The sequence below is a fragment of the Rhamphochromis sp. 'chilingali' genome, assembly GCF_963969265.1.
Source record: "Rhamphochromis sp. 'chilingali' genome assembly, chromosome: 16".
Taxonomy (NCBI): Eukaryota; Metazoa; Chordata; class Actinopteri; order Cichliformes; family Cichlidae; genus Rhamphochromis; species Rhamphochromis sp. 'chilingali'.
In genome coordinates, this window is record NC_137943.1 from 28,350,575 (window position 1) to 28,405,135 (window position 54,561).

At 39.7% G+C, this 54,561-nt stretch overlaps 5 protein-coding genes across 8 annotated transcripts; 2 read left to right on the top strand and 3 right to left on the bottom strand.

The window, feature by feature from the left end:
- The first annotated feature begins 1,003 nt into the window (after nucleotides 1-1,003).
- Nucleotides 1,004-8,719, top strand: LOC308412822 (acyl-coenzyme A thioesterase 1-like). 2 transcript variants are annotated; one of them, XM_080907425.1, is made up of 4 exons: nucleotides 1,004-1,158; nucleotides 4,420-4,881; nucleotides 5,699-5,883; nucleotides 6,237-8,709. In XM_080907425.1, the coding sequence occupies exons 1-4, from the start codon at nucleotides 1,056-1,058 to the stop codon at nucleotides 6,843-6,845; spliced, it is 1,359 nt and encodes a 452-aa protein (XP_080763551.1). In that variant the 5' UTR covers nucleotides 1,004-1,055; the 3' UTR covers nucleotides 6,846-8,709. The 2 variants fall into 2 exon arrangements, with proteins under 2 accessions (XP_080763551.1, XP_080763552.1); XM_080907426.1 differs by lacking the exon at nucleotides 1,004-1,158 and adding an exon at nucleotides 2,364-2,890 and having other exon boundaries at nucleotides 6,237-8,719.
- Nucleotides 8,720-13,914: 5,195 nt separating this feature from the next.
- Nucleotides 13,915-19,078, bottom strand: LOC308383585 (ubiquitin carboxyl-terminal hydrolase 37-like; the record flags this gene model as incomplete). The annotated part of the gene is made up of 10 exons (XM_080861628.1): nucleotides 13,915-13,920; nucleotides 14,007-14,164; nucleotides 14,840-14,900; nucleotides 15,002-15,110; nucleotides 15,289-15,365; nucleotides 15,508-15,607; nucleotides 15,713-15,864; nucleotides 15,950-16,073; nucleotides 16,165-16,296; nucleotides 18,855-19,078. 10 exons carry the CDS (start codon nucleotides 19,076-19,078, stop codon nucleotides 13,915-13,917), a joined length of 1,143 nt encoding a protein of 380 aa, XP_080717754.1.
- A 3,838-nt stretch (nucleotides 19,079-22,916) lies between these two features.
- Nucleotides 22,917-28,458, bottom strand: LOC308383365 (acyl-coenzyme A thioesterase 2, mitochondrial-like). Its single transcript, XM_080861282.1, has 5 exons — nucleotides 28,232-28,458; nucleotides 26,744-27,529; nucleotides 26,186-26,641; nucleotides 25,627-25,814; nucleotides 22,917-23,981 (listed from the first exon to the last, which is right to left on the bottom strand). The coding sequence occupies exons 3-5, from the start codon at nucleotides 26,634-26,636 to the stop codon at nucleotides 23,373-23,375; spliced, it is 1,248 nt and encodes a 415-aa protein (XP_080717408.1). The 5' UTR covers nucleotides 26,637-26,641; nucleotides 26,744-27,529; nucleotides 28,232-28,458; the 3' UTR covers nucleotides 22,917-23,372.
- A 1,030-nt stretch (nucleotides 28,459-29,488) lies between these two features.
- On the bottom strand, nucleotides 29,489-32,399 carry LOC308383453 (putative nuclease HARBI1). The gene is made up of 4 exons (XM_080861414.1): nucleotides 31,775-32,399; nucleotides 31,586-31,698; nucleotides 31,389-31,500; nucleotides 29,489-31,308 (listed from the first exon to the last, which is right to left on the bottom strand). Exons 1-4 carry the CDS (start codon nucleotides 32,205-32,207, stop codon nucleotides 30,926-30,928), a joined length of 1,041 nt encoding a protein of 346 aa, XP_080717540.1. The 5' UTR covers nucleotides 32,208-32,399; the 3' UTR covers nucleotides 29,489-30,925.
- Nucleotides 32,400-38,995: 6,596 nt separating this feature from the next.
- LOC308383494 (acyl-coenzyme A thioesterase 5-like) lies at nucleotides 38,996-44,802 on the top strand. Of its 3 annotated transcripts, none has more exons than XM_080861491.1 (4): nucleotides 38,996-39,233; nucleotides 42,682-43,181; nucleotides 43,299-43,501; nucleotides 43,580-44,802. In XM_080861491.1, exons 2-4 carry the CDS (start codon nucleotides 42,725-42,727, stop codon nucleotides 44,186-44,188), a joined length of 1,269 nt encoding a protein of 422 aa, XP_080717617.1. In that variant the 5' UTR covers nucleotides 38,996-39,233; nucleotides 42,682-42,724; the 3' UTR covers nucleotides 44,189-44,802. The 3 variants fall into 3 exon arrangements, with proteins under 3 accessions (XP_080717617.1, XP_080717618.1, XP_080717616.1); XM_080861492.1 differs by lacking the exon at nucleotides 38,996-39,233 and adding an exon at nucleotides 41,128-42,160 and having other exon boundaries at nucleotides 42,654-43,181; XM_080861490.1 differs by lacking the exon at nucleotides 38,996-39,233 and adding an exon at nucleotides 41,130-42,160 and having other exon boundaries at nucleotides 43,580-44,800.
- Nucleotides 44,803-54,561: the final 9,759 nt, after the last annotated feature.

The window sequence follows — 54,561 nt, forward strand, 5'->3', positions numbered from 1 at the left end:
ATCTAACTTGAAGATTAAAATAAAAAAATTATCATAAAATGTTTTCCTAATTCCAAAGACGCTGTGATGCAGAGTAGAATATAAATAGGAACTGAAAACAATGATTCTATATTTTTTTCACAGCACAGCACAAAAAACATCAAGTGTTTGAACTTTGAGGGGGAAAAAATGTCAGTTTAAATTTCCTGGCAGCAACATGTCTCAGAACACTTGGGCCAGTGTAGCATCCCCACTTCTTTTGGAAACTACTGTTAAATGTTTGGGAACAGACCCGTTGCTGTGCTTCTGGGGGAGGAATATTGTTGGGACAGTGTAGTTTTTGTGTATTTTTTGTTTGATGGTGCAATAAGTCTTTTCAACCTGAAAGGTGAAAGGCCTGCAAGTGCTCCTGAGCGCAGTGATTTTCATGACAGAATCAATCATGGAAATCACTGCATGTGCTGCTTGAGCCTCTCTGAATCTTTAGATGATATTAACCACTGCAAATAATGAGACAAGCATAGAAAGGCCTTTTTTTCAGAAACTGTAAGTTGAATGCAAGTTTATTTTGTGAAAAATCTAACTGATCCTATCAGGACAGCTGAAAAATCTTCTGCTGATTAAAGAAAATGAAAAAAAATTAGGTGCCCAGTGTCCGAAGTCTCTGTGGATTAACTATCATTTCAAATTTCTTTTTCTATTCTGTGTATCAACTTTTAATTGCAGTGGGGAGAACTTATAGATGTTTTTTCTAAGGTTTACTTTGAGATTTGTGTGTTGTGCTGAATAGTGTAAACTAAAGACAATTAAAATGTGGGGTATTATCTCAATATCCGGACATGGGTGTAAAAAATCTGTACTATCCCACACCTGGACGTTTGCTTACCCTAACGCACCTGCTTAGCCCGTGTCAGCCTGTTAGACGGTTTCAGCGCCCTCTGCCGGACACCATTTAGCATTACATTAGCTGGATTCAACAGTTTTACTACTGCAGTCACTCAGTAACATTGGTGCTTATTTACCAAAATATATTCCAGCAGAGAGCTGAACAGAACAGAGTCTGCGCAGACTTCGTCATGACGCGCATTGATCGGGAAGGGGTCTGGAGTCTGAGAGAGCGAACAACGTGCTTTAGATTAACCCGATTTAGTAAAACAGTAATTGAATCCATCCGCCTCGGTAAGTTTTGTTTTTAAGACAGAGAAGAAAATCTGAAGACATGCAGGCCACTCCCAGTTATGCGTCTGTGCTCAGATGTTTTGAAAGTGTATATAAAATACGCTTCTTCTTTTGCACAGCGAATACCTTCGTCAGAGCTGGCGTGGAGATCTCTGCAGAAGTTTAGCACTATTTAAAGTATAGTTTATTTTCTGGAAGATTTACCCAGATTCTCCAGTATAGTTTCAGACTTACCGGTAAACTAATTAAAAGTGCGATTTTTTTTTCAAAGGGAGCAAGTAACTTTACTGTTTTAGTTTTACTGCGTTTGCGTTACACCGCGCTTAAATTTCTTTGCGCTTCTACCCTAAATTTTTTTGGTAGTCTTTTTCCTTTGGTGAATTTTGACCTTTACTACAAGCATAATTTCACTAGACTGTAAATTTACTTTGACTATCATCTTGCTGAAGAAAGTCGACTATGATGGCATTATATGGGAAATTGCGCTTCCCTCTGTTTGTTTCTTGTTTGTTTCAGTATTAAAATGCACGATACAATCTAATAGTAAATTCAAAAATACATTTATGGAAGGTTGTTTCTTTTCTGTTTAACAATAATCACCAACGAAGAAGACGCACTACCACAAAACCTAGGGTAGAAGCGCAAAAATATTTAAACGACCTTTAGCCTAAAAAAACTTGGGATCTGTCCGCCTGTGTGAATTATTTGAGAGGAGATTGGTTGTTGCATGGACATGATCCAAGGGCATGTCGGAGCACTGGGCGTAGGTTCAACACCTGTTTAACTGATTGTTAATACAAACATCTATTTAGCCATCCAGTGGCCTGCTGAGTTTAAATTGAGCATCAGAATTTAGAAGAGATTTTAATTTGCATTTGCAAAGAGGTCAAAGAACAACGCAGAGCGCAACAACAGAAAATAATAATAGCAAACACAGAATCATTTATAGAAACAAGGTATATACCCGCCGTGATTACAGAATACAATCAGACAAAACAATCTGTACAGTCGAGTATATCTTGTAATAGAGGATTATATAAAGACGTGATGCTATGGAGCCTTCCATTCAGCCATATCAAATTAAAACAGACAGAATCTTCCACCACAACATATTAAGGATATCCGCACTCTTTGACATCATCAGGATCCAAGAACAAACTGCCATCAGTGAGAAAACGATGCTTTAGAACCAGAGATGGACCAGAGATGGGCAGTAACGCGTTACAAGTAACGCGTTACTGTAATCTGATTACTTTTTTCAAGTAACGAGTAAAGTAAGGGATTACTATTGCAAAATCGGTAATTAGATTACCGTTACTTTCCCGTAGGAACGCTGCGTTACTGCGTTACTAAAACCGTGATTTTTTTTTGCGAGAATGTCTCATGACAGTGACGTAAGCAAGTGCGACGTTGGTGACAGCAGCTGTGTGCAGATCAACAATGGATAATATATCGAGTGCGGGAGAGAGTATGAGCGTGCAGCGTTTAAAGTGTGGAAGTACTGACCTTACTTTGAGTTTGATTCCATAAAAAGTGACAAAAACATTAGCGTCCATCGTGCGTGGGAAGAAAACTTCTTTTTACAGCGAAAAAAACCCCTAAACTTCCGAGCAAGCACCGAGTAGCTACGACGTGATGGGAAACTCACAGAGACACTCGCGCGGATTCTTCAACTGACCGCAGCACACCTACACCAGGGTAACCCTCCGCCTACCCTGCTCCTGCTTTACAGGTGAAAATAGAGCAAAAGGACCGCTGAGTCTTTGACTTTATTTATTTTCTGCTGTGTTTTACTTGCATCTGTTTGAAAGAGTGAGTGAAAACACAAAAAATATTTTATTTTATGTGCTGGAATGTGTAGAAAATAGGTTTAAATGTTAAACTAATTTATTCAAGTCAGAGAATGTTGCATATAATTAAATGTTTTGCTTGATGCATAAAGTTAAAAGATTAAAACTGATAAAACAAGTTAAAAAAAGAGACTTTTCCATTTGATTACATTTTGTATGATGGATTATGTAGAAAAAGTAGAATTGGGCTGAAAGATCTATCACTTTATCACCTCTTCAGGTTGTAAATCGTGTTTTTAAAAAGTAACTAAGTAACTAAGTAATTAATTACTTTTGAAAATAAGTAATCAGTAAAGTAACGGGATTACTTTTTGGGGGGAGTAATCAGTAATTAGTTACTGATTACTTTTTTCAAGTAACTTGACCAACACTGTTTAGAACAGCCACTCCCAAAGTCGAGAGTGCTGCAGCCCATTTAAAAAAAAGAAAACCTAGCGGGGCCCACCCAATCTGAAATCCTCCCTCTAATTAAAATACAAAAGAAATGTATATGTTTCCTTGAAAACAAAACAAACATAAACAACTCAGGCTATAATTTGCTATTGTTACCCAATCATATGCATAATGTTAAGGCCAGTGTGTGACCCCGCCTGCCACAGGGATACAAATTTAAATACATGAGCAGAAAATTAAGGTCACAGTAATGAATAATATCACAAACTAACCACCTCGTACTACCAGTTCGAATTCACTTTTTATATAAGTAAATTAACTTGTATGAACATGTAACTACACATACTTCCGAGTAATTCCAAACCGAATTTCTGTTAATACTGTGGTCCACCTGCAGTATCTTTACAGCCCACCAGAGGGCCCCAGCCCACACTTTGGGAATCCCTGCTTTAGAAAATTACTTTGGACACTAGAATGTAGGGAAAAAATGACCTTTCACATCCAGTAACTATGTGAAAGGTCATCAAAATGCACCTGTGAGAGTTTTCTCCAGTGACTGATCAGAGCAGGAAAAATACCCAGTGTATTATTGCTTGTTTCTTTTTCTCTGCATCATTGGCATTAAATTTATGAAGTTTTACTACTGAAAATTTTGATATATCCCAGTAGACAGCTGAATTAAAATTAAATAGGTTGCTGTTTGTAACAAAGCTGAAATGTAATTTTCAGCCTTTAAAATTTCATGTGGTTAAAAAGTTGTGAGATTTAAAAAATGCTGGGACATTAAAAAGTGCCACATTTTGACCTAACACTGTATACTTTCTGGTCTGTAACTCCAGTAATCTACATAGTATGTAGCATTGCGTCCTCAAATATATTGAAGTTAAAAAAAAAAAAGATCTGATTCTGATGGTGTCGAGTGGGAAGCATTCCAAGAATGTTTCTTTTTTATTTTCCTTGCAATGACCCATTTGTCCAAATATTGAACATTCATGGAGTTCAGTCTTTGATCTTTCAGAAAAGATGTCCTCCCAAGTCAGGCTGATGCTGCTGCCGAGCACCAGGTGTCTGTTTGATGAGCCCGTTCAGCTGAAAGTGTCCGGGCTGCGGTCAAGGCAGGTGGTCACAATCAGAGCCACATCGACCGACGAGAGAGAAGTGGTGTTCGGCTCTTCAGCCACTTACAGGGCAGATGATGGCGGAGAGGTCGACCTGAACCGAGACCCCTCACTCAACGGGAGCTACGTTGGAGTGCAGCCCATGGGTCTGCTGCAGTCACTGAAGGCAGACACTTTGCACAAGTACTTCTTCAAGAACAAAGCTCTGAACCCTCACGTGGTGAAGTTTTCTGTGCATGAGCAGGAGGCGGATGGCAGGATACTGGCAGAAGAGACAAACGAGAGGTTTTTGATGGGAGACGGGGTCAGTCGGGACCCAGTCAAAGAGGGGAACATACGAGGAGTCTTGTTTACACCCCCAGGTACTGTATGTGGTTTTCCACTTAGAAGTATTCACTATCATTACAGTGGGCCCCCTTTTTTTTTTTAACAGGTGGCGAAGGTATATTTTCTGCAAAGGGTACATCACTTTTCTTGATTCAATTTCAATTCAATTTTATTTATATAGCGCCAAATCACAACAACAGTCGCCTCAAAGTATTTATATTGTAAGGCAGACCCTACAATAATACATACAGAGAATAACCCAACAATCAAATGACCCCCTATGAGCAAGAACTTTGGCGACAGTGGGAAGGAAAAACTGCCTTTTAACAGGAAGAAACCTCCTGCAGAACCAGGCTCAGGGAGGGGAGGGGCGGGGCCACCTGGGGTGAGAGAAGGAAGACAGGATAGAAGACATGTTGTGGAAGAGAGACAGAGATTAATAACAGATGTCTTGAAAGATGTCTCAGTTCCTAAAATGCATCTGGAGGACAGAGGAGGGGGTGGCTTGTCAGATTAGCTGTAATCATATTTGCACAGCTGTATCCTTTGTAGAAGTACTTATTGTACTACTTTGGGAAGTTATTTAAATGTATCCTTAAATATAAAATAAATGTGTTTAACACCTCTGAGATCATAAAATACAGCACTAATTGGGCTGTAATGAAACTATATGATGAAACTTACACCAAAAATCACGATACATGAGTGAAAAACATTTTAATTCATATTTAAACTGGAAAACATAGATGAAGTGTTGAATATGGATCTTTTATTGTAGGGCTTTAGGTTAAAGTTTCACATTATGCATGATTATAACCTACTTACATGAAACTTTTGTTGTCTGTGTTCTAGGAGAAGGTCCGTTCCCTGCTGTGCTGGATCTGGGCACCTTCATGTCTGAGAAAAGAGCCTGTTTGTTGGCCAACAAAGGGTTTTTGGTCCTCACGATTGCTGTGTTCAGTGACAGACAAAATATGAAAGAGATACATCTGGACCCCTTTAAAGAAGCCGTGGATTTCTTACGCCACCACCCCAAGGTGGGTCCAGTGGGTGACACTTAAGCTAGCAGCGTAACTTTACAAGAACCCATGTAACTGTGTGTTCAGACCGAATGTGAAGCAAATGTTTTTGTTTTTTTTTTGGGGGGGGGGAATGATTGCATGCGTAGTCTGTGAAATGCAGTGAACTGGTTAAAAATCAGTCAGGTTTGAAGAATTGCTTGGCAAAAAGTGAGACACTGCTTTAGGGAGTCCTAGTTATGTGTAGTTACGAGTTATGTGCCAGAACACCCATTTTTTTCTTTAAACTGTTCCAGTTTAAATGCCCAGCAGGTCACAACTTTTAATACTTTGGAATTGCCGGTTTCTGAGCTCTGTGTGTTATTTCACAGGCGGGCAGTAAAGGAGTCGGCATAATATCAAGATCAAAGGGAACAGATATCGCGCTCTCTCTTGCTGCATTCGTGCCCGGTGTGGAGGCCTTAGTTTGGATCAATGGCACCAGTGCCAGTGTGGGCACTCCCCTCTACTACAAGAAACAGCAGATCCTCTCACCCTTAATGTTTGACTTCAGCAAGGTGATTACCACCAAGTCTGGAGCAAACCTTATCAAGTATGCTACTGAAGATCCCCTGGAAGAGAAGAACAAAGGAAGCCTCGTCCCCATTGAACGAGCCAAGAGCCAGTTTCTCTTTGTGGCTGCAGAGGATGACCTCAACTGGGACAGCAAGGCCTACATGGACCAGATGGTGGAGAGACTGAAGCGTCGTGGGAAGGAGAACTTTGAGACTGTTTTTTATCCTGGAGCTGGACATTTGCTGGAGCCACCCTATGGACCCTTCTGTTCCTCTGCTTTCCATGGGATGCTTAGCTTCTCAGTGGTGTGGGGAGGGGAGCCCAGGGCCCACGCAGCAGCAGAGATCCACCTGTGGAAGAAGATAGAGGAGTTCTTTAGAACTCACCTGAGTTGTGATGCTGCACAGGCTAAAGCCAATTTATAAACAGGATTTGAAAGATAAAACAAAAAACAACTATTGAATATATTATTTTATTTGCTTGTGAATATTTTCTGTTCTGTCTTTGAATGCATTTCATGTTTGATTTTAATATCAGAATACTTTAATAATTCCTCAGGGAATTATGTGGGTTACAGTTACTCCAGGACAACAGTAAATGGCCTGTATTTGTATAGCGCTTTTCTAGTCCCCAAGGACCCCAAAGCACTTTATACATCCAGTCATTCGCCCATTCACACACACATTCACACACTGGTGATGGCAAGCTACACTGTAGCCACAGCCACCCTGGGGCGCACTGACAGAGGCAGTAACTTCTTCCTCACCTCATCAAGCTCTTCTGACTGCTGCTGAGCTCCAAAGCTTTTTACCTGCTTGGAATTTGTGTTGACTGAATACATAAATTCATAAATCAAGTTTAATACAATGGCAGCAAAGATTAAAAGAAATATTTGTGTTCAGCTTGTGAGTGACCATCCTACAGCTATCTGGGTGAGGTCACTACCAGAAAACAGCAAGGAAGGAGACCAAAGACGCCACCTGGGAGATATCGCTACAGAATAAATAAGATAAGATAAGATAAGATAGAACTTTATTAATCCCTCGGGTGGGTTCCTCTGGGAAATTCGACTTCCAAAAAAAGCACAGCAACGACCAAAGTTACAGTTACAGAACTGTTATATATATATATACACACACACACACACACACACACACACACACACACACACACACACACACACACACACACACACACACATATATAAATACAGAGACAAATATAAATAAAATATACGAAGGGGATAAATAGAATAAATAGGAATAAAAAATAAAAATACAAGTGAATTGCACATTTCAAGTATTGAGTCTATTGCACTGTTGACTATTTACAAAAAGTATTGCACAAGGTATTGTACAGTGAGGTGCAGAGGCACTACAGCTTAGTTGTTCCCCCCTCCTTTGTCCTCCTGTTTCCCCTCCCTCTCCCCTCCAGGGAGGGGTTAAACAGTCTGATGGCGTGTGGGACAAAGGAGTTTTTAAGTCTGTTAGTTCTTGTCTTGGGGAGAAGCAACCTGTCACTGAACAGACTCTTCTGGTTGTTTATGGCCGTGTGCAGAGGATGCCCAGCATTGTCCATAATGTCCATCAGTTTCTTTAATGTCCTTTTCTCTGCCACTGTCACCAGAGTGTCCAGCTTCATGCCAACCACAGAGCTAAATGTTACAATACAAATGCGAACACACAGGAAAAAAAGGTTAAACCATACAAGACCAACTCCAAGTTAAAGAACTGCATTATTATAGCACATTTCTAAAGTATATTTCACTACCACAGTAGTACAAGGATGAAAATGGCACCACAGAAAACTAGCACATTACTCATCAATGCTGCTCTTTTTTATGATAAATAACAATGTATTTTAAAATACTGATGTATTGAAAAACAAGACAAATTAAGTGTAAAAACCTTTGACTTGTGGTTGTGAAAGTATTTGCACCACTATCAACTACAGCAGACTCCAAATGCGATTTTGTCATCCTTTAATAGGTAGAAAATGGAGAAATTAAAGTAGAAATGACTAAGTCCTACATTTGTGAGTGTTAAACAAATGTATTCCTGCTTCAGCATTTAACTGTAATGACAGATTAACTGCTAACAGACATTATCTGTTTATTAAACTCAAGAATTAAACATAATTGAATTTATGACTGTTTTATAGGTTCACCTTATTTGTTTACCAATCTAATGTCAGTCATCTCAACTCTGTATTGTCTTTGGTTGCTAGACTAACAAGCCAGTCCAAAACACTCTTTTCTGCTTTGGGGCGGGACAAGTGGTAAAGGTTCAGGTGAACCTGTGGGACCTGACACAGAAGCTAAGTCCTAAGAATTAGTGATGGGAATTCCGGCTCTTTTTAGAGAACCGGCTCTTTCAGCTCGGCTCACTAAAAAGAGACGGCTCTTTCGGCTCTTCAGGTTGTTTTGTTGCTTTAATTAATTTATTATTAACAACAATATAAAATTATGCACAAAAGGAATTACTAATGTAAAAAAAAAAAAAAGTGGTTTTATTTATGTATGTTTATATATAAATATATACAGTGGCCCCTAGAGATAAAGCCCGTACAAACTCCAAAAAGCACGTACAAATTCTAAAGGACGTAGAAACTCCAAAACACATTTCTAGCGTTAACTGAACTTCCAAAACAGAGCTACCTAGATCACTTAAATTACACAATTGAAAGCATATGTGTATTGTTTGTGTATTTATACACAGGCACTCATATATATTCAAATAATTTAAAGAAAACGTTCATTTATCGATAAAACAGGCGGAGCGAGAACACATCCGGGACTTTTTCGCGTTCTCGGCTTGATGCATACTTTGAATTGGAACAGTACTTGGTCTCCGACTGATGACGTATCACGAATACACGAGAACACAAGTACAAACAAGAGAAAGGGCCTATGCTTCAGGTTTAATATGGACAAGTAAATGTGTGTCTATGTGGGGGCCCACTAGTACAAATGTGGTTTAAGTTGACAATAACTGTTTTAGTTGTACCCTGGGGCATTTCAAAGGTGAAAGCCATTCCACTTTAAAGGTATAAGGTTTTATGAGTGAAACCAGAGTTAGGACTTAGGAGGCCTGGTGTTTTATTTTGAAAATCTTAATTTATATACCATGCAGTAATTGTTACAACATTGGGTTTTATTTTTGTTCATTTCATAAGAAAGTAACTGTTTTCAGTTCATTTTTTCCTTTCCCAAATAAATACCTAGTCATATACAGCAGTACAATGAACCCAGCCCAATCTCACGCTAGCTTTTACCATAGCTTTGTGGGAATGGGCAATTGTTTGCATCGTCTGTCACACCAACCCTCTGCATGTCCTCCTTCACTACATCCACAAACCTCCTCTGTGGCGTTTCTTCTTTGTAACATAAATCTGTAACATATTGTTAAATAGTCTAGTCCAGGGGTCGGCAACCAGCTGTGGCACGCGAAAGGTTGTTAAGGTTAAGGTTGTCTCCTTGACCTGGAGACAACATATAAGATGACACCGCCATGGACCTCAACCTGCAGGCTTTGTGTTACCTGTTTCTTTATACAGGAGCATGTAGGGGTGGACTGCCTTTTTATTTGATTACCCTTTTCTCATGTTTTTCTTAGTTAGGGACATTTTGGGGGACGTTATACTCTTACTTGTTAAACACATGCTCCCATCCACTCTCTTGGTCCAGAAGCTCCATAATCCAAGTGTCCCAACTCAGGTCTGATGGCATTTTTTCAGTGGTGCTTTTAACCTCTTGGGAACTTTCACTACATTCCTTACTTGATGCAGAAAGAAGAAACGAGTCAGGGATGCATAGCAAGCACAACAAGACACCAGCAGCCCAACCTTTCACCAACTGAAGACATTTGCAGCACCATAAAACATGACAGAGAAGAGCTGGGACTATGTGAAAGGGTGAAGTGCTGCAGTAAAGTTGCAATGGTCCTATCTTTTATACAGTCTATGGTTCACTCTATTAAGATGTGATTATTTCCAAGGTCCATTTAGTTTTAGTTAGCTGAAGCTAAACCAGAAGTTAAAACGAGATGGTGAAAAACATTTTTAGTTAATGTTACGACTGTTGTCGTAATGTTGTCTCATATGTAAATCTGAGTGTGCAGGTGCCTTTCCGTGATTGGTGCATCCATGGGACGGCCCATACAGATTGGCTAATGACCTGGAGACAACATATAAGATGACACCGCCATGGACCTCAACCGGCAGGCTTTGTGTTACCTGTTTCTTTATACAGGAGCATGTAGGGGTGGACTGCCTTTTTATTTGATTACCCTTTTCTCATGTTTTTCTTAGTTAGGGAGATAAGACATTGTCATTTGGTTTTATTCTTTTCATAAATAAGTTTTGTACATCCTTTAGATACGGTCCCTTTTGTTTGTTGTTTTGGGGTCCACCCCGAAGCTATAGTTCGCTCCTTTCCTTTGTTAGAATTCAATCACTGTGAAAAAAAATCACCATCAAAATTGTACTGGTTGTGTGATGTGCTGCTTGGGGTCAGACAGGGGTGGATCACCCTTATATTATGGTCTGGCCACCCTTAGAAAGGCCATAACACTAACTAAAATGAAAATTAAAACTAGACTTATAACTGGCTGGTGTCCTTACCAGTGACCTTGGGTCTGAACTGTGGGCTCCTCTTTCCAGGTGTTCGTACTGCCTGAGTGGGACCAAGATGTGCTATCTCGCCTCTTTTGGGTTTTCTGCATGTTTCTGGCTCAACATGCAAGTATCCACTTCTTGACGTTCGCTGTTGGTTGCAGCCACTTGAGGTTTTTGGGCTCATTTGGGTTCTCAACACTGGGTGACTTTGATGGGAGTGAAAGCATCCTCACAACATAAATCACCACACTACCTGCTTTTGTTTCAGATTTTTTCTTTATCCTTGTTAACATGTTTGGGTACTGGGTTTACCTGTAATGCATTTTGTGCTCCAAAAGCTGTTATTTTGTGCAGCTGTGCTCCCAAAGCTGTTAGCATGACCTTTTTTATCATTAGATTGTGCCACACCAGCATCTGAGAGAAAAGCTTTGAGTTTGATTTTGTGTTTGTTTTGCAGGCACTCAGGAGAATAAGTCATGATGTTTCTTGTGTTTGTCATGCTAGTATCTCAGTGCTTGTCAATCACCAGTCAACAGTGTCACCACTGTGAACAACATCCTTCGACTGTTCGAGCCAAAACCTTCGAGAAGTCCCTGCAGCCGCTTCAAAACTCATCACTGAGCTCGATCTCTCTTTTAACACGCTGGAGACAACAATGAAAGAGGACTTTCTTTCATATGCTGCTTTGAGGGCTTTGTTCGTGAATAACAACAGAATCAAAACCATCCATGAAGAGACATTTCACCCGCTGATTAATTTGGAGAAACTGGACTTCCACAAACCAGTTGGAGACTTTGTCTTCTGGATGGTTTCAGAAGCTGATTTCTCTCCACTATTTCAATCTTTTGGGAAAAAAATATACAACACTGAGTCCGGGAAACCTTTTCGTGCCACTGAGGAGCTTGAAGACCCTCTATTTTTGAGGAGCTTTCCTTCAGTCTGTCAGTGAAAGGGATTTTGTTGAACCTTGAAACTGCCGTGACCCTGTCCAAAGACCAGCTGGCCACCTGGCCGGGTCAGTCATGGATATTCACAAATACCCCATAGTACTGGTGGAAAAGAAATATCGAGGGAAAATCCATGTTCAGACCATGTTCAGTGTGTCGTGACACTTGCACGATGGAAGAACACACCCACTTGTTGGTGCCAGAAGAGCCACTGAGAAATTATTGTTTTAGCTGGCTCATTACAAGTCGATGGCTGGTCACCTGGAATAGCATAAAACTCTGGAGCGAATAATTGCCCGATTTTACTGGCCAGGAAACTGTTTTAGACTTAGAGCTTTTTATTGTCATTGTGCAGTTTCTTGCACAGTGAAATTGGGTAAGTGGAGAGCATAGAGCCGCTGTATCTGTGCGCACCACCATCTTGCATTTCTTGCATGTTTGGATATGCGCCGATGGTGTGCGTCCAATGGTGTCAGCTGGTGAACCAGCTGGTCATTCAAAAAGCACCTTTATGCCCCTCACCATTAATGGAGGTCCCATTTGAGCGCATTGGCATGGACCTCATTTTATCGATGAGAAAAAGAAAGTCTTTAGTTCAGCTGTTGTTAACTGATCTTGACTTTGTTAATTAAACACTGCAAACCTGCCTTCAGTGTGTCCTGTACATGAGGTCATTTAGTACACCACAGCACGGTGAGTTTTTTTGAGCCAAAACAGGAAACTTGCAGCAGGAGACAGCAACTTGTTAAAATGTTATAAAAGGTACAATGAAAGATTTTCACCCTACAGGGTTGTCAATGATCCAAGGATAAATGTCTAATTTGGTAAAAATTTTATAAGCCATTTCTGGAGAGACTGCAGTGGAAATGTTGTCACTTTTGGACTTTGCTACCTGCAGCTAAACATTTGCAGCTAAATCATTTATTTAAAAGCAGAAGCTGCAACTGATCGAGGGAATATTTGTCTGAAAACTTAAACTGAACTCCAAGGGTACCATTGCTCCAGCTTACCATCTTTACCTGAGTGAATCAGTTTGTTGAACAATCTAAATGATTCAGAAACTTCTGTGACATCAACTTAACTAAGGCTCATTACAAATTTCACAAAACACTGCTGAATACTTTTAATATTTTTTTATTAGTTATTTTTGTTTTTGTTGTTATTTTGATTTTAATAAAACAAAATAAAATAAAGAATTAAATCATTTCTTTGTTTTTTTAAATTTAATTTATTTTACAAATAAATTAATAATAATATTAATAACAACAATAAAATTAGTGCTGTCAGCGTAAACGTCATTAGGTAAAATGACGTTAACGCTGACAGCACTAATTTGTTGTTTCCAGAGAGCAAGCCAAACACTGGTCCAGAAAAGGACGATCTCTAGTAGATTTTGTTTTAACCTCCTAGGACCTGGTGTCCACATATGTAGACATAACATTTTGGGTTGTCTAGACCAAAATACAAAATTTTGCTCTTCAAAAACCTGATATCCACTTATGAGGGAGGACATTACACTGCCACTGTTCAATCGAAATTTAAAATGAATGTCCTCATATGTGGATCTCATTCTTTTGAGAAACAAAAAAAAGATAGTCCGAATCTGATGTCTTTGTTTTTACATTCATCAGGTCCCAATCAACCCAAATGGCACAGAGAAATTAAAAATGCATGCCATGAAAGTTCAGGTCTTAGGAGGTTAAAAATGTCCCTGCTGATGAGACCAGTGAATGTGGGGCGACGGTGGCAAGAAAAAACTCCCTCCTGGAGGAAGAAATCTTGGGAGGACCAGGCTCTCTGGGAGGACCCTTCCTCCTGAGGGCAATACTTACCTATACTTGTCCTCCAGTGTGCGATGGTGGGCTGGGACGACTGCTTTTCCTTCTCAGCATGACGATGACCTTAACTTCCTTCCTTCCTTCCACTTCCTGTTTCAGAACTGAGAATGAAGACAAAACTGGTTAACAAGGTAACAGGACATTTAAAAATTCTCTCACTTCAGGATGAGATGCTGTGTCTTCTTACGTTTCTCTTGTAAAACAGGATGTAGGCCGAGTGCTGCTGTTCCTCACAAACTGCAGATCCAGTTGTGTGGAGCACCTGTGCGTCATTATAGGTGAGCCAGCGATCTGATGTAGAGTGCTGACTCTCCTCAGGATGGACAGAACTACAGATGTAGTGTCCTGAAATCACATTAAGACAAATGAATCCAACTTCTGGAAGTCAACTGATTCAAGCAAACAGTGATTTTGACTTAGTGCTTCTTAGAACATCAAAAGCTTTTGTGTGTGAGTCCTTCACTGAAAAGTAGCAAGTTTTCATTTTCTGTTTGTCACAAGTCTGTTGTTTTACCTGACTCTGTGCCTCCATAATGACTGATGATGCTGACAATACTATAACAGCCACCACCCTGAGAAGGAACAAATCCAAAGAGTGTTAGTTTCATAAAGTCTCACATCAGTGCCACAATTAAGCTGATTTGCTGAGGCTACGTCCACACTAATGCGTTTTCGTTTGAAAACACATCGTTTTCTCTCCGCTTTGACCTCCCGTCCACACTGAGACGGCGTTTTCCTCAAGGAAAAACACAGCATCTTGAAAACGCTCTCGAAAACGCATACATTTCAAAACGGAGTTGTCCCGTCGCAGTGTGGACACTCGAAAACGCAGACTTTCTAAAACGATGACGCATTTTAGTCATGTGATGCAGTCATGTGAGCAATTAAACAAAGATAAGCCGAGTGCATTATACAGCAGTTGTTTTGATTGCTCTCAACTTTGACAGCCCTAAAAACGATTAATATCAGTTTGTACATGCTCCGGATAGCTTTTCTTCAAATTCTGTAATTCTCACTCACTTTTGCGCATGCGCAGGACTGGAACATAGGCGTTTTCGGCCGTTTCAATGCAGACGCACAACTATTTGAAAATGACTGAAAACGCTAGTGTGGACACGGAGTTTTCAAATCTATCCGGGCTAGTGTGGACGTAGCCTGAGACGTTCTGCAGTCTGTTTTTACCTGATTGGATGGCACCACCAAGTCCCTCTGCAGCCTGACGGGGTCATCCACCTTCTGAATCTTGTAGGTTTGTGTAAAGCCAAACCTCTTCAGATGCAAGATCAGAACTCTGGCAGAAAAGAAAAAAAAACACAAACAAGGCAGAAAATAAGAAGAATGAGTGTCAAACACAAACAGAAGATGGGAGAAAACGACTGCTCAAATATTGTCTCGAAAAACTCTGATATTTGATGCGCCACAGTTTGGAAACCTGGTCAGTCGATCAATTCTGATGTGACCTTACTCACCTTGGCAGTGTATCAAAAGACGACTTCAGTTCTGAGGCCGTCCCTCCACAATCACAGCGATATTCTATTTCTTCTTCCTGAACAACAGCACAGAGAAAACAGGCTTTATGGTAGAAAGAAATCTCAACATATGCACACACACGCATACACACAAACACTAACAAAAAAGGTGTGTTAAGATCGCTGATACGACAACTCTATTGGAATTTGTGATCTTACCTTCAAGTATGTCTCTAACATGTTTATCACAGACCCCTCTGGAACCAGGTCAAGAGACAAACTGGTGAATTCCTCTTGCTGTGATGAGTGGTGACCGCAGCTACACATTTCAGGAGTAACGTAGTTAAAGTAAAGATCAGGTACGTGGAAAAGAGGTATATGAAAATATTGCAACCAGCTCTGCGTTTCTGAAAGACAGGCTTACCTCTTGCATGTCCTCATGTTCTCCATTTTAAAAATGTGATGGTCTTCTACTGGGCAGGTATAACTTTGGCCCAGGAGAGCTGCGTTCCTCTCCAGGCGAGGTGTGAGCCTTTTGACCTCATTGAGGAACAATGTTAGGAATTCATGAGCGTCCTGAAAGAAAAGCAGAGAGATTTAAAACAGTACATCAAAATCAGAAGGTAAAGCAAAAAACGAAATGTCCAAATAGCTGACGCACTTTCTGTGCACTGCCGGTGTATTCGGCAGCTTGATTGCTGAATGCCTTCTTAAAAGCTCTTAGGTGGTGATCTTTAAGGCCATAATCTGTCGACTCATGACAGTCCCTGACATCAATAAGCCTTCTGTAGAAAGGAAGGGTAAACAGACATTTCTGCTGTTAGATCTCTTTGTTCTTCAGGTGTTTGAAGAATGTAGAAGGTTGACGTAGCGCACCTTAAGAGCTGAGCTTCTGGATCTGTGCTCCACAAAACCCCCTGACGCCTGATGTCTCTTATGAACTCCTCAATGTTGAGGAGGCTCTGCAGGCAGGAGTTCATGTAGCAGGTGTTTCCGATGTTTGGAAACCTGACACACACGCGCAACGTTTACAGTATCAGTGTAAAATAATTCATTTTCTCCACTTTGACAAAGTGACCTTTGATCTTTGTGCACCACGTGTACTCACCCGAAGCGGTCTATAGTCCCAGTTTGACTTTTTATTTTTTTCCCACCGCGTGCTACACTGCTCCAAAAAGGTAAAAACACAAACACAAAATTAGGAAAGATGTCAAGATTCTGAGCAGTGTATGTGCATGTATGCATGAGCTTTGACGCTGAAACATTTTGGAGGACGTCCAAAAGTAGTAAAAAAGATGTAAATACACAAGGTGGAAGACAAATGCCAATAAAAGGGAAATAAAACAGCTCCAACTAAACCACTGCTATAAATATCCCCAGCAGCATTAAAGAGTGGCGCATTTCTTTACCTCTGATGAGACGTAGAAGGACTTTCCGTCTCTGCCACGTTTTGTTTGTGTAATTTCTGTTTAGAAACAAGAAAACCAACATCAGTAATGGCATAAAACAAACATACCAAGGGAGTCTCTCCATGAAAAGTGTCCAGTTAGAAAATTTGGTATTATTTCATATTATTTATCACTTTAGTGAGCTGTCAGCTCATGAAGCAGATATATAGGAATATCTTTAAATAAAATAAAAACAATTTATTCATGCTTTAAATTGAGTTTTAAAGTTTGTCCTATGAAATACAAAATCCTTCATTTGGTTGTGATCAAAATTCAGTTTTTACAGAAATCATCCATGAAGCTTCATTAAAAGATTCAAAAATGCTTATTTACCATAAAAAATATTTAGAGAAACATCCTGCAAGTCCCTTCAAACTTACCTTTCTGTGAAAAAAACCCGTTTAAACATCTTTGAACTTAATTTGAGGACATAGATGTGCTAAATTGCTCTTAATTCTTCTCATTTAACTGTGATGAGTAAATGCTTGATGACAGGGACTCTTTCCATAAAACATACCTTCCAGAATTTAAAAAGAAACCAGCGACACTTCTTTTGTGTCTTCACAGTGCTGCTCTCTGCCTCTGCATCGCTGTCAGTTTGCTGCAGAGGACGAACAAACATAAGTTTATTAAAAAAGTAAAGTCACTTTAAATTAACAAGTGCAATTTAAAGAGAAAGTGCATTTCATATGTTTTGAGTAAAAGCAAACCGAGGAACAGCAGAAGTGTCTCCATTTTCTCTTCTTCTTTTGACCATTTTCAGCAACAGAAGCATCCGGGATGCTGATGAGGACAAAAGTGTAAATGTTATTTTTCAAAGTGGAAAATTTTAACAAGGAGTACATGCTGGAGATTGCAGATAAAAATTAATAACTGTAATGGAACAAAATCATGTATTTTGTACATTTACACTCTACATTTTCAAACGCTAATCTCTGAATCAATATAAATTATAGACAAGACTAGAAGTAGTAAAAGATGTAAATACAAAACACCAATAAAAGGGAAATAAAACAGCTCCAACTAAACCACTGCTATAAATATCTCCAGCAGCATTAAAGAGTGACACATTTCTTTACCTCTGATGAGACGTAGAAGGACTTTCCGTCTCTGCCACGTTTTGTTTGTGTGATTTCTGTTTAGAAACAAGAAAACCAACATCAGTAATGGCATAAAACAAAGTATATGGTAAGAAAATACAATATCCTTCATTTGGATTCAAAATTCAGTTTTTACAGAAATCATCCAAGAAGCTTCCTTAAAAGTTTCAAAAATGCTTATTTACCATAAGAAAATATTCAGAGAAACGTGCTGCGAGTCTCTTCAAACTTACCTTTCTGTGAAAAAGAAGTTTAAACATCTTTGGACTTGATGTGATCACAGCGAAAATCTCCTCAGCTTTGCAAAAGTTCAACTGAAAACAAGCAGTCAGAGGTTGTATATTTATAAACTTTCAGCATAGAATGTTCATACCCTGAACAGCAAACATCATCATTATGATGTATGGGGCTAATTTGCATATTTTGGAATGTATGCTCATTTGAACTGTATGGCACTCGTCTCCAAGCAACTGCTACAAAATACAGGTCAAGTCAAGTGGCTTTTATTGTCATTTTAACCACGTGCAGAGGTACTGTACAGAGTGAAATGAGACAGCGTTCCTCCGAGACCCTGGTGCTATATATGACATATACGGACAAACCCAGGACTACATAAAGTGCAGTGTGCATAAATTGCAAAAATAAACAAGACAAAACAGTGCAAAACTAGACAGAACAGGACGATACAGACACAAGACAATGGAAATGTGCAAAATGCTGAGTATTGTGCAAAAGTAACTAACGTGTGTGAAGGTGTGCGTGTGCCAGTGCAGTCACTGAGTGTTCAGGGGTCTGACGGCTTGTGGGAAGAAACTTTTCCGTAGTTTGGTAGTGAGGGCCCGGATGTTCTGGGACCTCTTTCCAGAAGGCAGCAGGGTGAAGAGTGTGTTTGAAGGCTGTGTGGGGTCCTCCAGCGAGCGGGTGTTATAAGGAGGGGAGAGGGACTCCAATAATCTTCTCAGCTGCTCTCACAATCCGTTATAGAGTACTGCGATCTAATGCGCTGCAGTTACCATACCAGACAGTGATGCAGCTACTTAGGATGCTCTTGTTAGTCCCACTGTAAAAGGTGGTGAGAATGGATGGTGGGAGATGGGCTTTCCTCAGCTTCTGCTTGAAGTAGAGACGCTGCTGGGCCTTCTTGGTTATGGAGCTGGTGTTGAGGGAGCAGGAGAGGTTCTCCGCCAGGTGGACACCAAGAAATCTGGTGCTCTTGACGACCTCCACAGAGGATCCATTCATGTTAAGTGGGCAGTGATCCCACTGTGCTCTCCTGAAGTCAACAATCTCTTTTGTTTTGTCCACGTTCAGAGACAGGTTGTTGACTCTACACCTCTACAGATGGCCCGCAGTGCAACCCTTCAGCTTCCTAGTCCTATATACAAATTTAAAGACCTAGGAGACTTACTTCTCGTCACAGAGTTGTAGCATTCACAAGATTTTCAGAAAACTTGAACTCAAGGTCAAGGTCACTGATATTCAAACTGACCCCAGAACTTTAGTAGATGCACCAATGGTATCAATTCAAAATCCTACGCTTCTCGTTCTCGAATTATTGTCTTGACCAAGCTGAGTATACAATTATGAAACAATCATTTTCCATTTTTATTTCACTATCTGTAACTAAGACAAATAAACAGTATTTGGGACACAATTCACTATTAAAGTGGTTAGTGAGACTCCACATCTGATAACAGTATAACACACTGCTTATTTATGTAAAATTGTCATCAATAAATGTGTTCAAAACAGAAGCTACACTGGCTTTAAAAGTTTTTGTTAACTCTGACTACCTGTCTGCTCTTACCTGTTTCTTTTGCTCTCTGCTGTCTTCATCCTCCATCCAACTCTACAGCTATTGTTTGTGATGACACGATGAAACTGAAGGGTGTCTGGGCACCGAAAAAAGAAAAGACGAGAGATTGGATTAGGCTGCAGCTGGCGTGCCATTCTCTCACTTCAGGATGAGATGCTGTGTCTTCTTACGTTAATCTTGTAAAACAGGATGTAGGCTGAGTGCTGCTGTTCCTCACAAGCTGCAGATCCAGTTGTGTGGAGCACCTGTGCGTCATTATAGGTGAGCCAAGGATCTGATGTAGAGTGTGGACTCTCCTCGGGATGGACAGAATTACAGATGCAGCAGCTGTTTCCGATGTACCTTCACCTGAATGGGCTCATCAAACATACATTTGATGCTTGGCAGCAGCTTCAGTCTCACTTGAGAGGACATCTTTTCTGAAAAAGAGAAAAAGATTGGACTTTATGAATGTAAGATAAAAAGTCCCCTTACACAATACTTTTTCTAAGAAGATTCAGAGACAGATTGATTCATATTACATATTGTTTTATGTTTTCAGACAAACAGAGAGACAGATAAAGACTGAAGGGTGCCATTGCTACCATGCAGTGTTTAAAATAATCCACTGTCCCAGTTTGTGCTCAGTGTGCATGAAATGCTTTACACCAAACTCCACGCAAAAAATTTGCCAATTTAAATACGTATCATTAGCAAGCAAGCAACCACACTATAAGTGCCCACTGTTAATTCAACAAGCTGTTAATATTAGATCCATTTCAGACAGTGGCAGTAATATTTTACACTGGGCAGCAAATCAGCACAGCAGGATCTTTCAGAGTGAGACAGAAACTCTGTGTCCTATTTTTTGTTAATTTTTAATAGCTCTTGCACAGCCACTGTTAATGTGATACCTTTGCACCAGATACCCTCCCATGCACCCATCAGTAAAGACTTCTTTTCTAAAGTATGAAGTACTCAGATACACCTTTCTGTACTCCTTACAGGACAATAAACCACTGATAAAAATTTCTGTAGTTAAAAAGGGATATTTGACATGAGAACACTCAACCGTTGGAGGTTATGTGAGGCCTGGAAGGTGGGACTGCTGGAAAATTAAAACGTTACGGCTTGAGTTCCACAAAGCTCAAGGTAAATAAAATACCTTTACAAATTTCTTCCATATTCTTAAAAAATTCTGATAATTTCTTTAATATCTTTTAAAAATTCTGATTGTAGCAGCCAAAAAGGAAATCACAAGGTATTGGCTCTTTCCCGGGCCGCTCAGGATATCAGAGTAGAAAAATATTGTGAATAAGATTTATGTGATGGAATCTACAGTTTACAGTTTCAGTACGACTTAAGTGTGCTTTTGTCAAATTATAGAGCAGATTTATTAAGCTCCCTGCGACCCTGGAAAGGATAAGCAGAAGCGAATGGATGGATGGATTTATCAAGCTTCTGCCGCCAGACTTTCCTGAAGTCTCTTCGGTTTAGAAATTTAGATTAAAATACTCTTAGAACTGCATATCTCTAAAAGTAAAATACAAAAAGAAACCCCCAAAACACTTTTGATGAGTTTAGAAAAACAACAGAACTACAGCTGGATATTTGAATTATTTTAAATTATAATACCAAGAAAATCACAACTAAATTAAAGGCTTGAGCAATGTGTGATGTGGTTAACTGTTGTTGTGGAAGTTTTCCATTTAAATAAAGCCTGCAGACGAGCGGTGAGCGGTAGCTAACAGTCTTTAATCAAAACACACAAAGAACAGACAACCAGGCTTGGTGGAGAGCCTACATGACCGTGGGGCAGGTCAGCAGAGTCTCCCCTGAGTCTAACATGGCTCTCAGTTAAATACCTTCTCCAGGAACAAAAGGCAGTACACAGCTGTTTCACACCTTAACCTCCTAGGACCTGGCGTCCACATATGTGGACTTCCCATTTTGGGTTATTTAGACTAAAATACTCAATTTTGCTCTACAAGGGCCTGATATCCACTGATGAGGACATTATACTGCTACTGTTCTATCAAAATTTTAAACGAATATCCTTATATGTGGCTCTGATTTTTCATAAAAACAAAAATAAGGTAAAAAAAAATCTGGTAATTCTTTGTTTTTACATTCATTGGGCCCCAATATGCCCAAATATCAAAGAGAAATTAAAAATACATGCTGTGGAAGAGTTCGGGTCTTAGGAGGTTAAGGTTCACACTCCCTTGCTACCTACCAGAGTCCTCAAAGAGACAAAAGTTTCTTCCTGTGGAGCTGTCTGCTTCCCCCAACTTCCTTACTACACGCCCACCATTTGTCTTATAGTATGAGTGTGAAACATGTTAAAATCCAGTGGCACCAAGGCATTATACAATAAAATAATGTGATTAATACATAAGTAAAAGAAATTCCTATACACTGTCAACTGTGATTGGTGTGTGCGAGTGTATTATGCTCAAGGAGCTTTTAACTGCACAAATGAGCAGATTTGTGAAGTTTAGCTTCAAAATGTGTTTTTATATGTTCATTATGATTTTGAAATATGCACTTGTAAATAGCTTTCTGTATGTTTACATTTCTGTGTGTTTGTGTGGAGCAGGGATTTGTGAGCACTCAAAATTCACACAGTGCACACATTTGTAAAATCTTTTTTTTTTAGATCATTTTGAGATGTATTATTTCCATAAAATATGCAACAGCCCAAAGAGAGTTTTACATGCATGTTTTTTTCTTAAAACCAAAACTCACTGAAGAAAATGAGTCACTAGTCCGTGCTGTTTCTTGATGTACCCGTGATCTTGTGGACTTATGACGGACTTGAGTCGCAGACCAAATATGGTTCAATACAAAATATGCTCAAAGCAAGTGAATACCTTATTTCTAGTGACGACTTGTGTGGACTTAGTACCTTACTTACTACCTTAAAATACGAGTAAACCATTAAACAGGAGTAGCTACATTGTCTCACCTTGTTTTGTTTTTTCTTCTCACATAATAACAAACTGCTTCCACCTAAAGTTAAGAAATTAATCTGTGGGTTGGACCATATCAATAAAGCCATTTTTAGTTTCCCATTTACACATTATATATATTTGAATATTTTTAATATGTTATGTTTCATGGGTCATCTTTTTAATTTGCTGGTCTCTCAGAAAGGAAACTGTGTAAATTAAACTTTAAACTGAAGTCTATTTGTCAGCTCATTATTCTTTGTTGCGTTTTTTTTAGGCTTTAATAGTTTTAACACAATTGTTTTTTGTTGTTGTTTTTAATTACAACATAAAGATCAATTTACAAAAGATAAGTACAGTAATGTGGGATCAAATAACAAAATCAGCGTTACGCAAAAATTAAAAACATGTATCTACACTCATCATATAATGTTTTTGGCACTGTGATGATGGAACAAATAGCCAAAACAAATAAAAAGTAATTTCAATGAAACATTAAGAAAGGCTGACTGGAAATAAACCATAGCTGACTGTAGAGTCCAGGATAAGCAGACAGAAGATCAAGTGACAATCCCAAAAAATTATAAAGAAAAATGAAAAAAGAAACATGTGTACAGGGCTCAGGAGATACAGGAGGGGAAGACATGTGCGAATCATAATTTCACCTAAAATTTCAAACTGTCATATTAACAACTATTATATTAATTATAAAATGTGATTTTCATACAGTCAATTTGCTGTCATGATTTATGTTTCTGTAACTCAAGCTTTCTAATCATCCTGTTTGAATCTATAACTTGGCTTTAGTCTGTGCTGCATCACAACTCAGGTGAGTTTTGAAGAAATCCTGGATCTTCTTCCACAGGTGGATCTCAGCTGCTATGTGGGCCTTGGGCTCACCTCCCCACAGCACTCGTTTGCCTACACCTGCATTGAAGCTGGAGGGGCAGTGGGGTGCATAAGGTGGCTCCAACATGTGTCCAGCTCCAGGGTAAAAAACAGTCTCAAAGTTCTCCTTCCCATGATGCTTAAGTCTCACTACCATTTCATCCATGTAGGCTTCGCTGTCCCAGTTGAGGTCGTCTCCTACAACCGCAAAAAGAAAATGGCTCTTGGCTCGTTCAATGGGGATCAAGCTGCCCTTATTCTTCTCTGCCAGGGGATCTTCAAGAGCATCCTTTATGATGATTGCACCTGACTCGGTGGGAATAAACTTGCTTTCGTCAAACAGTATTGATGACAGGATCTGCCGTTTCTTGTAGTAGAGAGGCGTGACCACATTGGCGTTACAGGCATTCATGCACACTATGGCCTCGACACCTGGCACAAAAGCAGCGAGTGCCAGTCCGATATTTGCTCCCTTGCATCTTGACATTATGCCAACTCCTTTACTGCCCACCTGTGAAATAACACAGAAATTAAAAGGCGATGCAAATCTATAAAACATTTGGAGCGCAGGGCTGACTCTACCTGTCATTATTTTCATTTTTGTGGACTACATATGCATATTACCATTACTAAATAAATAAACACATTCATATATGCACAGTGAAGCTATCATGATCCGGGTGAGTGGCTGGAAACTTCTACCAGGGTCTTGAGTCTCCTTGGTATCTGGCCCTGGGCAGGGCCGTCATATCTCCAACAGCTTCACTCACCTGGAGCTGAGTTGAGGCAATCAGGCTAAAGAGATTTAAGCCTTACACTGATATTCCCTCTCCAACAGTTTGTCAACTACTTCATGTTGGTAGCTGGCTCTAATGCTCCATGTTATTTGCCAAGTGCTTTTCTTACCTTGTTCTCTTGTGCCCTAGCTTTTCCCGGAACCTCCAAAACCCTTACCCCCAAATTAAGCTAATCTCTTGAACCTCGGATAACCCAGCTCTTCTCTGGAAATCTCTCCGTGCTTCACCTGCCTGCCCTCCTGCCATCACACTCCTTCGGAACCTACGGAACTCAGGTCAGCCATCTCACACCGTCTAACTCACGCCCCCTCTCCCTCCAAGCATCTTTGACTCCACCTGCAAGTAAGCAAGACATATAGCCATGCTCACCTTTTCTAGTACTCCCCTTTTACCACAGTTCTAACTCCACGCTCCTCAGTGTGATCGCTCTATGTACCAAGCCATGCTACAGTTACCCCTTCAAGCCCAATTTCCCCCACTTGGCCCCATGACCACGTTATCACGCTACGCAGAGCCGCTGTTACATTCTACAGTCTATTCCTCTTTTGGCAAATCTCTCAAGCTCCTCCAGATTTTATTGGCTTCTAGCATGGACCTTGGTTCACTTCACACTGCAAATTTTTGTTTGTTCTCGTGATTGTCCTTTTTGAGACTACAATTCTAGATTCTAGTGTCTTGGCAGTAGTACTGGGGTCTTTAGACACATCTATCACTAGTTTTCTTTCTAGAGTGTTTGAAATCTTTTGCTTCCTACCCTGCCAAGCTTGTTCTGTACTGTGTGACTCTCTTGGCTGAATTTCTTAACTTTGCATATTGAAACTTGGAAATGCTGTGATAACTTTGTATATCTATTTCTTGCTTAGAGATCTTCAACATTTCTTATTCTATAAAATTATAAAAGGATTTCTTCTGTTTTTGGGGTGATGCGTTCTCAAGTGACAGCTCAAACATTGCACAGCAGTGGCTTCTACTATCAATAAAAAGGTCAATTTTTCAGGGGGCTGATAATGTTGATCTTGAAAATTATTATATGTTAGAAATTATTATGTTATTGTGTGATAATAGAAACAATTCATGTTTTCTCAAGAAGATTTGTGCGATTACAAAAAATATGTCGTAAAGCTGAGGCTTTATGCTCTCTGAAATTTATTCAATTATCTGAATGAATGTAAATGAGAGTATTTCTGAAACTCCACTTAAGCTAATTAAGATCCCCATTAGCTACAGGAATACAGCAGATATTCCACCTGGGATCTACAAATTTACTCTCCTCTCTGAGAATGCACAGAGTATAGAAACATAAACTTTCCTTCAGTATGAAACATCTTTCTGCTGTCTGTGCGCACTAGAGCAACTCACCTTTGGTTGCTGTTTTAAGAAATTCATTGCTTCTTCAAAGTGGTCCAGATGTGTCTCTGTGATATTGTCACCCTTCTTATTGTACACCGCCACTGAGAGAACCACAAAGCCTTTGTTAGCCAGTAGACTGGGTCTTGCCTCAGATACTGAGGTGGGCAAATCCAACACAGCAGGAAAAGGACCTTTTCCTGGAAGAAAGAAAAAAGATTCTAATCAGCAGCAAGTCATATTTTAAATTTTATTCTTAATTTCTCTGGAAGCCAGTGAAGGGACGCAAGAATAGGTGTAATATGTGACAGTCAGCTATTTTTTGTTAGCAGTCTTTCAAACAAAGGTCTTGCTGCATTCTGTACTAACTGGACATGAGTTGTGGAGGACTGAGAAACGCACCTGAAATGTGAACTACAGTAAGCAAGGTGGGAGAAAATTAAAATTTGAACTAGAAGTTTCAGATGACTGAATGACAGTTAAAGTTTAATTTCAACAATGTTGATTTAAAAGCTGGTTAATGTTAAATGAACTAAAATGAACATAGAAACCTAGGAACCACCTCCAGTACCTGGAGGAGTGAAAAGGACTCCACGGATGTTCCCTTCATTGACGGGAACCCTGGTGACCCCATCTCTCATCAGAAGCCTCTCATTCATCATCTCTGCCAGTAATCTGCCCTCCTCCTCATGCACAGAAAACTTCACCACCTGGGGGTTTATGGCATTTGTCTTTAGATATATTTTGTGCATGGTATGTGGCCTCATGGAACACAGCAGACCCATGGGTTCTACTCCAACGTAGCTCCCACCTAGCGAGGGGTCTCTTTTCAGGTCGACCTCCCCACTGCCATCAGCCCTGTAGGTGGCCGAGGAGCTGAACACCACTCCCTTGTCATCAGTTAATTTGGCTCTCATGTTGACAACCTGCCTTGGCCTCAGCCCGGCCACCTTCACCTGAATGGGCTCATCAAACATACATTTGATGCTTGGCAGCAGCTTCAGTCTCACTTGAGAGGACATCTTTTCTGAAAAAGAGAAAAAGATTGGACTTTATGAATGTAAGATAAAAAGTCCCCTTACACAATACTTTTTGTAAGAAATTTCAGAGACAGATCGATCCATATTACCGTAATTGTCGGGCTATAAGCCGCTACTTTTTGCACAAGCTTTGAACCCTGCGGCTTTTAGTCAGGTGCGGCTTTTCTATGGATTGTCCATGAGCGGATTTGTTTTGTTTGTTCCGCTGTTGTACGGCACTACGTTGCCTGGCGGAAGGATCGGAGTTCAAGAGTGGTATGTTAGTCACATGTCCATCCGCCAGGCAACGTAGTGCCGTACAAAGTAGCGCGAAAAACAAACTTCAAAGTAGCGCTACGCGTTCAGCTGGAGGCGTGGATGATGAGCGGCGATAAACTTGCAAAAAGCAAGTTATGCCCAACTCCACCACTGGATTCTGACAGCGTGGGAAAGTGTGAAAACATCCACGATCACCAACGGATTTCGAAGGGCTGGACTGCTGCCTGATGGAGAGGAGGCTCTTCAGAAGGTGTTCGACTCTGACACTGACAATGAGGATTTCTTTGGTTTTGAAAGTGACAACGAAAGAAAGGAGCTGAGAGTGGATGATGAAGCCACCCTGAGCCTGTTCGTTTCCGACACTGGAGGAGAGGACTTTGGTGGTTTTAGTGCGCAGGAAGAAGAGAAAGATGGTGGTGAATGACTGACTTTTCTTCTTGTTAAAGCCGTGTCACTGCACCTGAGCCTAAAAGGTAGTCTGAATCTATTTTTCTGGTGTGCTGTAGGTTATTGTTATGTACTACATTTGTTACTCATTTATGAAGCACAGTACATGTTTTGTACTTGTAATTACCACTACTTGTACACATACCCTAAAAGGTTATGCAAATATGTACCTGAAGGAAACGGTTTCCAGGGCCTAATCCGTGGATCGACTTCCTTCGAGGCGTGGACGTCTATCAGCAGAGAATGTACCTTCACCTATCAGCAGAGAATGTCCCTTAGTCTGTAACACAGTCAAATATATTCTCAAGTAATATTCAAGCATGCCATTCAGCGTGTTAGTACGAGCTCGGGAGCAGCTTGGGAGAACAAGAAAACAGAGACTGCTTCAGGTTGTCTTCCCAAATTGACTCAACTTTATTCACAAGTACAACAGTTTATATAGAGGGTAAAATTCATGAGACAGCAGATTATCAGTTTAAACCAGTACAGACCAAGATAAGGGAGCGTCTTCCTGCCCTTGGGTGAAGAAGCATCCTTTGTGTAGTTTATTAGTTCAGCTACAATTGTGATTATCTCAGCGACATATTTTCAAGGCACAAAACAAAGAGTTCTTTCATTAGTGAAATCTGAAACAAACCATCTGGCCTTCAACAGGCGTCTAAAAGATTAAGAAACTAATGTAGCTGAGGGAGTGATCTCTGTGGTATTTCAACCTTGTACCAGCCTGTGATTCTCACACATCAATTCTTGGGTCAAAGAGAAAAATAACTAAAACAAAGGGGCCTTATTGAATGACAGAGTTTTCCTGCATAATGTCACTATAAAACAATATCCAGTAAATGCTCCCATGGTACTAAAATACCTAACAGTACCCATAACTTGTTTTTCAAAATATTAATAAAAGTGGTGTGTCTCCAAACAGCCATCTCTTTCCTGACAATTCGATTTGTGCATATTCTCTTACATATGATAAGTCAACATTGAAACACCTGCGGCTTTTAGTCAGGTGCGGCTAATGTATGTACAAAACAGGATTTTCCCCTGCTTTTAGCTTGTGCGGCTAATATTCAGGTGCGCTCTGTAGTCCGGGAAATACGGTACATTACATTATGTTTATTAATTACACCAACAACCCACTGTCCCAGTTTGGTCTCTGAGTGCAGGAAACCCAAATCCAAACTCCACTCAAAAAATGTGCCAGTTTAAATATGTATCATTAGCAAGCAACCACATTACAAGTGCCCACTGTACTCTCTGTCAATAATGTTAATACTAGATCCATTTCAGACAGTGGCAGTAATATTTTACACTGGGCAGCAAATCAGCACAGCAGGATCTTCCAGAGCGAGACAGAAACTCTGACTATTTTTTGTTAATATTTAACAGCTCTTGCACAGCCACTGTTAGTGTGATACCTTTGCACCAGATACCCTCCCATGCACCCATCAGTAAAGACTTCTTTCTAGTTAAGTAAATGGTTTGCATGGATTTCCATTAAAGGTTTTTTTTATGTTCAGTACAATTATTCAGTCACTCGTTGCACTTCAGGCAGTTTTGATTCCCGTTTTCATGATCACACAGCCACTTCAAAAGGTAAACACCAACTTCAAAGTGATATTTCTCTTCCATTGTTTACAATTAAACTTTTAAAAACAAAAAATTTGAATAGATGTTGATTAGGACAAAAGGTCCCAAATCCATGCCATCAATGCATAGTCACAATTAATTAAAAGTTAATAAGACTTGCAAGGTGGTAACACAAGCTGACTGGAAATAACAGAGGCACAAAGAGTCCAGGATAATCAGGAAAAAGTGATCCAGTGATACAGTCCTGCCTGGCAGGATGATGTGTTCACAGAATTTGATATATATTCTGTCATGCAATCAGTTAAACCAGGGATAGGCAACTCCAGGCCTCGAGTGCCAGTGTCCTGCAGGGTTTAGATCTCACCCTGGGTCTCGCACCTGAATCAAATGATTAGTTCATTACCAGTCTTCTGGAGAATGTCAAGACACGTTTAGGAGATAATTTAGCAATTTGAATGAGCTAAAACCTGCAGGACACCGGCACTTGAGGCCAGGGCCCTGTTTCAGGAAGCCGGTTTGGAAAACTCAGAGTGAAAAACGACACTCACGGTTGAGTAACCCCGAACTGTCCAACTCGGAATATTCCGTTTCAGAAAGGCTGATAACAATTAGTTCAGTCAACGCTGAGTTGCTTTAACCCCAAGTGAAGCGCGCGGACGAGGATACATAAAGCCCTGATAAGCGGAGCACAGATTAAGCGAGTCACCATGGAGACGGAGGGAAAGAAGGCGCGGTCAATGTATTTCACAGCGCTTGAGGCCAAAATTCTGATGGCAGCATATGCCGATAACATGCAAATTCCGCGGAAAAAAAGTAACACAGCCACAGCTGCAAAAGAAAGGGAGCATGCATGGCAAAACATAGCCGACAGAGTCAATGCATGAGTGTTAATATAAACATTGATCTAGGGATTTCCACCCATTTAACACGTTATTTTATCATATGTTATTTTATTTGTTATTTTATACATTTTATTTTGTGATGTGATGTGAGCGCAGGTGCAACCCAACAGGCCCCAAACGTTCCTGGCAGCAAGTAAAAATGAAATATAAAAATATAGTCCAAACAGGTAAGGTGTAATTGTATTATGAGCCATAGTGCTTGGTCTGTTTGTCCCATGTAAATCAATTGCAGTTAGAGGCTACATTAATTTTCTTTCTGTAAGCACTTATTGAAATTATCTGAGCACATTACAAGTACATATTTGCTTACTCTGTATGCTCAAATGTGGCCCGTTATAGCCAACAGAAAAAAAGCGGAGGCCCGAAAAACAGGTGGGGGTCCTCCACCACCACCACTCACAGAGGCTGAGCAGTTGGCCCTCAGCCAAAACAGTGGGCGCCCTGTGGCCGAAGGCATCTCTGCGGGGACATCCTCTGAGTCAATAACCCCGCAAGACACAAGTGCCTACATAGGGGGTAAATTCAAAATAATACATGATGTGCATACATCCTTTCTTCACAGTCACCTTTGCAGTGCGACACATTCATTTGATAAACTCTTTACCATAATGAATTATTTTGTAGTGAAGTTATTTTCCGACTGATTTTGCCTTCCCTCAGCCTTGGTTGTCTTTGAGAGCATAATGACAATGAAGTGTAAGGTGCTTGGTATGTTTGTTAATTGCCATTTGGTCCCTTGTAAGTTATAAGTGACCTGTATAAACCTCATATTCTATCAGTTGATGGTGGTGGTGTACTGCATCTGGTGCAGCCTCCTGTTGAGCCAGACCAACATGCAGTTGTGAGTAATACTCCACAGATTATATGAGTTTACAGTAGAACAGCAATGTTGTTTATTTCTTTACTACAGGAAAATAATGAAGAAACATTGACAGCTGTTACAGAGGAGGAAGCAACAGAGACACTTTATGAGGTTTACATCTTTTAATACTTTGTGTACAGGAAATACAGGCGACCAATAAAGCCAGTTGAACAAAAAATCTGTTTATTCTTCTTTCAACATGTTGAGGTGATGGGTCAAAGGAAATGATTGTGACATATGGTGTCTCTGACTGCTCTTCCATCTTGTATGTCCGTGGGAGGGTCAGGATGTTCATGGTTTGGATCACTGCTGATGTTTGGTCCAGAAGGACAGTGCTCTCCTCTAATTGTGGCAATGTTGTGAAGAATCACACATGCCACAATAATGTCACATGCCCTTTCTGGGGTGACCCTGAGTCTTTGCAGGCACTGGAACCGGGCCTTAAGCATTCCGATAGTCATTTCAATTCTGGCTCTTGTCCTGCAATTAGCCAGATTATATCGCTGCTGTGGGCCCGGTTCAGGGTCAGGGTAAGGGGTAAGCAAATAGGGTAAACATGGATACCCCCTATCACCAAGCAAGTAGCCAGTGAACTCTCCTAAGACAGAAGGGTACACTTCAGTTCAAATGTCCCTGAAGCAATTGGTCTTTATATATTTTAAAGTATTCTCAACTCACCATGTCCAAATTTTGTGCTCAGTGTACATTCACGGAATATTTGTGAGTCATGGACAGAGCCTGGCCACTTGGCTTCCACATTTGTGATAATGTTGGCAGCATCACATATGATCTTCACAGTGCAGAGAACACAAATTAGCATCCATTACTATAATGAAATAATTTGTTAGTTTGACATGCTACAGGGAACTATGTACCTGCACATTAATGCTGTGGAAAGACTTCCTGTTCACATAGTCTCCTTCATTTACTGAAGGAGCAATGATTGGAATGTGAGTGCCATCTGTACAGCCAATCACGCCTGGGAACCCTGAAAATAAATGTGCAATTTAAGTAGTAGTCCAAGTATCACCACATCATACATTAAGTTTTGGTCATCCTGATACCTGCAATTTTGTGGCATCCCTCTTTGATAAATCTTGTGGGTCTATGACCGGGGAACACCACAAACGAGTGCAGGAGACGTTTCAGTGCAACTGTAACATTCCTGACTGCCCGACAGACGGTAGCCTTGGAAACGTGCTCAGCGTCACCAATATTATACAGAAAGCTCCCGTTTGCAAGAAACCGAAGTGCAATACAAATAATATGCAATGAACTGAGAGCATGTCCGCGATGTGTCACATGCGTAATATATGGCCTGAGGATGTTATCCAAATAAATTATAGATTGTGCTGAGAAACGGTAACGTTCGCACAGAAAATCATCAGGAAATGATAAAATGTCCAAACGCGCTCTGATCACTCTCTCCCGGCGGAGAGCTCTGCGGAGAATTTGGGCTTCACGATCTACTGGCTCTTCAAGGAAGTGGCACGCCATGTCCGACACTTCCTACTGTCAGGTTTCCGACAAAGGGGCGGAGACAGTCAGGGTTAGTTGTAGTAAACCTGCTAGGGGGCAGGTTAGCTTCACGGAGTGTGTCGTCATAGTGACTCACTCAGGCTGCAGCTGAACTCGCTTTGTGAAACCGAAAACCCAGAGTTTTCGTTAACTCAGGGTATACTTACTCAGTTTTTCCACTAAACCGGCTTCCTGAAACAGGGCCCAGAAATGATCATATTATATTTCAGCTGTTTTCAAAACAAACGGTCTGTAGGTAAGTTTGTAGATTATTTTAGAATGCAGAAAACAGGTCATTTTAACATCTGACCTGATTGTTTTTGTTGAGTTAGCAGCATGATCCTTGAATACATGTACAAGAGTAACATAATATTTTTTAATATTATAGTTCATACAGCACACACATGTTACTGAAAGGTTACAAGTCTGTTGATTGTTCAGTCATTGACTAATCAGTCACCACACTGAAGTTCTTAACAACTGATTTGTTAAGAAGTCAGTCCACCGTTTGCTCCAGTCTTTCCAGAGTGCTTCACACTGATGGTCCCTTTAAAGTCGAGCATTGTGCAAGAATGAACTTTGCATGCCCTGGACTTTCAAACTATAGTCGGGTTCCTGATAAGTGGATACAAACAACTCAAAACGGTGAACTGTAATTGTCGCTTAACAGTAAAACTGGGTTGCAGTGTTTGTGAATGCAGCTTTATTGAAACTGTAAATGATGTCTGACAGAGGGCGCTCGAATAGAAGGTGTGAGAAGTTATTATAGAATATTACTGCTTACCTGTACTAAAAGAATGGAGCCGGTATATTTCGCTCTCAGATTGCTGCTTTACTTGAGGTTCATAGGATATTTAAAAGTAGAAAGCAACACTGGTTGGTGATGGAGATTGTTGGTCAGACCTAGAAACTGTATGTGTGTTACAGAGCTTTTTCTGGCTTTTCTTTTATTCTTGCAGAGGATGTTGTGCTTATTTTACCACTAGTTGACCTTTTAATGGTGGAAGGCTTACCAGCCACATTTGAAACACTGTCCTCTGGATTAACACCATCATCAACACCAATATTTTAAATGCAAATGTTCGCAACCAGATAACCATTCACTCACTTCATAAATAAACTCATCATAACACATTGTTTTTGCTTTAAACCATGTTTCATGCTTTTCATTTTCATCATCTGGTAACACACAGATCAAAGAACCATGAATAGTTCTTGCTTCATTACACAAAGCAACAGAATCATTAGTTGAGGCTTGAACCATATAGATATAGATACTATTATCTATATCTAGTGATGTACTTACAATATAGATATTATTTTCATATACTCTCTTGTAGATGATTAGCTTTATTTAATTTAGCTTTTCTATCACATTGCAGTCTGTCCAGTTTCTCTGCAAGTGCTTTAGCAGTTATTTTCTGCGGGTCGCTTGGGTCGATAGTTCAAACGTTTGAATTTGGATATGGTAAGGATTTGTAGAAGAACAGAATGTGCCTTTGGTTTTCGGTTAAACATTTGCAACTCTGGTATAGATAAATGTGATATATTAACCTTGACACACTCCAATCCTTGCTATCCAAAAAGACTGTGTGGAAGAAAAAAATACAAATGAAAATTTCCCTTTAACGTTTTGTTTTAATGTTCAGTTTCATGCAGTTTGGTAATTTTAATTTCTCTTACCAAAACCATGATAATTTCATTTTCTATTCTAGATTTTCTAGTGCTGTCAGCGTTAGTCTCGTTAAAATCACGTTAACGCCATAACCGCATTAACTCGGCAAATCTCCGTTAGCGAGTTAATGCGGGTCGCCCGCTGCATGGGGCTGCATGGCGTCAACGCGTTACCGCAGTTAGCTCGGCCCAATAGATTTCATCTCATGATCTTACGTGATGTTACTAAATTACCAAGCCTTAAACTTGTAAATTCTAGATGGATGGATTTAAATTAAAGGTTTTTTATGTTTAATACAATTATTCCCTGGATTAGACAGTTTAATTCTTCTTTCTAGCTGTTTCAAAGCATGAACAACTACTTAAATGTTCAAGTTTCCACTTCATGTTAACGCTTAAATATTCTTTTACTCTCATTAAACCTAAATACATTCCTATAGAATGACAAGATCAGGAGAGATGACCGAAACCAAGGACATGAATGTACAGACAAAAGGAATCAAAAAAGGAATCCCCTCTCTCATGATACGTGAACAAGACCCTGAGATACATAAACTCTTTCACCTGGGTCAGCAACTCATCCCTAACTCGGAGTGGGCGCTCCACTTTTTTCCAGCTGAGGAACATGGCCTCAGACTTGGGGGTGCTGATTCTCATAAAAATCCTCCCTAGGGGTCCTCCCACCAAAGACTGCCTCAGTGCCCAGACTCATATACCTCATCCCCAGACTCTATTTCCTCTACAGAAGAAGTGTTAGTGTGATTGAAGAGGTCCTTGACGTATAAACTGACAACGGTCTCTAGTCTTGTCAGCCGAGGATCTTTATGGTCATGGTCGGCCTCCAGATCTGCTCCGTCTTTCTTTGCCAGCCTCCTGGTCAGCCCTCTTAACTGCTGTGTCTCTGCCGCTAGCCTCCTGAACTCTCACTTCTTTGTTTTGGATTTTTTTTTCTTAAATATGGTCCTTCTTTCCCTGTCAGTACTCTTACTGGAGCATTTTGGGTCACCTGAAGGTGTTTCAGGGAATTTTTACGACAGCCTGATAATAATGAATTACAGTAGTTCTGCCTAGAAGTAATAATGCATAAACTAGTTTTTCAACATCACTCTTAAACAGGATGTTTCTAATTTGAGAGATTTTGCGCAAATGAAAGAAAGCAGTCCTACATATTTGTAGTCAGAAGAGAGTCAGACACACGAAAAAAGCTCTAGTCAGAAATGCATAAGAACAGGGGTCTCAAACTCAATTTAGCTGGGGGCCACTGGAGGCAGAGTCTGGGTGAGGCTGGGCCGCATTAGGTTTTCCACAAGAAAGGCATGGTTAAAAAATTCCAATCTTCGCAAATCTCTTTATTTTTATTTTTTAACACAAAATATGAAAAATAAATAAGCAAATTAAGAATTAATAAGAAAATTAATCAATCTGTAATACAGATTGATATAGACTCAATACTTGAAATGTGCAATTCACTTGTATTTTTATTTTTATTCCTATTTATTCTATTTATCCCCTTCGTATATTTTATTTATATTGTCTCTGTATTTATATATATATATGTGTGTGTGTATAACTCTGTAACTTCTGTCGGTGCTGTGCTTTTTTGGAAATCGAATTTCCCAGAGGAACCCACCCGAGGGATTAATAAAGTTCTATCTTATCTTATCTCTCTTATCTTACATAAATAAAACAATAATAAGATATTTTTAGTCAGTGAACTTGTGTTTTTTTCAGTCTTCTATATCTGCTGTATTTAGATTGAAATGTCTGTATTAACAGTTCTATAACCTTCTTCTGAACATGAATGGAACACTGTAGAAAATGAACTGTTCTTCTGAACATGGCTTCTCTTGCCTACTCCTTGCTGCTAGAGACCTGGCAGGGTTTCCTCTCGCATAGCCGAGCCAGATTTGGCCTGAGGGAGGAAGCAGTTGCGACCCTCAGTATGTCTTGAAGATGATCATCCGTAAGTCTGGACCTGTACTTGGACTTATTGAAGTTCAAAGTGGAGAAGAGCTTTTCGCACAAGTATGTGCTACCAAAAAGGCACATGGTCCGCTTGAACATTCGGGAAAGCCGAGGGAAACTAGGGCTCAATTCTCTCAAAAATTGTCCAAGCTTTTCTGCTTTTCCACTCACCTCCCTGAACTTCGCTTTGAGTTCAGAGTTGCACTGCAGCTCAATGAGCTCCATTTGAAGCACAGAAGGGGCATCTTGCACATCAAAGGAGAAGAGGTCCGCAAAAATTTGAAAGGTGGCTCTGTGTGTCTTGAAGTCAGCAAATCTGTGATCAAATTCCTCCTGTAGCCTCAAAATGACATCAACATACTTGTCAGCACTGAATGGTGTGCCTGCATCCACGAGTGCCTTGCATGCTGGGAAATGGCAAAGGTTTGTCTGAGAGAGCTGAGCTTTCCAGAGCGCAAGTTTTGTGGAGAATGCTCTCACGTTGTCATAGGCAGCACTGACAAGTTGCCCCTGGCCTTGTAACTTCTTGTTCAGTACATTAAGCTCATGTGTTATATCAACAAGAAAAGCTAAGTCCATGAGCAATTTGGGATCAGTTAGCACAGGAACACTTACTCCATCCTTCTCCATGAAGGCTTTCACTTCTGTTCTCAACTCAAAAAATCTCTTTAATACATTTCCCCTGCTGAGCCAACATACCTCAGTGAAGTAGAGCACACCCCCATATTCTGACTCCATTTCCTCTAAAAAAGCATGGAACCTTCGGTGCTTTAAGCCCCTGGATCTGATTTGGTTGATGCATTTCACAACAATAGACATCACATTGTCAAACTTCAGGCATTTGCTGCAAAGGACCTGCTGATGGATAATGCAGTGCAGAGCAATGGCCTCCTCCACGCCTTCCTCTTCCAGTTTTTTTTGAACAAGTGCCACCAGTCCATTTTTCCTACCTGTCATTGATGGCGCTCCATCTGTTGTTATTTCAACAAACCTCTTCCATGGCAAACCAACATTCTCAATGGCATCACACAGCTTGTGAAATATCTCCTGAGTGGTGGTCTGGCCATGCATTGGAATTACTGTGAGCAGCTTCTCCATCGCTTCAAAACTGTCATCAACACCACGGACATACATTGCGAGCTGGGCAGTGTCGGTGATGTCTGTTGTGTCATCAAGAGCGACTGAGTATACACTGAAACATTTGGCTTTCTCACACAGTTGGTCGTAAATGTCACTTGACAGGTCAGAAATGCGATCTGCTACGGTGTTGGCAGAAAGGCTGATGTTGCTAAACTGACCTTTCTTTTCCGGACAGACTATATTTGCAGCCTGCAATATGGACTTTTTGACAAATTCACCTTCTGTGAATGGCTTCCCTGCTTTAGCAATCATCTCACTAACCACGTAGCTAGCTTCGACTGCTGCATTATTCTCTTTGGTTGCTTTCTTGAAGAAATCTTGCTGCCTCAGTAGATCTGTTTTAAGACTGGCAACCCGGTTCGCTCTCTCATCTCCCTGGTATTTTGCATACACCTCAGCATGTCTAGTTGTGTAATGACGTTTCAAATTGTATTCCTTGTGCACCGCAACTTTCTCTGTGCAAATAAGACACATCGGGGTGCCCCTGTGCTCAACAAAGAAATATTGCATTTCCTATAAAAATAGATCATTATTTTTTTCTAGGTGGGTTGAGAAATGGATTGTTTTAGTGAATTAGCTGTTTAATCCTAATGGGCAGCTTATGTCCTATTCAGAATTCTTAAACACCTATAAATTTCCAGCCACACCCAAAGAATATGCCATATTATTTGATGCAATACCTACGGGTATTATAATGCTTTTTAAAGGTATTCAACCTTGCATATCATCTGTTTCTCTCCCCAACCCTTTAGATTCACACATAGGAAGAATCTGTCTAACAAACCATAGTAAAAGTAATAAGAATATTCGTGCTTTGTTCCAGACAGAATCTCTAACTATTCCACATGTGGTCTCTTACTGGAATTTCTTTGTCAGTGACATTAACTGGAAAAGAGTATGGACAATTCCTAACAAGTATCTGGTAACGAATAAAGTGAAGGAAGTCTCATTTAAAATACTGCATAAATTTTATCCTGCTAATTATATGACAAAGTTCAAAAGGGACATAAATGTGAACTGTGGATTTTGTGGAAGCCATCCTGAGACTGTGCAACACCTCTTCTGGATCTGTTCATACACTAGAACATTTTGGAAAGACTTCAGTAGATTCATTGCTGGACATCTCTATAAAGACTTTACTGTGAAATGGGAAAACGTTGTATTTTGTTTCTTTCGAAGGCAAAAAAAAAGAAGATGTTTACTTTATAATAAACTTGTTAGTTATCTTAGCAAAATTTTATTTTCACAAATGCAAATACAGTAACAAAAAGCCTAATTTTAAACATTACTATAATGATGTTTTATGTTACATAAAATTGATTCGTGGATCACTTGACAAAAAGGCTATGAAAACTATTACTATTTGTAGTAATTACAAATTATTTGAATTACACCCCCTGGCATATGTAAATTTTGTTCTGGTTGTATACATGTTCTGTATATTGTTTCTTAATAAAGTTTAATAAATAATAATAATGTCGGATTGAAGTTTCAATCAAGCATTTAGCCGACGGACGGAGAACGTCTCAACGCATAGAGAACGTCATTTCCCCCTTCTTCTTCTTGCAACCGTAGCACGGCGATCGGAAGATAAAAAGCCGGTAGCAGTCTCCTTTGTTTTTACGCTCGATGTTCATGTCTTTCACGATGACACGAACACCGTGGCATTTGCAGATGGTAGAAAGTACAGGGAGCGCAAAAAAGGCGACTGCTCACGGACTGTTATCCGCCGGGCTGTTGTTACAGGAGAAAGAAGCGGAAATGACACCGTGACATATAACAAATAACATCACCTGTTTCTGATGTTAGTTGTTTTGACTGCTTTTACATTATATTGAAATATATGTAATGTTCATGTATGCTGCAATGCAAACGGAGTGATGCAAATAAAAAACATCGACCGACAAATTACGGTGCGACTCTATAATTAGTCCGGGTTACCGGGGACTGTTATTGCCGATGAACAGGTGTCGTGCAGACTAAATTGGGCTGCATTGAGTTCATTACTTTTCTTTTATCCCGCCGCCTACGCATCACTTTGAGAGTTAATATGAGATCTCTCTCTGTGAAAAAATAACTAAAAATCCCACTGACGTGTGTATAAATCTATATACGTATAATGTCCCGCTGGTCAGCAACTTAAAAAAAACAACTTTTTTTGAAGTGTTGTGAACGCAGCGCGCTGGGGCGAATGTCCGCGTTTGCCCAAAGGAGGAAGCCAGCCAGGTACAGAAAAGAAAGAAACACTCCATACGTCATACATTAAAATACATTATCAAACTCGCGGGTCGCACTAACATTAAATTTTCATATTAAGGTGGGGGCCAAAAACTATCGTCCTGCGGGCCGCGAGTTTGAGACCCCTGGCATAGAGGATTGCACTGTTGTTAAGCGTTGTTTTGGGTGTTCTGCGTGTACACGAATAGCTTTTCATGATGTACTTTCTGGATAGCAGGAATGGTATCTGGAGCAAAGTTCACATAGCAACATTGGCTCCATTAGAGTTAACCTCTAAGTAAAATGGGACGTGCTTGCCACACTGGCAAATACTATTATACTCATTTAGTACAGGTCAAATATTACAGGTCTGCCACTGACTGAAACTGTATTTAAGTTGACATTAAATCCAAAAGGTTAAATTCAAAAGAGAGATTATTAAAAAAACATATCCAGCAGCTCTGCATTTGTTTGCAACTCAGGTTCTTATTCCAAAGGGATCAGTGGTAACTTTTTGTTTTGGTAAGCACTCCAGTCTGTCATGGCTCTCTGCACAAATGTCTTTACAAAGCTTTTCCTAACGGCTTCCTGTTGAAGCCGTTAAATCCAAAAGTCTAGGTGTATTGTTTGGGGAGTGTCTGTGTTTGATAAAACCAGTTTGATCCAGGTGAATTATGGATGAGATGACTTTCTCAATTCTGATTGTTACTGCCTTGGTTATAATTTTCATATCTGTATTAATTAGTGAGAGTGATCAATAACTACATGTGACAGTGGGATCCCTGCAAGGTTTAAGAAGAACTGTGATAGCAGCTGTGTTTAAATCACAGGGAATAATACCAGTTTGTTTTATTCCTTGGATACATTTTAAATATATTGGGCTGAGCATATCCCAGAAAAGCTTATAGAACTCAGCCGGGAAGCCATCCAGCCCTGGCACTATATTGTTTGGTATAAGAAATATTACATGGTTAATTCTTTTTCTGTTAATGGAGCTTCTAGCTCTTATCTGTACATCTGTCAAATGTAGTACATTTATATTATTAATATTAAACTTACTCCTTCAGTTTATAAATATGCTTACGATCCCCAGCCAAAATATCCCTAAATTTTTCTTAACCACTTATCCAATTCACTTAACACTTACCCAATAATTAAGGGGGCTGGAGCCTATCCTGTCCGACATTTAGAGAGAGGCAGGGTACACCCCAGAAAAGCTGCCAGTCAATATTTAATTAGACAAAATAATTCCTGATATTAAAGCACAAAAAGACACAGAATCACATCTACAACCAATTTAGAGCACCATCTATCCCAAACTTCATGTTGCTTCGCTGTGGGAGGAAGATAGAGTACCTGGAGAGCACCTGTTGGAGGTTATTACTAGGTGAAATGAATATATATGTTGGGGAAAGGACATGGCCACTACCAGTAGTCCTGTGGGGGTGGTCTTTTATCTGTGATCTATTATTGAGTGTTTGTTGTGTGATCCTAGACCAGTTCTTGACCTTACCCCCTTTGTCCCAGGGCCTGTTTTATAAAAAAAAAAAAAATATATATATATATATATATATATATAAATATTATAACTGACCATAAAACTCAACAAAGCTAGTCACCTCAAAGTAACTTTGGCAAGAAGACGAATTAAACAGGAAGCCGGGAACAAAACCTGACATACTGGTAACTACCTCCAACAAATCCAACATGTTCTATTGAATATGTTACTAAGTAGTAAGGTGGTCATCTCTTAATACCAGAAAAGCTGCAATTTTCAAATCACTATGTGCTTTGATGATTACATAAATGTGGAAATGAGGAACAGTTTCAGACAGATGCAGCATGAGGGGAGGAGTCAAACAAAAACTTAAGGTGTGTTGAAGAAAACCTGCCAGCCATTTAGGTAGGTTTTTTTTTTAATCCTGGTAACTTGGTAAGCTAGCCCTCTATGTATAACACAAAACGTGGAATTTCCCTCATCTCACGATTAACAAATTCCGCATCTTTTCTTAACGTGGTTTCTGGAAAAAGCCCTGGACTCTCCAACAACTTTTTGTTTATTTTCCGGCAAGCTTCTGTTAATGCTTCTTGTAAGTACTTCTAAAATTTTCTTCTATTTCTGGTTCTGCCCTTAAATCCTGATGTTGGATACTGTGTTATAATCTTATTGTAGTCATATTGTAGTCTCATTGTAGTCAATGTGCGATTTCCCAGGCTTTTCAGCATTTATTAAACAAAAGGTTGTTATTACGGCGACCGTGGCTCAGGGGGTTGGGAAGCGTATCTGTGGTGTTGGCCAGAGGGGCCAACACCAGTAGGCGGCCTCGCTTCTGTCAGTCTGCCCCAGGGCAGCTGTGGCTGGCTACAACCGTAGCTTGCCTCCACCAGTGAGAATGCGAGAGTGAATGAATAGTGGCATTGGGTGCCTTGAAAAGCGCTACATAAATCCAATCCATCATTATTATTATTATCTTCAAGCAGTTTCCTTTTTTCTACATAAAAAAACACATACTGAAATTTCTAAGGTACTGTAGACAATGAAAAACATTGAATTTTTTGTTTAACTGTTCAGTTTTAATTTAGTTGTTTTTCTATTACTTAATTACTTTGATGTAGTATGATTGCAGATAAAGCTTTAAAACTTAAGAAAATACAATTAAAAGTCTGAATTTTGTGCACGCATTCACATTTTCCAAAGCCATGCAGTGGAGAGGAAGAGAGAGAGGGGAAGGGGGGTTGGGGGGCTATAATCGGTACCGAGCAGCTCTGCGTTTGTTTGCAGTTCAGGCTCTTATTGTGAAGGGATTAGTGATAACTTCCTGTTTTGATAAGCGCTCGAGTTTGTCGTGGCTCTCTGCACACTTTTTGCTCGTTTGCCAGTAGTGGTGGGAGATTTCGTGAGTGTATGCCTCCACATTTGGAGGGTTAAGCGTCAGGTAAAGCTTTTGTTTTCAGGCTTAAGTCGTATGTATAATGCTTAAATGTACTAGTTAGTGAAGCCAAAGTCTTTACGAAGCTTTTCTTGTACTCTGTCTTCCCTTGATCCTCGACAAAAGTCTAGGTGGTGAGGCTTCAGGCTTTTACAGAAATGTAAAAATATTTCCTGCTCTTTTACCCTTGGTGGGGGGAAGAAAAGATTTTTAGCTAGCGCTAATGCTTCTGTAGTTCTGTTACTGCAGGTCTGAGAGGGTTAGGGAAGTAGGAAGGAAGGACTCAAAATAAAAGCGCACAGGACCCTTGAAACTTAACAGTTCTGTTGAGCCAAACAAAGCTGGAAGACGTATATCACATCGTCGTTTACATCCACTTTGGATGCTAGAGTTGGAGTGAAATACAATAGGACTCTTTAACTTTACCACAAGGCCAGTGTGTACTCTAAAAGGCTAAAGTTCACAGCACCTCTTAGAGTAATAAAAATAACGTGTGCAGTAGCACTATTTTGTTTATTTTTCTATAGGGCAAAGTCTAAACGTGTAACTTAAAGGAAAGTTGCTGAAGACATGGCTTCCCAAGTCAGGCTGAGGCTGCTCCCGAGTGCCAGGTGTCTGTTTGATGAGCCTATTCAGGTGAAGGTGGCCGGGCTGAGGTCGAGGCAGGTGGTCTCCCTGAGAGCCAGCTCAACCGACGACAAGGGAACTGTGTTCAGCTCTGCGGCCACCTACAGAGCCAATGGCAACGGGGAGATTGACTTGAAGAGAGACCCCTCACTCAGTGGGAGCTACGTTGGGGTTGAACCGATGGGTCTGCTTTGGTCAATGACACCGGACTCTTTGCATAAAAGACTTCAGAAGATAAATGCCCTTAATCCATCCATGGTAAAGTTCTCAGTGCACGAGGAGGCAGGTGAGGGCCGGATTCTGGCAGAGGCGACTAATGAGAGGATTCTAATGGGAGATGGGGTCATTCGGGTCCCCATCAAAGAGGGGAACATTCGAGGAGTCCTGTTTACTCCTCCAGGTTTGTCAGCATCATTTAGGAAAAAAAGTACATACTTGAAAATGTCCTAGTTACAGTTACTCATAATTTTAGCTCCATACAAAAATATGCTTGCTTTGCATGTATGTTTCATTCCAGGCAGGGGTCCCTTCCCAGCTGTGTTAGATTTGTACACTTTTGGTGGAGGTCTGTCAGAGAAAAGAGCCTCTCTGTTGGCCAGCAGAGGATTTTTGGTTCTGACTGTTGCCCTGTATGGCCACGATGACCTGCCTAAAAACATTAAGGAGATCCACCTGGATTATTTGGAAGAAGCTGTCGAGTTTCTAAAAAAACTAACTAAGGTGAGTTAATTTATTCTGGAAGACTCATAGTTGTTGAAGACAACTTTGATGGCTGTTCATTGACATGTTTTTCCACAGGGTTCCAGTAAAAAAGTTGGTGTAATATCCCTTTCCAAAAGTGGAGATCTTGCCTTATCAGTTGCTTCTTACCTACCAGATGTTGAGGCCACAGTGTGGATCAATGGCTGCTCTGCCAATGTAGCTTTGCCTCTCTACTATAAGAAAAGACAAATACATTCTGCATTAATGTTTGATTTAAAGAAAGTGATTCCCACTGAGTCAGGGGCCTTCAACACCAAATACGTTTTAAACAATCCTCTGGCGGAGGAGAACAAGGGCAGCCTGATTCCCATTGAACGAGCCAAAGGACATTTCCTCTTTGTGGCCTCTGAGGATGACCTTAACTGGGACAGCAAGGCTTACGTGGATGAGATGGTGGAGAGACTGAAGCGTCACGGGAAGGAGAAGTTTGAGAGTGTGTCATACCCTGGAGCTGGACACTACTTAGAGCCACCTTATGGACCCTACTGCCCTTCCAGCTTCCATGGGGTTTTAGGCAAGCCAGTCTTGTGGGGAGGTGAGCCCAAGTCCCACGCAGCAGCTGAGGTCCACATGTGGAAGAAGATCCAAGATTTCCTCAGAAATCATCTGAGCTCTGATGCTGCACAGAATAGGGCCAAGTTATAGTTTCAAACTAGACAATGAATAACAAAAATTAAAGTCACGACTGCCATAAAACTGTGATAATCATGTCTGACCTGTTAAATGTGTTGATTAATGATTCACTATTTTAAACATTTAAAGTCTGTAATTTATCACAACAGGTAGAACGGGATCCTCCTTACCCTCAAGGTATAGCTATAATTTTGTGTTAATACTCCATAGTGTCATGTAAATGCTTGTAAGTTTTCTGTTTTCATCATTAAAGTTGGTAAAATTTGAAAAAGGTTTATTTGTATAAAACTTAAAAAGCGTATCCTGAATTCTTGACACGATGTAGATTCAGTCCTTCTGTCACACTGAGGTACTTTGATGTTGCGAGACGATCCAGTTGTCACAGGGTGATGTTGCTGCAGACTTTGTCTCATGTCTATTAAAATATCTATTAAAATTAAAGTTACTTTTGCTGCTGGACACTCTAAAGTCAACTTATTAATTCATCAAAACCAAAAAGACAAGACGTATTGACTGCCGTTTAACTCTAGAATAAATGTTCTTAAGTGTTGATTTCTGATATATTATTTAATGTAATGAAAGATTGTGATTTATCATAAACTGGCATCTGTGGCTCACAAATTACCTTGAGGCATACTGACACATCCCATCTTCACACAGCAAACTAGACAGACTGGTGCCTATTACCTTACAAGCTAATGTTAACTGAATTTTGTTTTTCCTTAAAATTGTTGTTGCAACTGTTACAATAGACGTGTATTCAAAGGCAACGAATTTGGTCTTGTGTTTGTTGTTCATGGTTTCTCAATGAACTCCCAAACCAGTGGAACACGCCTGTGTCTCTCTTAGTCCTTGTTCTACCAGACGACCCTCCAGAAAAGGAAGTTCTGCTAATAGGGGATTGTGAACTTGGTGTTTCCTCTTTAATATTACGCAGTCTTTGCCTCCCATTATAAGATAGTTTGGGATGAACTATTGTGAAATGGTACTATATGAATGAAACAAGTGAGCCTGTCAGTCTTCACTACTGCCACAAGATGGCAGTATAAGCCTCTAAATAAACAGTCGTGCTCTGGCTAGTGCTCCCACACAGAAAGAAACAGAATCACATCTACAACGAATTTAGAGCACCATCTATCCCAACCTGCATGGTGCTGGGCTGTGGGAGGAAGACCGAGTGTTGGAGATTACTGTTAAGTGAACAGAGTTTTGGGCAACATTACACTAAAGTCTTGAAAAAATATAATAACTCACCATAAAACTCAACCAAACTAATCACCTCAAAGCAACTTTGGCAGAGCGGAAGAGGAATTTAAACAAGAAATGGGAAGCGGGGAACAAAACCTGACGTACTAGTACCTACCTCAACCTCATTTTTCACCTCTGAGATGGGAGATAACATGCTTGCTACAGTGCAGGGAGTTCATGAAGACTGCAGAACCTTCATCTGCCTGTTTGATTTATTAAGCAGCATTGTTGAAAAGCTCCTTCTCTATCTCTCCTGTTCTTTGTGTTTCTGTATCTGACTGCTCCCTTTCTGTCATTTCAGCTCAGTGGAGCTCACGTCAGCTTCTGGCCTTTGAAAGGCATTATACCTGCACTAAGGGATGTATGTTCTGTGGGAACTTGAGATTGACTTTATGCTTCTGTGTTTATGAGTAAATGATGATTAATTCATTTGTGTATAGCCATTCAAATTTAAACTGCATGCAGATACCAGCAGATACCAGAACTGTAACTGAGATGTTAAAAGTATTTCACAAGTACAAGGTATAAAACATACAGGCTTTAGAGACAAGCAGAATAGGTGATCAGAGAAGTTAAGGCTGGGTTCTGAACACTATCCAATGTCCACTTGACATTAACTTGCTGTTGTTAATGGTGAGCTGTTTGTTGTGGCCCATTGTGGAGCCAAAACAGACAGGAGGCAGGTCATGATGCTCCAAAAGACTTTATCAGGGGTGAAGTTTTCAGGACTCCGTGAAACCTCACTGAATACTAGAGTTAACTCAAAACAACCCATAAAAACTGCTGGGGTTGAATTCTTTGCTGAATAATTGTATTGTTTTGGTGCTATTTAAAGAAGATTTAATCAAACTAAATGGAACTAAATAACATAAGATTTGAAGAGGTTAATCCTACTCTAGTCCAACATTTGTACTTTTGTTTATGTCACATTAAAAAACATTGAATTTGGAAAACATTTCCATTTCTGCAAAATCAGTTACACCTAAAAAATCTCACTGAATTAATTGAAGGTGATTTAAAGGATCTGGAGCAAGCTGGGGTATTTTACCTGGATATTAATACCCCTGGTTTTTGGCCTCTAACAATAACTTTTTGGGATTTTCCCTGTTTTTTTCCCTCTCACTCACTCTCTCTCTCAGTCCTTCTGTCCCTTTCATTCTTCTGTGACGCTTCCTTGTGGGTCCACCTGTGGATGGAGTTTCCTTTTCCTGTAGTTTCTCTCTCATCATCTAATCGCTTGTGGTATTTAATGAAGGACTGGAGCTGCTGCTCTCCCTTGGATTGTTGTTAACATCATGTTGGTAATTTGTGACGCTGAGAATTCAGTGAATAGTTTAAAAGATCGGCTTATAAAGTTCAAAGTTTCATTGACACAAACAAGCTTTCGGTCAGATTAGCAGCTGATTTCTTTCTTCAAGAAGTCCCCCGTACAGTAACAATTACAAATAATACTGTCTGTTTCAGGTGTTCACCTTTTTCTTCCAAATGATTAAAAAACAGTAAGAACGAGAATGGTTTTGGGCCAAGCTGCTGATCTGGTGAACATTACAAGCCTGCCATGTCTGCACTGTGTATTATTAGGCCATGTTCATGTAGTCTGCACCGTGTAATTATCTCAGCAGGCTGCTGACAAGAGGAGCCAAGATCTCTGTCCCATGTGGTGCAGATGTATTTATTTTTAAGACTGTGTTGTATCTTTAGGACTTTAGTAACAAAGGACAGAGACAAAGACTGTTTTAAAGTCAGTTGAAGAAAACTTGAAAGCCAAAATTCTTCTTAGACTATTCTTACACTTTGCTCAATAATGCATCACATGATATCGGCTCCCCTTTCTTCACTATTTCATGCTGCTAGCTGCAAGCTTCTTTTTATTTATTTAGTCCATCTGGAAGCCATAATGAGATATTATCCAGTGTTTGAACCGTTTCAAAGTGTTGATTGCACTTTAAAAGCACATTTACTGGGTTTACAATAATGAAATCACTCAAATTTTTTGAGAAAGAGCTACAAATTTGAACCTAGAGGAAATGTGTGAAATAATTTGAAAGGTCCACTCTGTTTCTAAACATAATGGTAAATGGTCTGTATTTGTATAGTGCTTTACTTAGTCCCTATGGACCCCAAAGCACTTTACACTACATTCAGTCATCCACCCATTCACATACACATTCACACACTGGTGATGGCAAGCTACATTGTAGCCACAGCTGCCCTGGGGCGCACTGACAGAGGCGAGGCTGCCGGACACAGGCGCCACCGGGCCCTCTGACCACCACCAGTAGGCAATGGGTGAAGTGTCTTCCCAAGGACACAACGACCAAGACTGTCGGAGCCGGGGCTCAAACCGGCAACCTTCCGATTACAAGACGAACTCTTGAGCCACGATCGCACCCTACATTATGTTATTAATAAATCTTATTGATTGTAGCTGTAAGAGGTCAGTAAATAATTTTTTTATATATATATATCTGTAGCACATGTCTCATACTATAATTTTTTTATGAAACTGGCAAAACAATCAAAAACCACAATCTGAGAGCTGCCTTGCTCTTGGAGCTTTCACGGGAAACTAAATCCTAGCAATAGTGATTGCGATTTGATTAACTGCAATGACTGGTGTAGAAAATTCCTTAGTTCTTGTACACTTTTTGTGTAGTTCTTGATTTTATCAACACACAAAGGAAAAAGTTGGTCTCCAAAGTCAAACAACTTTTGATTTACGCAAGAGCGCTTTTCTTTAGTCTTTGTCTCATTCCTTGCACAGTGCATCCAAAACAAGCAGAGCCACCATATCATCTCCTTTTAATTCATCTAAAAAGGACACGAGGAAACAGTGATTGTAGAAACATTTATTCAAATCCCTCTGCGGCCCTTGTGTTTGGCAGTGGTCCTCGGGCTCTTGCCAACATGCAGACAGCGAACGTGTTGGCCTGCTTTTGAAAACAGATGATCAAAGATTTCCACGTTTCTGGTAAAAGTATAACAATTACATGTTTATCCCACACATTTTGTGCTTTACATTGTTCCCAGTGAGGCCTGAATAGGCATAGACATCATGTCAGATTCTGTGTTGCAACACTACTGCATGGAAATCTGTATTTTCATAGTTTTTAGGAAAAAAAATACATTTAATGTTTGGTATATGATACCGTACCGTGTATATTTATGTAGATTTAAAAAAAAAAGCCCCCTGGCTTAACAGTGCAGTGGTTACACTGCATCAAGAGGGAGCAATAGGTTAACATCATGGGTGTTACTATTTCTGTTTTGAGAGTAATGCCTCCTGCAGGATTTGAAAAACTCTGTAAAACAATAGATAACTAATGAAAAGCTGAGATGTTCTATTAGGAATTTTCTGAGAGGCTTAAATGGGCTTTTTATTGTTAGTGTGTTCAAAACCATTATGAAATCCACTTGACTTTTTTTTTGGTTGCTCAAACAAAAGTAAATGAAGTCATCAAACAAAGGAAAAGAACAAACTAACACTACTCAATCAAAACTTAAAACAATACACATTTAGTGTTGCACTTGCACAAGCTTGAGCAACATCCTAAAGCTTTTTTCTTTTATTTTTGTGCCATAATTGTGGTTTAAGATGGAGTACAATAAAAAAAAGCCATCTAAAAGGAGCTTTTAACATCATCTGTACACATGTAGAATTTAAAGACTTGCATATTTGCTTGTGCATATACTGTGCAGCAGTGGTGCTGCACATCATCATTGCAGAGATCAGTCATGATGTGACCCAAATATCTAACTTTAGGCACCACATTTAAAACCTAAAGCTTCCTGAGTGTCAAGCAGAGTGGACCAGTGATTTGTACTGAATATCAAAGCAACAAGGTTCTGAGTCTCAACCCAGTTTGTGTGTGCATGTTCTTTGCCTTTCTGGCTTCTTTGGACAGCCCAAAAACATGCATGCAATTAGGTTAATTAGTCATGCTAAATTGACTGTAGGTGTGAATGTGAGTGTGAATGGATGTGTTGCCCTGTGAGAGATTGGCAACCTGTCCATGGTGGAACCCAGCTTTCCCTATGACAGGTGGCATAGGCTCCCCCCGCCCCCTGTGACCCGGAATTAGGTAAGTGGAAGTAAATGAATGGATAGATTTCCCAAACAGAATGGATGAAAGATTTGTTTCCAATCCTTTGTAGTTAAGCAATCAATACTAAACTCTTTTTAGCGTTGATGTAATAAATAATAAACTTGAATTAAAACATGTTATTTCACTCTATCACTCATACTTAAAAATAACAATGAAAAACAAACAAACAGAAAAACAGCCTGGTGTAAGCAGTGCGTTAGCAAGAGGATGTAGTTATCACCCAATGCTTCCAAGCTTGGTAAGCAAACTATATCAATACAATATATTGGTGTAACAAACTAAATACTTGAACATCACACACTAGAATTGGAGCACAAAGTTCTTGGACTAGCTGATGATTTGCATTTTTAAATAATACAAAACTTACCCAGTTACGTGGCTGAGAGGTCAATTTCGGTGAGGCCCACTAAAACAGTACTGACCTAGTTTCCACGCACCTGTCACTAAATGTGGCTACATCCACTTGCACACAATTTAAATGGGTAAGTTATATAAAATTCCACCCTGCATGAAGCTGTTACAAGTAGAAAATTAGCCATAGATACAAAAAACGGCTTTGGTCCAAGCTGTAAACAAGTGTATTCCTACTGCTGAGAGTTACTCACTTCTTTGGATATAGCCTCAGGTGCCCGTTAAAAGAATGGCAGTTTTTGGCATACTTTTCAGCCTCAGAGCACAAAAATCAGTTTATGTAAAGTTTACATCTACATCAGTATGAATTCAGCTTAAAGCCTTTTCATTTAGCTTGATATAGTGATTGAACTATAACTAGATTCTAGACCCTCACTTTCACCTTGTCAGTACATTTTTGCTGTTGTTATGATTATTTACATACTCCCACCGTCCATCTGTCACATTACAAGTAAAATAAATTAATGGGACATAAAGGCTTTTAGATGATTGTAAGTAACAGATCAGCAGAGTGAAGCTTTATTTCACATTCAGATGTTAGTGCAGAAATGATCATGGATTACAAATTAGTAAAAGTGTTCAAATGTCTGGAGGTTTAGGTTGACCTTTTATGCAGTTTTGTGCTTTTCTTCCATGTCTTATTGCCATAAACTGTAACATTTGGTGGAATGATGTGATAACTTTATCTGCATAAATTCTGTGCAAGAAAAATTGCAAACTACATTCAAATAAAACTGTTTGTGTGGACAAGATAACAAAAATCTGGTGACAGTTAAGAGAGAAAAGCTCAAGGGGAGAGAGAATACAGGGTTTATATCATATAATGAAGCTGAATAATCATCTGTTTTGAATTTGTGTTGTTAAATAAATTTGGAAAGGGATAAAAATCCTCAGGGGCAGTAAGATACCAGAATCCTTGCTTTTCACTTATTTTGGCAGCTTTTGTGTTGCGAGTCAGTCACGAGCGTCTCACCTGTACAGTGAGGAGCTTCTCTGGAGTACATCTCCTATAAAAAATTAAACAGGACTTTTCTGAATAAGCAGACAGTGACTTAAGATGAATTTTTAAATGGATTACGAAGTGCGCCCCAGGGTGGCTGTGGCTACGATGTAGTTTTCCATTACCGGTGTGTGAATGTGAATGGGTGGATGACTGGTTGTGTAAAGCGCTTTGGGGTCCTTAGGGACTAGTAAAGCGCTATACAAATAAAGGCCATTTACTATTTTAATGGAAACATACATTTCCAGAAAAATGTTGATATATTTTTTTTCTTTGCTAATTTGAAAAATCTCTTGAGTCCTTGAATCTATATACAGCTGTCATGGTCTCGGTGTCTTAAGAGCTCATTTTGTCAAATGATTTATGTTCTCGCTGTGACCCTGGATTACATAAGCAGAAGAAGATGGATGGATTCATGTTGTGTCACATTTCCTGTTTTATTTTGGTAATGGATATGTAATGTGTTTTGTGTTGAGCTAACTTCCCCCGTCTCATTATACTGTATCTATATTGTCTTCATGTTGTCTCAGTCTCCCCTTGTTTATTGTTGTGTTGTCCCTCTGTGACATATGCATGGTTTGCATATGCAGGACTCTAAAGATATCCCCATGCCTAGATTAGAAGCTGGTGTTTTACACAGACAGTATGATTAATAATGAACAGAAAACAAAACAAATATCAAAAGTACACATACATAAGAAAAGAAGAAATTAATCCCATGAATTCAAATGTGCTTCAGAATAAAAGAATGAAACAACAGTTGAACTCGTTTTTAACCCTGTAAAGCCTGAACCATGAAATAACTACAAAATGGTTCATCTTTTTGACACAGGTATTTTTTTAACTTTAGACCCATAAAAAAAATTAAATATCAATGTGCATGTATGAGTCTTAATTTAATTAATTTTTTTTATTTTTTTTACTTTAGCTGGCATTTTTGTGCAATTTATTGCTTGAAATTTTATTGTGCAATTTCTTCAGATTTCTCAGGGGGAAAATTCACACTAATAATGTGGAAGTCTCAAAAAAGTCATAAAAACTAATGTATTAAATATGATACACTTGGCATTTCAGCATTATGGGAAATATTCATATAAGATACGCTTTAGATCTCTGGAGTAATTTCAGCGATTACTCCAGAGCCAAGAGCCATTAGTGTCATTTGTTTAATCCATACAATTAACCAAAATTCCATAAACTTTAGGGATTTCAGTGTGTCATTAACTTTCAGTCCCCAACAACAACTTCCGTTTTCTCTTAAGGGAAAGTAACTTTTCAGCCACTTACACCCACTTTTCAGTGATTTAGTTTCTGAAAAGTGAATAAATGATTTTGCCTGTCTGCCCCCTAGTGGTTGTGAGGAGTCATTTTGCACAGTTGCTTGGAATAAAAGCATTTAAATAATCTAAATACTAAATGTAAGCAAGTAAAGAACCCCTAACTATCCAAAGTACTGCATATATATTAAAATATTATATTATATTTGAAAAGACGGATTACTTCCTGTTTGAAAAACATACACACAACCTGAAAAGACTGCAACTAGAGACAGAGATTAATATGATGTAAAATAAATGGAGACACACATGACACACACATTCATTTTCAAATGCACAAATATCCATATTAAACACAACTAAACACAGACACAGCTTCCTTACTGCAGGGAGGCACCCCACCAATAGACTGGTACCTGCTTATTATGCACACGCACACACACACACACACACACACACACACACACACACACACACACACACACACACACACACACACACACACTTGTTTTTAATGTCCTTTCTCTCAACCTTTCCTTTCTGAATCAGGCCGATCACCCAAACATCAAAGTTTTTCTGCAGTGGGGATTCTTTTTGATTTTTGACTTCCTGTTGCCACATTTATCTTTAAAAATACATTATTTTAAACAACCGGAAAGCCCAAACTGATCCAATCACAGATGTGAAACCAGAAGGAATTAACAATATTGATAAACTGGAAATGATAATGAAACTATAAAACAAACAAATAAAATGGTGCTTTTTGCATCATCTGGAAGATTAAACTCATTAAAGAAAAATAAAAGCACTAAATAAAAAAAATCTGTATGCAAACAGTTTATTTGCTGGGGACTATTTTCAGTAGCGGATAAACACACATCTGGGGAGAATTTCCTTGAGCATGATAATGCAGCATGTGACTAAATAAAAATAAACAACCTATTTGTTTGTGCTTAGGATAATGTGACTGAGCTGCTCACTGATGTGTTTTAATCAGAGCCTGCGTCTCTGAGTTTAGAGACAACCACACCAGTTTGACGTATGTACCTCAATTATTTCAGTGGCATTTTCACTTTTCAGTGTCAAAATCCGCTCATATGATTATCGCCTCTGACAGAAACAAACCATCCATGCTTGTTCTTAGTGTGTTTGAGATTTAAAGGGTTTTCTGGAGGACGAGCTCATTAGCCAAATGACATTATTAATAACTGATGGACGGATAGCCATGCCATTAGGTAATTTATCTCAGTAAAACATATCTGATGCTTATAATTCCTGCAGTGTTCACAGCTGTTTATTTCATACATATGTACTAAACCTCAATTTTGTCTTCTTTTTTTTTGCCATTTTATTCCTTGCTGTTGCTGCTGCTGCTGCCCAATTTGCCTACTGAGATCAGTAAAGTTTCATCTAATGTTATTTCTCAAACACACACAGCCCTGATGATAGCCATTTAAAATCCTTTTATCATTAAAAAAATCATCAGGCATTCAGATTATATGAGTCAACAATTACCTGAAATATGCACCCCTGCTGCTGGAAGGCACTTGGGTTAATAAAGGCTGATGTTCTTCGTATTGCAGATATGAGGTTTGGATCCATGAGGAGCAATAATGCTGTCTGCGCAGGAACATTATGTGGACTGTTTCACAACCAGGTTTGATAGGTGGAGCTTTAAAAGACTGGGGTGCACAGGAGACGCCAGAAAATGGGCATAATCTAATAATCTATGCCAACACATGGCCGTCTCCACACACTTGTTACCCTGGAGCTGCAGTCGATAATGCTGAGCCAAAATACCTGAGCTATTTAAAGAATATGCAATAGTCTTCACAGGTTTTAACTATGTGTTATGCACACGTCACATCGCAACTAGCTGCATCTTAAAATTTTGAGGGATTTTTATTTTTTTTCCCTAGAAAACTCTGTTGTATCTATGTCTACAAAACAAACCAAAATGTCAAGTTATGTATCATCCAATACAGTCATTGGTATCAAAGCTACATTAAAGCTAGTAAAGCTAGGTTCATGCTACAGCCGTTAAATCAGTCATTCCTAAAATGTGGGTCACAAAGGTATTCCAGGTGGTCCGCAGTAATAACAGATGTATAGTACATAGAGAAGTATGTACAGTTGCATATCTATATAAATGTATCTCTTTATATAAAGAGTTAAATAAAAGTGGAAATAGAAGGTTGTTAGTTTGTGATATTATTAATTACTCTGATCGAAATTTGCTGGCTTTTTATTAAAGTTTGTGTCCCAGTGGCCGGTGTGTCACCCTCAGGCCTCAATATTTGGCATATGAGTGGATAGAATTAGCAATTTATAGCCAACAACGAA

What these genes read in the sequence shown, in the direction of transcription:
- LOC308383365 (XM_080861282.1), bottom strand. Translation starts at nt 26,636, where the DNA reads ATGTCCTCTCAAGTGAGACTGAAGCTGCTGCCAAGCATCAAATGTATG. An exon ending in AGTCCTTTTCACTCCTCCAG is followed by an intron (nt 25,815 to 26,185) that starts GTACTGGAGGTG and finishes TCTTTCTTCCAG; the next exon opens with GAAAAGGTCCTTTTCCTGCT. An exon ending in TCTTAAAACAGCAACCAAAG is followed by an intron (nt 23,982 to 25,626) that starts GTGAGTTGCTCT and finishes GTTATTTCACAG; the next exon opens with GTGGGCAGTAAAGGAGTTGG.
- LOC308412822 (XM_080907425.1), top strand. Translation starts at nt 1,056, where the DNA reads ATGACGCGCATTGATCGGGAAGGGGTCTGGAGTCTGAGAGAGCGAACA. An exon ending in AGTCTTGTTTACACCCCCAG is followed by an intron (nt 4,882 to 5,698) that starts GTACTGTATGTG and finishes TCTGTGTTCTAG; the next exon opens with GAGAAGGTCCGTTCCCTGCT. An exon ending in TCTTACGCCACCACCCCAAG is followed by an intron (nt 5,884 to 6,236) that starts GTGGGTCCAGTG and finishes GTTATTTCACAG; the next exon opens with GCGGGCAGTAAAGGAGTCGG.
- LOC308383494 (XM_080861491.1), top strand. Translation starts at nt 42,725, where the DNA reads ATGGCTTCCCAAGTCAGGCTGAGGCTGCTCCCGAGTGCCAGGTGTCTG. An exon ending in AGTCCTGTTTACTCCTCCAG is followed by an intron (nt 43,182 to 43,298) that starts GTTTGTCAGCAT and finishes GTTTCATTCCAG; the next exon opens with GCAGGGGTCCCTTCCCAGCT. An exon ending in TTCTAAAAAAACTAACTAAG is followed by an intron (nt 43,502 to 43,579) that starts GTGAGTTAATTT and finishes GTTTTTCCACAG; the next exon opens with GGTTCCAGTAAAAAAGTTGG.
- LOC308383453 (XM_080861414.1), bottom strand. Translation starts at nt 32,207, where the DNA reads ATGGCGTGCCACTTCCTTGAAGAGCCAGTAGATCGTGAAGCCCAAATT. An exon ending in TCCACAGCATTAATGTGCAG is followed by an intron (nt 31,501 to 31,585) that starts GTACATAGTTCC and finishes TGCACTGTGAAG; the next exon opens with ATCATATGTGATGCTGCCAA. An exon ending in GAGCACAAAATTTGGACATG is followed by an intron (nt 31,309 to 31,388) that starts GTGAGTTGAGAA and finishes CTTCTGTCTTAG; the next exon opens with GAGAGTTCACTGGCTACTTG.